Here is a 72,089-nt window from a genome sequence, read left to right on the forward strand (position 1 = left end):
CTCAAAGTGATTTTGTTAGAATCTTTACCCCTTAAGAAATGATTGAGGACTATATAACCCTAATTTATTAATTATTTCTCATAGGAATAGTGCACACATACATACAGACACACAAGCGCGCACATACAGAAAAGAAAGGGGCTAACACATTTTTGTTTAACTATTAAAGGAAATGAGATATAAAATAAAATAAAATAAATACTAAACGAGTGAATTAAAATTTGAATTTACACATCTTTAACACTTGATTTTTCTTAATTTTTAATTATATTAGAACAATTTTTTTTTATCTTTAATAGTATTTGATATAAAGAAAAAATACAATAAAAAATAAATTTTCTTCTTATTTTCTTTTTCTTTACCCAAGTAAAACAATTGATCCAAGCTAACTATCAACATCCTGTTTGGAAATTGAAAATATAGAGAAATAGAAGGAAATATGAAAGAATTCAATTTTTCATATTTAGTTACGAAATGAAGGAAAGTGAGAAAAACTAATATCAAATTAATGAATAAAATTTTGATTTTAAGAATCACGAACTTGATTTTTTTATTAACTTTAAATTGTATTAGAATAATTTTCTACTTTTAAAATAATATTTGGTGTTAGAAAAATATAATGGAGAAAAGATTTCTCAATAAACAAAATTTTGATTTTAAGCATCAATAACATTTATTTTTGCTTAATTTTTAATTATATTAGTACAAATTGTTATTTTTAGTACAAAGATAACATATAATGAAAAAGTTGATATGCTTTTTAAAAGTTGAAACTTCCAATAAATTATAATTTAGTAAGTGCAATATAAATTTATTTCTACCGTCCTTATTATATTTTATTATTTATTAGTGGGAGCATAAATTTTTTAATAAATACCGACTCATGAGAAATGGTATGATAAATTTATAATTTAATTTTTGTAATAACTAATGATAAATTAATTAAAATTTTCTATAATTAAATCATAATTGAATTGAAATCTAAACAAATTTCAATACTTAATTAACCACAACATGATTCTGCAAGTTGGATATGTAAAATAATTGTAAAAAATTTTATTTTTATTATAGTAATTTTTTAATATGTATTATTTTTAATTTTATTACTTTAATTATATTTTTATAATATTATTTGATTTAAAATAAACATGAACATTTTTAATTGAGTTTTTCATTTATTTTAGTTTTATAAATGCTAACCAAACATGTTTAATTTATAATTTTTTGTTTTTACTCCTAATTTTTTATTTTTATTTCTTAAATTTTTGACAATGACACCAAACAAGCCCTTGGCATTCACATGTATGTCTTTCATTGAACATCCTATTTATTTGCCTTTATAATTAAACATCATCCTTAATCTCCCTCCCTCTCTCTCTCTCACTCTCACTCTCTCTCTACCATTTACAAATGAGCTGGGAATAGAGAAAGTGATAAAGAAAGAGATTTTAGAGAGAGAGAGAGATTTATTTATTTTTGTTTATGTTTGATAAGAATAAATTTGTATTATAGCTATAGGGGAAGTTGGATTATAGGTTAAGTAATGATATTAGAAGAAATTGGCAAATGATACTATTGGGCTTTGTGAAGTCTAGTTGTATTTGATTCGAATGATAACCTAATTCGAAATAATGTTGTGTGGTCTTTTAATGAGAGATTTTTATCTAAAGGCTTAGTCCATGGAGCGAAGGATTGGGCCGATGGGAAATTTTTTTTTTGGGTCCGTTTTGTAACCCATTGTTATGCGCAGGATATAAATTCGTTGTTATGATGATTAAGGTTGATTGACAGTCACAGTTTGAGAAAGGGTGAGAGAAAAATATTGTACTCCCGCACTCTCTATATTTTTTTCCTGATAATAGTGAAATCACTGCAATTCCGTAGGCGTATGCAAAATTGGCAAACAACGCAAATACTGTCTTGTGCGTGTGATTGATTTTTTTTTGGCGTGTGTATTTTCTCTATTTTGTTTCTCATAAGATTTGGGAATTTCGTGTTAAAGAGATAAAAAAAATATGGTTTGTGAAAAGTGTTATTTTTTGTTTGACAATTAAAATATTTTTATCCCATATTTGGAGAGATATTGAATTTAAATAAAATATAATATAAAATTATATTAAAATTTATTTAAATCCTCCTAAATCTAAATCTAAGGTCAGGAATTTATGTTTCCAAACACTGTCTTAGAGAACACTAAAACATGTGAAGAGTATGTGTACTCCGGAGGAAAGGTCATTAGAGTTGCCTATGAAAAACTGAGAAAAACTTTCAGGTTTGTCATAAAAAATAATTTTTAATTCTAAAATAATTATAAGTGTTATATTATTTTTTTTACTTTTAAAAAAATTACATAAAAATAAAAAACTAAAAACAAGATAATATTTCTATAATTTAAAATTTTAAAAATAAGTAAATAATTACTTTTTACAAAGTGAACGTATAATTACTTTTTTTTTTCATTTTTTAATTTAAAATTACTAATATAATTTGTAACTTAATGAGCTGATATAATTTAAAACTAACCAATCAATAAATTTATAATATTTTGAAATTTTATGATAAATTTTAATTTTAATTTTGTAGCCAATAATGATAAAGTAATTAAAATTTTCTATATAATCATAATTAAATTAAAATTCATACAAATTTTGAGACTTTAACCATGGCAAGAGCTTGTAAGAAGGATATGGAGAATAAACTTTGAGTTGACGTGTTTGTTGTTATAATAATTTGACGACGAAAGATTAATTAGTTGCATGGTTAATCACATAAATTTTTATTCAAAATGAGATTTTAAAAGTTGAAACTTTCAATAAATTATAATTTTGTAAGTTGATTAATATTTTAAAATTGATTCATAAATAAAAATTAATAATATTTTAAACTGTAACATAAATTCATAAGTGCAATATGAATTGATTTCTACCGTCCTTATTATATTTTATTATTTATTAATTAGTGGGAGCATAAATTTTTTAATAAATACAGACTCATGAATTTATGATATTATTTTTGAATTTTTATGATAAATTTATCATTTAATTTTTGCAATGATTGATGATAAGTTAATTAAAATTTTTAAAAATATTTAAATCATGATTGAGATTAATGATAATAAATATAAATAGAGGAATTTACTTAGCTTATTAGGAAATTCATTTTAGTTTTATTAGATGTTAACAATTTATAGGCTTTAAACAATTTGTACTATCTAAAAATTGTCTTCCCAAAGTGGTAGAAACCCTCAAAACCTCTCCTTCTCCAAGAACAAACCTTAGCCCCTCTTTTAGAAAAGTTGGCATACTTCATCTATAAGGCACTTTAGGAGAAGCAATGAAATGACATAAAATGAATGGAGGCTTAGAAACTAGTGAAAATAGGTAAATTTAAAATTCAAAAGCAAAGAATTTAAAAAGAAGTAAGAGGGAAAAAGGAAAAAAGAAATGTTTCTTGAGGATCGGGAGGTAATTTTACATATCGTTTCCATCTAAGAAAATCCGATAGATGCCCTATCTACACGACAAAAAGGTTGTCAGATTCCATCATCGCTCTTCACACATCGGATATGACAAATTTGCTGACAATCTTCTTCTTCAATGTGAATGCTTTAAAATGAACTTAATATCTCTAATACCGTAAAAAGTAAAAATATGTCAACTGTCAAGAAAAGTAAAAAAAAAAAAAAAGAAACGAGAAAAAGTCCTTTAATGACTCGGAGGTAATTTCATTCTATCACGTACATACTGTTTCCATCTAAGAAATTTCAAAAGATGCATTATCTTTACAACAAAAAACATCATCAGACTTTAACATTGTTTTTGACACATAAAAAATGACAAATTTATCGACAATATGTGAAAATTTTAAAATACAATTGCTATCTTTAGTATACTAAAATGTAAAAATAGTTTCAAAAATATTTTTTTACTGTACAAACAAAGCTGACCTTAGGAATAATAATATCACATAATAAATAAATAAAAAACTATTGACATCCAAGGAATACAACAACGATTCTACATTTAATTTTTAAAACCCTAAAATACAATTTTATGTTTTATTTTAATAATATATATATATATATTTTACATTTGTACTTATAGATTGAAAATAAAAGGTGAAATTATCATTTGTGACATGAAAAAAAAAAAAGTAGATCTTTTGATACTCTAATTTTTTAAAAGTATCAATAATATTTTAAAAAATAAATAAGAGTACCACGAAAGTAGGATGTGCCAATTTATTCACTGCCGGATTCAACTGTTTTATTCACCAAATTGCATTTTTTTTTGGAGTCCGGACTTTGTATTTATCGTACCCAACGCACTTCTTGCCTTCCTTCCTCGCACTCTGAGTGTCAGTCAGTTTTCTCTCTTGCCCTTTTGGCTTCTTACAGCTTCCGATTTTCCCGCAACTCAGGCGCGTCTGTTCCGATCGCCGGCGTTCCTTCGCCGTAGTCGGTCGGTCGAGCTATAGAGCCGAGTTAGCTAAGGTAAACTCTGTTCAACTCCGTCTCTCTTTCTCATGATTTTGTTCCTGCTTCTAAGATTGCTCTCTACTATTCTCAACAATTCACACGCTCGCCTTCTTTCCCTCCGGATGCTTGAGTTGTGTGTATTTATTGTTTAATCTTTACATTTCTCTGCTTGAACTCTTGATCAATCACCTTCTCTCTCTATCTGTAGTGTCTTGTGTGTGGGCGGGTCAGGTTTTCTCATAATCGGTGTTCATTTCTATCGAACATCTTCTTTTTTGTTCATTGTTCTCTCTTTTAGCATTTTCCATGCCCCTCTTTTCGCTTTTCTGAAACAAAATGAGAATAAAAAGAATTTATAATATAAAGTAATCATCCAATATCGGTTTGGATTTCTACTGCAAGTTCGTTGGTTGTTAGATCAGCTTACCTTCGGTGTGGCGTTTTTTTTCTTTATTATTTTCTCGTGTTTGCTTCGCGTCTCGGGCCTGTTAGTACGAACTACAGACAATGAAATTTCTACTTTTAGACTTTAGAGGCAGAAAGAGTCCTTGCAAAATCATGTTGGGGCGATGGTGCCTTACTTGCAGCGCAATGCCCTCGATTATGCCATACAATGTGATTCCAAGCCAAGACTCCACAATCAATTTTAGGCTTTATGGCACTCAAAATGATTATTGTTCCGCGAATAAACTTATGAATGTTGTCTCTGACTCTCTGCTCGTATTTAACTGGATTTTTGTAGTGGTAAACTAAGCAAAGTCAGTTTTTCTTCCTTTTATTTTACACTTCATTATTGATATTGCTCAAGTGGCTGGCACTTGATTTATTGATTGCTTTTAACTTAGGTTTTTACCTAGAGAACGAATAGTGCTTTTGGCTATCTTATAGATAGCTATTTTTCCCATTAATTTAGCAATACGTATAGCACAGGCTACGCATGTGTACGAATAACATGCTAAAAACTCAAGATGGAGTTGAAGGGGAAAACATTTGCAGTGGGATAGTTGTTAGATGGGGCTAAGAGTTTTATTTACTATTTTTCCAAGTTATCTTTATTGCTAGGCCCAATTTAATTAAGAAACAGGATATTTCAAGTTCTCTTTATTTCTAAACCCGATTTGATTTATAAATGGGATAATGAATCTTTACTTTTCTAATATTATTATTATTATTATTTTTGTAAAGAGCTTTGTGGGAGAGAGGAAATGGAGATAGTAAAAGCTTTTCTCTTTCTAAATAGAATAGATGTTATGAGCAGTCTTTGATTTGATCTCCTCTATGGAAAATTGAAATTATTGCATAAAATCTTTGTTTTGGGTCTCTCCTCTTTCTATTGTTGGTTTTTTTTAGCTTTTTCTTTCTTGTTTTTGAAATTTTTGTGTAGTTTTATATTTGGATTAAAAAAAAAGCATGTTTTATTGGTAATTCAGTCTAATAATCTTATATGTCATGCTAGTGCCATATGCATGACTTATGGTTGGCGTAGAATGTTGATACTACAATTGTATATCTGTTTTAAAATCTCCAGTTCATGGTCCAGAAAACTTTTTAATGTTCCCTTCTTTTTATTACTAGTAGAAATGCAAAAAACTATTATTTTCCTTCTATTTAGCAGCGTAGATGCCGAAAGGCTTTAGAGTTTTGACTATTGAGAAATGTGTAATGCTAAGTGCTTCTCAATTTCTTCAATTTATCTCACACGAATAATGTTTTTATCATATGCAGTTAGTCATTATTAACTTTGTTTCAAATTTTTAATTCCTATGATTTTGTCCTCTTTCATGTTTGGATCTTGTAATGATGAGGGCATCCATAAGTTAATTCTTTCTCCTAATTGTTTTCACTTTCGTTGCTTTCTGTGCGATTGTTCCAATTTTGTCCCCTTTGTTCTGTTCATTTATTTGTGGCCTCTGTTTTATCTGTGTTTCATATATATTTTGTTTTCTAATTGGTGTCTTAAATAAAGTCGTCAGTAGAAATTCACCTACGATGCAAATGCGACTGCAGAACTTTGTTTGATTCTTCTTATAATGTTTTCATTAATCAAGAGGCTTAATTACAATGTTTGTTGTTCCCAAGGGACGTTGGAGGTTAGGTTAGCTGAAAGATGGCTATCGGTCACCTAGAATGTGGATTTTTCTGGTTTATAGGACAAGAATGGGATCATGGTATGAAACATGCTGTAAAATATGAAACTTATGGGTATAATAGATGTATTGGTGAAAATTATGTAATGGCACTTGTATAGTTTGGGAAAATTGTTGAAGTGTTTCAAAATATAGTAGAAATTTCTTTTGTGAAATAGATTAATAATGACTGAAAATGGGATTATAATGCGATTATTCTGCCTTTTAATTGATAAAAAAATTGTGTGAAAAATATTGAATTAAAAATTTGGATTGTTAGATGTAGTTTTTCTACCATGTTTTGAATTGGACCAACATGTGGGTTGCTAGGGTATTAGTGTTTTTTGGCAACTTTGGGCTTATACTTGAATTCATATTTTGTAGTGCTTGTGCTAAGTTGCACCAATAATCCTTTGAAGGAGTGAAATTTGTATCGGACACATGAGCGGCACAAGTATGATGTGTAAATCAAGTGATTCTTGCACAATGACGAGTTTAAAACTATGAGTAGTGTGAAAACTTCGGGGTTGTTTGGTATCCTTTTTTTTTTTTTCAATATATATTTTTGTTTTAGTAAAATGAAGAAATATATGGTGACAACACATTTGTGTGTGTTAGTTTTCAGGTTCTATGGTGACTGCTGAAACTCAAATTTTTTGGTTTTCATTTGCCTTGGCGACTTTGAGGGCAAGTTTAGATATGAAAAAGGATTTTCATTTTCTATTTTTAATTTCCAAAATAATTACAAAAGAATTCCTCTTTGTTTTCTAGTTTCTGAAATTTGTATAGAAAAGTTGAAAAACATATTTTTATTGATTTCAAAATTTTCATATAAATGTTGGAAAAGGGGAAAAAAGTGTGATTTTGTAATATTTGAGAAAATTGGACATGGAAAATGCAAATTGTTTTCCATGACCAAATATGCCTTTAATATCTTGAATTCACTTTTGTGTGCAAAATCATTGTTTGCGCAATAATTTTAATGAAAAAAATAAAACTGCCAAGCAAAATTCAAGTAAATGAAATGAAAAAAATTCCTAGAATTTCTATAAAAAAAAAAAAAAGAACAATCATCCAAAATAGATCTTCCCCATTTTCAACCTGCACTGGGATTGTTCTTTTCTGCAGTTTTGATTGCTCTACTAGTCATATTTTTTTTTTATTCATGCTTTAATTTTTTTTTTGAATGTTTGATGTATTAGGATATAGTAGTGATGCCAAACAAAATTATTTTTTGAAAATCTAACTTATCTGATCATTTCTGGTTTAGTTTTTGTTTCTGTTTGCATTTTCATAATTTTCTACTGGATATCAAATGGACCCCCTGCCCCCGAGAAGGGAAAAAAACACACAAACAAAATACATCTTTTAGTGGATCATGGTCCTTAAATGTTTCTGTTTTTCCAAGTTCACCTTCAGGGTGAACCCAGTATTAGGCTTTTGTTTGCTAATAGATGCTCCATGACTGTATTCTTGTTTTTTATTCTGTCAAAAAGGATTTGGTTAATCTTTCCAATAGGCTTTTGGTCTTTTTTGCACTTGCACTCATAATTTATTTCTTTTCTGTTCATTTTTATTTGCTATTATAATTTTTTCTTGTTATGTTGTCGTCGTATGACCTGGAGGTCATGGATTCGAGGCGTGATACAGCCTCTTGAAAAATGCAAGGTAAGGCTGTGTACTATAAACCCATTGTGGTCTGCCCCTTCCATGGACCCCGCATATGCGAGAGTTTTGTTCATTGGGCTGCTTTTTTTTTTTTAATTTCAATATCCCTCTCTCCCCCCTCCCCGTCGCCACATTTTTTTCCTGTTTGAGAAGAGATGTAAATGTAAGAAACACTTTCTTATTCTTACCATCACCATGGAAGTGCTATTGGAAAAACTCTTTGAATGTCTAGAATAGATTTATCATAGACCTAATAGAATGGGGAAAACAGGCGAGTTTCTGACAATTGGTCTTTAATAATGCTGGCTTTCCAACATTGTGGTGTAATATGATCAAATTATAGAACATGTAGACTACTTCACTCGCCATATAGTCTGCACTACCCCGTTAAATTTCAATGCTAAAAAAATATGCAATAAAGAATTGGTTTGATGGTCAATAAATGGTTATATGTTGCCTTAATTTGTCTGAAGTCATTGAGCTTGCTAATGACTTGATTGTTAAAATCACAACGCCTGGTGGCATTTGAAACTGAATATGTGTTATATGCACAGTACTCAAATTCATGCATGTTGATAGCTTATCGATGGGGTGCTGTTGTGTGGTATACTTATTATGATAAAGTTCTGTTTTTGTCTCTTTCACTATTACTAATAATCTTATAGCGATTTTTGCTCAGTGATACAAGAAAGATCTGCAGAAGATGAGTTCAAGAAAGGGTGGTGGAAAGCCTTCCAATGCTGGTGTTAATGCAAAAATGTCACTCAAGGGCAAAAATGTATCAGGTGGGTCTAGACCCACAGTTGATCAGTTGAGTCAGGGTATGGTAGATGCTAGCCTGAATTCTGCAGAAGATGGTGAGTGGGAGGTTTATGCAAGGAAGTCCAAGAATAGAGCTGGAAGCGGTGCTGCAAAAACTTGGGCTCAGAACCCTAATGCCAAAGGATGGGGGCATACTGATGTCATTCAGAAGCTAGGCATGCATCATAACGGTGCTTCTGTGAAGACGCCTGGCAATAGTGGGCCTTGGCCTACACAAACTGCTGACTTTAAAAGACTGTCTGATAATGGGGGTCCAAAGCTCCAACCATTTAATAGAGGGTTGGATAGTATCCATGCAGCTCCACCGGCTGTCATTCCTCCACCCCTGGTAGGTGGATGGAATTGGTCTTCCAGAGCCGGTGCTAGTCAGCCAAAAGGGGCAGAAGGCATGAGCAAAGATGATGTTAGCAGGGAAGATGATATTGAGGTTGGCAGCGATAATGATGACTCAGAAGCTCTTGATGAATCTGATGACGATTTCTTCAGTGATGAATTTGATTCTGACACAAGTCAGAAGAGCCATGAGACACAAAAGAACAACAGGTGGTTTAAAGGATTCTTTGAAATCTTGGATAAACTGAGTATTGATGAGATCAATGAACCAGGAAGGCAGTGGCACTGTCCATCATGCCAAGGGGGTCCTGGTGCCATTGACTGGTATCGAGGCCTGCAGCCCTTAATTGCACATGCTAATACCAGAGGAGCTAAAAGGGTGAAGCTCCACCGGGAGTTTGCAAAACTTTTGAATGAGGAGCTTTACAGGAGGGGAACTTCAGTCAATTCAGCTGGTGAAGCATTTGGTAAATGGAGAGGCCTAAATGATACTACACTCAAAGATCGTGAAATTGTTTGGCCTCCAATGGTTATTGTCATGAACACAAAACTTGAACAGGATGACAATGACAAGGTGGAATCATATGTGCTTGTTTGCTTATAGTGAACGCATCTTGAGAACAACTATTATTCAAATACAGTATATATACAAAAGAAGGATTTGATAGATTTAATTTTACAGTTTCTTCTATTTATTTATATATTTATTATTTTGTGTTAAATTGGTCCCCAGTGGCTTGGCATGGGAAATCAGGAGCTTCTCGAATACTTTAGCTCGTATGCTGCTGTGAAAGCTCGACACTCTTATGGTCCACAGGGGCACCGAGGGATGAGTGTGTTGATTTTTGAAGCATCGGCGATGGGTTATTTAGAAGCTGAGCGTCTGCATAAGCATTTTGAAGAGCAAGGAACAGATAGGGATGCTTGGGATCGTCGCCGGGTCCCATTCTATCCAGGTGGGAAACGCCAACTTTATGGTTACATGGCACTGAAGGAAGACATGGACAGCTTCAACCAGCATTCCCATGGTGCTCTCTCTCTCTCTCTCTCTCTCTCTCTGTGTTTGTGGCTGTGGGTATGGTAGTGGGCAGTGCATGTGGTTGGGAAGATTTTAAGTTGGTTTTGATTATATAACGTTAGGGGACTTTATGATTTCCCTCAGAAGTCTGCTGATGCGCATATGCTGCTGTGGTTCAGGCAAAACAAAGCTAAAATTTGACATGAGGTCCTACCTGGAAATGGTTGTCAGTCAGATGAAACAAATGAGCGAGGATAATCAGCAGCTCATCATGTTCAAAGACAAGGTTGTCAAAGAACAAAGGCGTTCTAAAGCTCTGGAAGAGTCATTTGGTATAGTGACTGAGAAGCTTCGCAAAACCATTGAAGAAAACCGCATTGTTAGACAGAGAACCAAGATGCAACATGAGCAGAACAAGGAAGAGGTAATGTTATGAGCTACATATTAACTTTAGATCCCCAGGTTTTGGTTGTGGATTCACAGCTGTGTTTAAGCAATGGCTTCTAGCTGTTGCTGGCGTGGGTTCACATCCCTAGGGTAGTCTTGTACCTGAGAGGACGAACTAACAAGTAAGAAGCCCTGTTCTCATCTGATCCACATTTTATATTATGCTAATTTTATACCACTATTTGTCTAGAAACAGCCTGACTATCTCGAATTTGTTGAATATTCTGATTCCGTACAAGTGTCTGACACATAACAGCTTATTGCATTCAAATGTTCTATTTAATTTTGCAAAGAAAAAATAGGAAGTTCTGTATTTTGCAAGCATTTAAAGAATCTGATAATGCAGGCACAAATATCTGAAACATAATAACAAGAGACTGTAAGACTAAATTTTTTTGACATTTTGGCGTTCCCTTATGTATTTGGGTGCATTTCAGTTATGCTGTGTAAGCAACTGATATTTTATTTTTATATGGATTGATTGCATAAGCACAGAATTCACCAGCATGCTTTCAATTTCTCAGACTATGTTCTTATTCCTATATTGATACTTAACCTTACATGTGTGTTGCTTCCTGTTTTTATCATTGTGGTTTTTTTTTTCATAACTATTTTTTATATCGGGTTCTTCTATGCATCTCTATGCTGTATTTTCAAAATAAGGAAAAAAAAGTTGGATGTAAATTTTATGAAATAGAAAAAACTTGATTCGTCTGAATTTCAATTAATTAATGTTTTATTATTCTCAGATAAAAATAAGCTGAAACACTAACAACCCATGTGCTTGCGCTGCATTATTTTGCTATTCTTGAGTATTGGTATATTTGTATCGATTCAGGCATGTAGGTTTCTTGCTTTGTTTGTATGGAGAATGTGACATTTTGGAGGTGGCACTTTCTTTATGTACAGAAAAAGAAATGTCTTATGAAAATAAGAGTGACAAACTAAGGGAGGACAAGAAATATTTGGGGAAAAAATAAAAAATAAAATGAAACAATAGAAAAAAGATAATTAAAGGAAAAGGGAAAAAGCTAACGCAATGGAATGAAGAAAACCCTTCTTTTAACCCTCATGCCATCATAATTCACAGAACACTGCAAATTAGGTAATTCCTGCTGGCCTTTCTTTACCTTTCTGGCACCACCACCAGAGAAACTTCATTTCCTCCAGGACCAGACTGCCATAACCCCATCTTATCCAAAAAATTTGGGCTTCTGTACCCTTCCCATCCACTCTCTAGAGGAATAGGCAAAAAGAGGAACTCCCTCCGAACCCTCCTTCGGAGATGAAGGCACATACAATTGATCCCCAGGTAAAAGTTTATCTGATGATGGACCCCCTACATCACCTATTGAGCAATGATGGTAGGCATTACATAATTGGTATTCCCAAGCTTTTTGATGGCTTCTGTTTAGAGCGCTGACCCTAAGCGCAGGTGTTTCTGGTAAGTCTGCAGATGATCTGGGTCTGGGCCTTGAGATTTCTAATTCCTTAAATATTTTTACTGGCATTGGTATCATTGAAACCCATGCTACTGAATTGCTTGCCTAGAGCGAGGGAAGTTGAGATGCCTTTTAATAAAATTGACAGACTGTTCTTCTAAATTCAAGAGATTTGCCTTAGATTTGGGGAACTTTTTGTTAGTAGCCTGAGAAAATCTGCACTTTGGCTTCTTTGTTCTTGTAAAAGTTTACTGGACTTCACTTAATATTCATGGCTGCATTCATTGTATTGACTCTGGCAGTACTTTTTGTTTTGTTTCTTTTCAAAGATGGATTTCCAAGAGGAATTTTTTAAGGAACAAATCAAAGTCATTCACGATGCAAGGGATGCAAAGGAAGATGAATTTGAGAAGCTGCAGCAGCTGGAGCGAGAGAAGGTGAAGCAGGCAACTGTGAATCCTACCATGGAGGATCAAAGACGCAAGTATGTCCTATAAGCCCCACCATATGCCAACAATGTTTGCTTAAACTCTTAATGTATACTAATTTTTTTTTTTTTTATCTGAAAATTATAATTATATAAGATCAAAATGGATATGTACTTATTCCATTTATCATCCTTATTATAATTATTATTATTCCTATTATTGGTTGGTGGTGTAGGTCTGAGGAAGTTGCCAATTTCATCCAGCTTCAGGATAAGGAGATGGAAGAATTTGTGGCGGAGCGGGATAAGCTCGTAAGAATTCATGAAGAGAAGGTCGTCGCAATGAAGCGGAGACACCTAGAGGAGGAGCTTAATGTGGAGAAGGAGTTGGATGCTGAGCTGACCCAGCTTATGGAGAAGTATGCCCCGCAGCACTAGGGAGGGGGAGAGAGAGAGAGAGAGAGAGAGAGAGAGAGAGAAGAGTACTAATACTTTAGCAACAATGGAGGCAGTCCAACAGTCCCGAACTTCACTTGCTGAAAGTTGTGGAGGGGATTCCCTGTGACCATTTAAGCTTGTTATTGATTAGTACTTGGTGCTTTTATGTTATGTGCGCTATTGAAAGGTGATTTTAGGGTTGGCTATGCCCTTTTGACATTTGCATGGGGCTAAGGCCAGACACCACCCCAACCTCAGTTTCGTGATTTGGAACCAATGCGTGGAAACCACTTTTGCCCTTGGCTGGGAGTGTTTGGTATTAGGTGGTGGTCTAATATTTTCACAAAATTGAACTAATTGAACAACCATTCATTCATTTTATGTTTGGAGCAGTTTTGGTTTTGGAGTTGTATTTGATTTGGATAAAATATAATATAAATTTATATTAAAATTTGTTTAAATTTAAATTCAAGGTTCCAAAGTTACGGGAGTCAATTTTGTGTTTTGTTGCCCTCTCTTTTTTCTTTCTTTGTTTTCTTTTCAAGTAGGGTGTGCAAAATTTATTGAAAAATTAAAAATTAATTTGAAACTAGATCAAAATAATTGTTGATCAAGTCTTTCCATTTTTAGTTTCTATTTTGGTTCTTGAAAATAAAAAATTGGGATTTTTTGTTTGGTTTTAGTTTTCAAACCAAAATCGAACAAAAAAAATAGAAAAACCTAAATATCTTAAAAAAAATGTATGTATTAATATCGTGGAACAATATAATATTTAACTAAAATTACTATATTTATAAATAAGTCTTTTAACTAATTATTTTTTTGGTAAATTCAATCTTGAATAAAATAAATATATCTCCATTTTCCTAACTCTTTTTTGAAAAAAAAAAAATTATCAAAATAGAAATCTTAAAAAAAGAGAGGAATAGTTAACTTTTATAAACACCCCTAAGAAATTTTCGGGGTTGTAGGAAAAACTATCATGCCGACAGCTTGCTCATTCCTCAACCCTCCCCATCTAATCTTGTCCCACATCGGATGTCGAGAGATTTAAAGTCAATCCCTCATCCATAAATATAGGTTGGATTAAGTTTGAATTTATCGCACCTGACTCACAATTGACACTCATGATTGCGTCTTCCAATGTTCGAGCTTGTAGGTTTTCATGTAGTGCACCAGGTGGACTCCCCATTTGTGTTTTGAGTCCTTCGCTTTATGTTCGAGCTTGTAGGTTTTCATGTAGTCTAGGCGGACAGAGTGGTGCACTACAAGAAAACCTGGAAGCTGGAATATTGGAAGACTCAACCACAGAAAAAAAAAACCGTTGGTTTCAATTTGGTAATCGAAGAAACCAAGTTGTGCTGGGCTTTGTATTCAAAGCCTTGGCTCAATTAGAAACCTTTTCAAGATTATAAGATGGGCAGTGGTTGCAGCCCAGCCGAAAGTCTTGGGCTTTGAAAGATTTTTTTTAATTGTTTAATAGTTCAAAGTTTGATAAAATCGAAAAAAATCAAACCGAACCGAAAAATCAGCAGTTTGGTTTTTTTATAAACCCATGGTCTATTATTTGGTTTCCGTTCAGTAGTTTTAAAAATTGAGGAGTTCAATTCGGTTTTCAATTTTGGGAATAATGGAAAAAGCGAGTACACCCCTACTTCAATAGTCTCAATTATGCTTCTCATTTGCTCGTATATTATTATTCAATTTTAAATTGTAGAAGATTAGATTGTAGTTTTAGTAATTTGATTTGTGGAATGTTTATTCTATGAATAAATTAATTTAGTAGGTTAATTATAATTAGTTAAAAAAAAAAATTATGTTGTTACTATAAAGTAAATAATAATGTGAGATTTTTTATGAGTCCAAAACAAAAAACAGATAGGAATAACAAATTTTAAATTTTATCATGAAGATGTCTATTCTTTTTTATTACGTCTTGAATGAAATAATTAGAAATATCTAAGGAATAAAATTTAAACTATATTCCAACTTATTTCAATGAATAATTATTCCATTGAATAAAACAAGCAGTAATTATCAAAACTTCTCCTTGAAGATTATTTTTCTCACTTGTTGATGGCAAGTTCATATCTTGTAGAAATTACAAACCCTATGTTTGAAGAGACATTTGATTTATAGTTGTATTGGATTTGAATAAGATGTAATATATAATTGTATTGAAATTTGTTGAAACCCACTCAAAAAATTCAAATCTAAGATCCAAAGTCCATGTTCCTAAACACTGTCAAAGTATGTTTATGTCAAAATTTTCTTAAAAAAAGAAATAATAAATTGAAAAGTAAAATTAGGAAGAAATGGTTTGCATATAATTTTATCTTATAAGAAAGTGAATCAAGCACAGAGAAATCTAATGAAGTCATCAATTTCTTTGTGATGTATAGAAAGGGTTTTGACAACACTTGGAGGCGTTGTCCCGAACTCCCATAATCCACCCTAAATTCATTGGGCCCACAATGCATGTTTATAAGAATGACAAAACGAGTTAGCGGGTCAAATTTGTTTACTAACAGGTGATTAACATATAAATTTAAATCCATCCGTTTAATAAATATGTTATAAATGGATACCCTTAAGAAGTTGTTTAAAAACATAATTTATTATTTTTATTTAAAAAAAAACATTTCATATAAAGTGACATAATTGTGTTTTAAAAAACAGCACTTTTATTTTATTTATTATCTTAACAAAAAAATATAAAATATAGAAAATAGTACATCTCTTTAATTAATATATATTTTTAATATAAAATACATATATATATATATATATATATCAAATTAAATAAGTCACCCGACGGATACCCAACCCAAACCCACCAAACCCGTTTATTAAACGAGTTGGGTTCGAATAACTCATTTATAAAACAAATCACCGTCTATTAAATCTGAATTCTATTTAAACAGTCGAATCACGAGTCATCCACTGAATTCCAACCTGTTTTGTCACCCCTACAAGTTTATTGTAATGTCTTCATTTATTCTCGTACAATAGTTGCTAGATAATACTTGAACCTGCTAGACTTTTAAAGACTCTTCAAATGAGAGAGCTTGAAAGCTCATCTAATTCAAGAAAAAAAAAAAATTTATGCACACCAATTGAACATCTTAAAATTTAAAATTCATTCGACTTCACATTTTCTTACATCGTTTAAATTCTGGACACACTTGTTCATGACTCAACATACATTTCAAAATAAGTAGAATACATGTCAAAATTCTATTAAATAGTGTTATAATGAACCGAGATAACAAAAAATATTTCTTGTATTTCGTACTTCTAAAAACAAGTGTATTTTATAAAATATTTTGTAAATAAAATGACTAATTTAAGATTTACACCCACAATTTAGACAGTAAAAGCATACCTCTCACTAGTGCAGATTCAACAACAAAACTTCTAATGATTAGTTTCATATTAAGATTTAAACCCACAACCTAGACAGTAAAACATACCTCTCACTAGTGCAGATTCAACAACATAACAATGAATAATTAATGAGTTTCAAATCTTATGTGGAGCAAACTGTCTTCACAAGAATCAAGGCTGCATGTACGAGGATTATTGGATTTCAAGCCATACTGGTTAGGACAGCTTATGCGGTCCCAGTGACAATCAAGACACTGCAAAATAAATCTGCAAATGAAGGACACAGTTGAACAACAATTGCCCACCTCACAAGGAAGATGCGTCTTTAGTACTGTGAATCAGTGGCAGATTACCAATATTATGCTGCCCATAAGATTAATAGATAATTAGATCACCATGGTGGATCAACAAGAGCAAGAATGAAAACCAGGTTGACATGAGTAAGAAAAGGAACTAAATTTCTTTCCATACCTGTCGCAGCTGTAATATCCATCGATAAAAAAGCAACTTCCAAAATCGATTTACCCTTGATAGAATTAACATTCTACTGTAAAAAATTTCCAAGCTAAAACACTAAGGAAGAAGCGTGCAAAATAGTTTTTATTAAGTTTACAGTTACATGCTCAAATATGATTTCAACAGTGGGAAGGGTCAGTTGGTTTTCTTCTCCTCTTCCTTTGTGGCTGTCACTTCCCCACCTGCAGGAGCCTCGTCTTCATCCTCGCCCCCAAAACCAAATTCATTTACCCGTCTCCGATCAACTGGATAAACCCACCTCTGGTATAGATAGATAAGAAATATAACATCTGCAAGTCATAAATAAGAAAAAAGACAAGTAAGCCCAAAAGCTGGCACAACCTGAATTTGGTGTAAATCACCATGTTATCTGAGTAAACAAGAGTGAAAAAGGTCCACAAGGTGTAAATAGAATGATCCCATTTGAACATCAATGGAAAAGAACTAATTTGACTGCTTATGGAAAAAGAAATCACATGAAGCATAGCAAACATATGCCTAGAGGCTACAGACATCACTGTAGAACCCTTGAATTGATTTAATACCTAAAATTTATAATCATCAAACTTGAAATGTTACATATGCAGGTTTGAAAAGCATATTCAAAGTGCCCCTGATTATGAGTCGACCTAGCGAGATTGAGCCAACTCAAATTCAAGAATACAGGAAATTTGAATTCACTCACTCAAGCGGATGCACAAACTAGGAAATTCTTTGATTACATGATTTGAGTCAACCCAGCAGCCAAGAGCCAATTCACCAGGAAAATCTTTTGGCATGAATTTTCAGATTATTTCATTGTATTTCTTTGAAGTATCATATCAAGGAATTTTCTATGAGGTACTAACCAATTTTCAAAAATATTAATGAATGGAAACTTCTCAAGGATTTGTTTTTCAAAAATGATGCTAGAGACTAAGATTACAAGAAAGATCCTCACCTAACTATTCCTCACTTTAGTTCAAAGAAGAGTAAAATAAAGATATTGTCTCCTCAGAATGAAATAAAATAAAACAAAAATAGCTATTCTCGAGATCTGAAGTTGAATTTTGAAACAGATTATTTTTCATAGGCTTGTCAGGTCTTTTGCTTTACTGCTTCAATTAGAGGTTATTGGTCAGGGCCATTGGTGGTTTGCATTTTTTTATGGTCATAATTGTGTTCTTGTCTGTTTTTGGTTTTTGTTCTATTTGGGCGGTGAGGGGAGATTTCTATGTTATTAGATTTTCAAATAAGTTGGGAGGGGTCTAGGATAACTGCTAGTATGAGGGCTTTTTATGAGTCTAACAGGGGTTGTGATTTAAGAGAATTGCAGCTGGTTAAATCTCAACCTGGTTTGCACTGTGTGAGAGGTCAGTTCATGCTTATATTGACACTTCAATGGGTTTATTTTTAGAAATGAGTAGGACTCCTTTCCTAACTTGTCTGATGAAGTTTTGCCCATGGTGGTGCCAGATCATTGTCTCATTGTTCTTGATTACAGTTTGGGGCTTATTCTGTATAAGTTTGAGAATATTTGGCCACGGCACCAAGGTTTTGTTGACATCATTAGGGGTTGATGAGGAGAATGTGCTGTGGAAGATTAAGACGGGGGGTTTTGTCTTATGAAAAAACTGAAACATGCTAAAAACAAATTAAAGACGTGGAATAATGAGGGTTTTAAGAATTTAGGTATCAGAAAGATATTTTTAAGTAGATAAAAAAGTCTAGTGATAGAAAAAGGATATATTCTAGACTGTTCCACAGTTGCTAGTGGTAGAAAATGCAAGAGCATCATTAAGCAGTTAGAGAATGAACAGAGGAACTGCTAGGAATTAAGATTTGATTGCTAAAATCACATCCTTCTTTAAGGAGTTGTACTCAGAGGATACAGGTAAAGCTACGGCTGCCTTGATTGGTCTCTTATTTTTTTTATTTTTTTTGGAGAAGGTAAAATGGTTAGAGAGACATTTTTGAGGAAGAGGAGGTCGAGAGAATGATCATTGGGAGGGATAAGGATAAGGAACTGGGCTAGATGGGTTTACTTTGGGTTTCTTTCAGCATTGTTGAGCATATTATTAATGATGATATTCTGAGGTATTTTATAGTCTTTTTTTTGGTAATGGGGTGGTGGGAAGGAGTGCAAATTCATCATTTATTACCATGGTGCCCAAGAAGGATAAATCTATTAAGGTGAGGGATTTTAGACTTAATGCTCTAGAGGCAAGTGTGTGTTAGATTTTAGCTAGGGCAATGATGAATATTTTAAGTGAGTTTTTAGATGGAACTATTACTTGTTATCAGACATCCCTTACGGAGGATCATACAGATCTTGTATATGATTCTGGTAGCTAAAGTAGGGGCAGATGTTAAGCGTCATCATAGCAAAATGGCTTGTTTTCAAGTTGGATTTTAATAAGGCTCATTATAGGATGTGCCAAGGTCCTTAGATTGGGTGTTAGAGATGAAAGGGTTTAGAACTAGATGGAGAACTAGATTAGTGGTTGCCTTTCCCCGGCTATTTTTGCAGTGCTAGTTAATGATAAGCTCAAATTGTGCTTTAATGCTACGAGGGAGGTTCATCAAGGTGATCTGTCATCTTCTCTTCTGTTCACTATTGTGGTAAATGTTCTTGATTGGTATGATTTGTTGTGGTGCGAAGGGGTGTGGTGGAGGATTTTCAGTTGGCGTCTGAGGAAGTGATATTCAAGAGAGAGATGATATTACAGTGACATCACTGAGTACTTTTGCATTAAAAGAATACTTGGCACATGATCATTTTGCATCCACTCAACTACAAATATTCTATCCATATTTATAGAGGGGTTACAACCATGCCTGCTGCATGACTATGATGGCGCATTATCAAACAAATTTAACTGCACAGCACGTGCTACTTTTTAAGTCTTAAACCATTAAAATAAAATTTCAGCACTTCCACCAAACAGGCAGGACCATGAAATTCAAGGTAAATGATATGTCTTTATAGGAAGATGAAGCACAGATTGTATCTCACCATCGCGGAAGACGGAAAGTCTATGTAGTGTTGGCATTTTTATAACAAACGCGAAGAGATCATCAATGATGGTATTAAGGAACTTGTACGTCATTTGCCTCCAGGGTAAGTGAGCAACAGACTTCAGCTTATAGTTTATGAACAATTGAGGGCACATCATGATAAAACCTGCAGCAAAGCACCAAAAAAAGGACAAATTAAATCTTCATATATTAAAATAATTGGAAAATTGACAAGAAATATGCCAACATGTATGAAGGGAAAACTTAACTGGTGAGAATTCATAATTGTTTAAAATAACAAGTTTCCAATAAAATACAGGGGAAAAAAAATTCTAGGGTAAATAATTTTTCAAGTGTCTACAGCAAGAAATATTTCCTCCACACATATGATCACAGAAACAGGGATTAATCTTTACAGATTAGTTTTTCTAAACCAATAGACTAAAAAAGGGGGTCTAAAACAAGATCTAAACAGAATACCAGAAGATGCCAGCTTGAAGAAGAGTTTGCATTATTTGGCAAGAGGAAACTTAATAAATTCCCAACGACCCATAAAATGAGATTATAGTTTTTCTGAGCAATAAGACTAAAAAAGGGTATAATTAAACAAGACCAAAACAGAATACCAGAAGATGCCAGCTAGAAAGAGTTTGCGTTATTTGGAAAGAGCAAATTTAAGAAATTCTCGATGTCCCATAAATTAAGATTCTTCCTGTCTATTCCTCCTGTGTGTTTGACCATGCATTAGAAACTTATCTTGCTTGCAACTCGCCAAATCATGGAGCCTTTGTTCCTTTCTTACACTGCATCAACCTTTCAAGATTATGGAGTTTTTGAGACCAAGTTCCAACAGGTTATGCATCATCAGATTTTTTTCCCTCAATACATAATTAGATATATGACTCTTGGTTACTCTCATTATTCCCTTTGTAGTTTGGACTGATTTGGTCCCCAACACCTGAGTGTGCAAGCGCTGACCATCACTATGCTTGTGAGGAAGGTGACTATGGCAATCTCATTTTCAAGAAAGAAAATGGAATTTGCTTAATCTCCAAATATCTTCCATGAAATTGCGTTCTTCTTATGGTGTCCATTGCTGAGTCTGATATCTACCAAAAGAGGAAGGGGAGGCAATTCAAAGGAATCATGCATTTTTGGCTATTATATTGGAATATAGAATGATGGAAACAATATTTACTAGGGCAGATCATTGATTAAACACTGAGTCTTCAGCGCCCTATTGACTTCCCACTTTTGAGATAGTTTAAATAGAGAAAGAAGGTTTACTTAGAGAAAACACAGGTTAGACAAGGCATCCTAACACAGGTCAGACAAGGCATCCTCCTAAAAAAGGAGGAAAAACACCTTCCAGGAAAATAAAACCAAGATTGAATTGAACCAACCCTCCAACCATGCTACAAATCAACTAGGAAATAACCCTGAAAGATCCACTGAAAAAAAAAAAAAAAGAAGGTTATGCCGAGAACACAACTCTGTCCCGAGGAAAAAGAGGAGTAAATTTATCCCAGAAAATCCTGTAATTTCTGTGTTTACAACACCCAAAGACTAGCAAAACAAACCACATCGCCACATATTTCTTTTCTTTTTACCTCCTGTAAACCTGCAAAAATCAATCCTTAAGCTTCCAGTTCCCACATTAGCTGGATGCATCCACACCTCACCAAAAACATCAAACAGGTTTACCCACAGCAGCCTTGCAAATTGCATCTAACAATGAAGAAAGATATGGGAATTATGCTCTTGTGAAGATCTACACACTACACACACGTCCAGACGGCATGCCTTGTAAGGCCTCCTGACCTGCAATAGATCATTAGTCAATTCTTTTAAGAATCACCATCCATATTAAGACTGTAATTTTTGAAGGAACAGTTGCTTGCCAAATAATTCTGTCCAGAGAGAAAGCACAAGAGGATTTAAACAAACAACAACAAACCAAGCCTTAAGTCTCACTAGGAGGCTTTAAACAAATGCATCAAGAAAGATCTACAAGAAAAATGACCAGAGTTATCTCCTTGTCCAGATCCTTGCATACATTTTGTAATGAAGACTAAAGAGAGTAAAAATCCACTAGATTATATAGCGCATCTACTTCCCTATTACTAAGATTTCTAAAGAAATGAAAATCCCAAGAAACAGAATTGCGTCCAAAGAATAGAAAGAAAAAACAAGGGCTTCAGAAGGTATGGGAGTCTAGAAGACAAGGAAGAGAAACAGATAAAGGAGCATTCCCAACACCAAAGATCATCCTATGAACCAGCACCAATTTTCTGAGTAGCTGGGAAAAAAAAATTAAGTGGTAAACCTAATAAATGAACTCCAAAGGGCTTGTGTTGTAACTAGATGCCCATTCTTGCAAATGAAACGTAGAACATTGTTCCTTAGGCAAAGTAAACCAAGGAAACAAAGCAAGGATGTGTGTGCAAGGATCAGATATAGAGCAGGGGAGCCTACAAGTATCAGTGTGCTCTACTTGTTAGTTCCAAAAGGGCAAGCCGATGCTGTGAAGGCAAAAGTTTTAGCCTTTTTTGAAGGGATAGGAAAGTCAGAATTTAGTATAGACGTGATCTTCAATGCAGAAATTACCCTTTCAATGCAATCAAGTGATCAGTTTACTAAATTTTTTCTTATCAGTTTACTAAAATGTTATCCTACATCTTCAGAGGAACTTGTGACATGGCTTCCTCCGCAAAAGCAAGGCTCCCTACTCCTAGATCTCTAAGAAGAGCATTGGGTTCAGAACATTTTCTGCAACATTATGCATCTTTGAGGCACTGTTTCTGCTTTTGTATAGTATTTTTATTTCATACGTGTTTTCAAGGTTAAAGTCCCCAATCATCAACAGAATGCATACATAAATAAAGAATTAATAAAATCTTCAAAAACGAAAGCAGGCACTCTAGGATATCTTTCAATCCTAGATTCATTCTTGTCCACATCAACATATCCACTTTCTTTTTCCAATCCTGTGGGGACATGTCAACGCCTAGGATCCAATCAAAATGAACAGGGTAATAAGGAAGCAGAAGACTATGAAAAGGAATTCAAGGGCCTACCAAACATGTAAACACAGCTCGTCAGTGAAGACAGTATCCAAGAGTACCAGCTCTTGTGGCGTTCATACGTGAGAGAGTAGATAGAAGAGCATGCAACAAGGAAGAAAAGCACATAGGACAAATACTTCATCGCAAGATCATCATATTCCTTTGTCTTGTTCCCTGCATAAGATTCGCGGTCTCGAAATCTCAACAGAGGTATTTTACCAGATCTATCAATCTGCAGGGAAGATGAACAGAAAAATATTATTATATGGAAATTTGCTATACAGTACATGAAAAAAACAGGATTGAGCTTAACCTAGCATGCCAAATATGTAAATCCAAGCACAGATTTAATGAACTAAAACTGTAAAGCTTTAAGAACAAGGAAATGACACCATGCTAAACTGGGCACACTCGGACAAAATAGCAAAGAAAGTTATGCAGAATTTCAGGATATCCAAAAGAGTAACTATCCTATTGGTTAAAGAAAATCATCTAAACACAAGATTCAACATATGATATTTATAAATGGAAACCAATCAATGTTAAAATCAAACCTCCACAAATGTTCCGTGTGTACAAAACAAGTTCTTAGATAATAGATACTAAAATTTCACAAAAAAAAAAAAAAAAACACTCCTGGACAGTAGACAACACATGCACTTTTAATCAATGCAGGAAGAATTTGCTGTTTTTTCAAAGAAAAGTTATTAAGAGAGAGAAGGAGAATGAGTACAAGCACAAAAAGGAACAGCTCCACAAGACAAAGAAATTAGAAAAAGAAAAAAAAGTAATTTGAGAAAAAAACATTTTTCAAGAAGTCCTTCAAGGATTCATCATCATCATTAATGGAAATGAATTTAATTAAGAATTAAAAACAACACGAGAAAATACAGTACCAAAAGAATGACCATCCTATTGGTTAAGAAATCATCTAAACAATAGTTTCAACATATTATATTATAAATGGAAACCAGTCAATGTTAAAATCAATCCTCCACAAATGTACCTTGTGCACAAAACAAGTTTTTAGATAATAGATGCTAAAATTTCACATAATACTCTCCCGGATAAGAGATGACACATGCACTTTTAATCAATGCTGGAAAAATTAGCCGTTTTTCTAAATAAAATTTAATCAGGGAGAAAAAGACATTGAGTACAAGCTAAAAGCAAACAGTTCCACAAGACTAAAAGAAACTAGGGAAAAAAGAAAAAAAGAAATTGAGATAACAATTTTATTAAGCATTACAACATGAGAAAATATAGTACCCAACTCTGGCATATCTGTGGGAAAGTTGGGCAGGTAAAGCATATATAGCGCCAACTCATCTGTGTTGGGCTTAGCAATATAATCCCTTCCCCCCACACAGATGGTCCCAAGCCCAAGAAAGGATGATTCAGTTAGTTAGCTGATAGCCAATGTGCATCTTCTCAATATATGTTATATGGATCCTTACAAATTATTAGCCAGAGCTCCTCTACAAGTGAAATATTGCATTTAGACCACCCCTTCAGAAGTAGTAAAAATAGTCAAGGGTGGGTTAGTTTGTCATCAAATCCGGTATGCCATGTCACCAACTGCACTATTTTGGACATGGGCAGTCAACAAAGGTAAGACAAGAGACAAGGGTCTGCAAAACACTAAATGGGTACGGGACAAGTGAAGATTTTTTAAATAGTGTTTAAACATCAGTATATCATATGGATGTAATAGAAAGCATTGTAGACAAAGATCTGAAAAAAAGTTTTATAGATGTCAATTGGGGGTATAAATATAAAAATTATGTTTGCTTTAGGTCAAAAGATATTACATGTTAGGAGTACTTGTGCATCTCACGTAGGAAGAGGAACTAAACATGTAACAAAAGAGGGAGGGAGGGGGCATTCATGGAGATACCTTCCCTTCGATCACTTCCATAAGCCACAGAGGTGGCATAAACATTGAACTCAAGCCCAAGATAGTGTTCAAGGCCCCTGTAGGGAGCAACTAAACATTTCATGAAATGGGAAGTTTACCACCAATGTGGCATGAAGGAAGTTTCTTCAGCTTCTTCCACTCCATGTTGGGCTGCTCCTTTTGTATGGGCTTCCTACAGCCTTCAAGTCCCTTTATCAGTCAAAATAGTTTTCATTCATATATATTAACTTATATATCCTCCCTTTTCCCTTAAAAATATTCAGTCCTCAATCTTGAACTGGTCAGCCCAGGAGAGAACTTAGACCCAATGCCAGGCAGGATTTGCCCTGGGCAGAGGTAAGTCTTCTTAATCTTATGCATTGACCAACCCAAACCCAGCTTGGCCCATCCTGGCCAATGCTCAAGCCAATCAAGGTAGTGCTCCTTCAAATTCTTCTTGGGACCTGGGGATTGAGGAGTCCATTTGAGGAGATTGAATGGGCGGAGGACTGGAATCAAGCTTCTCTCTCTTTAATACAGTTGTATTATTTGTCCCTATTTAGGATTCATGTGCAACTCATGGGTTAGAGATGCTGAGAGATTTGTGATAGTAAGAGGGGTCATCTTGTTAGTTGCAGCTGGTATATTTTTATTGAAATCCAAGAGTAAGTAGGCTGGATCCAGGGAATTTGGTGTCTAAGAACATCTCTCATAGTAGGAATATGGTTACAGTGTTCCCCCTTACAATCCTCTTTTGGCCTAAGGTAATTCATAAATAAGGAATTCAACAAAATGATTGAGATGCTAAAGCTGGAACTAATGTTAGCCACATGATGCCTTGGAGGTTAGTTTCATAGATCTCTTCCACAGTGAACTATACAGTTGGCAACAGGGAGAGGTTCATTTTGGAGAATCACTGCATCAGAATCCCCATTTTCCGAGTTGTATCTCTTTAGTTTGTCAAACATTCATGATTTTCCCATTTGATTTCTTAGAACTTCTATTTTACTAGAAATTGGAATGAGGAGATAATGTTCTTATGTCATAGTTCAGTGTTTTTGACTCCTTTGGTCCTTCTGATCTTCCATGGAGAGTCGTAGAAGATGTTGGATTCTGGATTCCTGTAGGAATCTTTCTTGAATTCTTTATTTGCTCACTTGACTTGCATTCCTTAGGCATATTCTTTTTCTTTAAATTCTTTTCATCTAAGAATCCTTCCAAAATCATGGTGTTTATTTGGATTTCATTCCAAACAAGGATTAATATTTTTCATAAGCAAGAGAAAATATCATCAGAAGCAGCAAGGGGGAACAACCACGCAACCCAAAGATGAGGAGTTAGAAAGAGAATAAATCAACAAGATCAATGGCCGCCTGACCATTGACAAAATGCTCCTGACCGAATAAAAGGAAAGCATTCTGAAACCAATTCTTCTTTTAATTTTTAAAATGTTGAGAGAACTATCTGCACCTTCAAAAAATCTTATGATTTATTTCCGTCCATATTATCCTAAAAAAATGTAAGAGGAATCAGGTCTAAATAATTCCTTTTTTTTTTAATAACAATGAAAGTATGTTAGATAGAAATAAGGTATAATTTGGTTTGTATAATTTGTTTGAGACAATAAGGCTACATAAAGTACTTCCTCAAAAGTGTGTACCGAGCCACTGAAGTGGAATGTGGAGGGACCAGCTCACATTTGCTTTTTGCACTGTATCTTCTCATGGGGTGTTTGGAACAATTTGTTATGAATTATTGTGAAGCAGAGGGTTCGTTCATCATCTATAGAGAGATTAAGCCTTCATCATTTCAAAGGGATTTGATAATAGAGTGGAGGAGAAGACTCTTTGGAGACGTACATTTTTTTTCCTAGAATTTTTAGTGTTCCACTACTCCTGGTCACTTATAGAGTAGGGCAGTATTCAAGCTTCGCCTTAGTTTCCAAGCTCCGCCTTTATGTTTTTAATATATTTCTCAATTTATTTATCTTTTTTTAAAGTGCCCTTTTATACATCATCAACATATCAAAAAGCAAATAAATAATTTGGGCCTATTTTAAAACTTGGAGAAAACCTCAACACATAATCAGAAATGATACCTCTATGTGCATTGCTTTCCCTATTTTCCAGAACTCAATACAGCAACCAATTCCAGAACTTGCAAGTATCATCCACGAAGTATCATTATCGAGCAGGTAAAGGAAGACAATCAGCTGACAAATAAAGCTCACAACAACTGACTTTGCAGAGAGTCCTTCCATTGACTTATTTTTGTTCCAAAATTGAATATCTGAGGCAAAAACCAAAGACAGAGAGATTATATCCTCCATTAGAACACCACAGAAGCCTCAAAGGTCAATCCAAGAGTGAAAATAACAAGCATGCTATTAGGCAGCTAATTGTCATTACCATTTTTAAATGCTAAGAAGTCGAACACAGAATGAAGTAACGAAACAACCATTGTAATCGCCAGGAGGTAAGGATTTCCTTCCAAGAATACCCTCTGAAAATATTAGCTTATAAATTAGAACCATATTGGTATGGAACTTGCAGTATAGTTGTAAAAAATGTGGCCTACTAGATACATTACAATATTAGGGTAAAAATAGAGGGTGTAACCACTGCTCAACATAACTCAAATAGGGTGTAAACCACAGCAAAATCCGACAATGTTATCCTTGAAGAAGCTTTGATTGAATTAAGCATTTTGGCTAAATAAGATGCAAACCAGCCATGGTCAAAAGTTTTAGCAATCAGTCAAATCCCAGCCCGATCTCTTATGCAGACTCAGTCTACTCTGAAGTGAATACAAATATTCTAATGCCATGTTTGGGAGCCTGGAGATCAAGCCTTGTGTTTGACTTGTGTGGATTTAGACAAATGCAAGACAAGTTGAGTTTAGTGAAATTCCACACACCTCCAAACCCAAGGCTCTCCCAAACACAATGTCAATTCTGAGTTCTTGTAAAACGAGGCTTCTGACCCTCATTGCCAATGATAATTATCTCAATAACAAGAAAAAGTTAGCATTACCTTAAGTTCATCAGCCTCGCCTTCAAGCATGCTTCCATAACTTCGGTGAATCTGAAATGATTGATCAATCTGCAGAAATAGTTGCCACTTGGTCAAACTAATTGGCCCCACCTCTAAATTTAGAGGGAGTTCAGACACGGTCTCATTGATTGGTATCAATTTATCCCTGAGTAACCAAAATTCATTGAAGAATATGGTTGGATAATAGTTCCCGGTACTGGGTTCAACATTTATGTCTAAAATCATAGTCAAGGAGCTGAATACTGCAGTAGTGACTTCAATTTCCCATATTTTAATTGAAAACATGTTCACAGGCAAGTTCCTGTAAATTGTAAAAACACCTCATCCTTAAAGACAACAACATCCTGTCTGTGTCTGAACAACCAACACAATTAATTCAAAAAAGGGAGGCGGGGGATGTAATTACCAAACAAAAGAAAAATGGAAAAAGTTTTATATAAATAAATATTATAAATTTATCCAGATTTTACTAACTAGAAGTGTTCCCTAAAATATTTGTACACAAAAATAGAGTTGGAATGCTTTGGCAGATCTACAATGGGAATGGAATGCCTTGATCCAGTAAAATTTTTCTGTCTTTAATTGCTTTTCTTGGGTTTTCTGTTTTGCTCTCCTTACGGTATTCTGAGAGGATTTTCTTAATCTCCCTGTTTCTTTTCTTGTTTTGACTGTACTTTTTTCCCCTTCTCTAATAATTTTTTTTTTATAAAAATATATATTTAAGCACAAGCAAAAAAAAGCAAATTTCTTAATTTTACTTGAAGATATGATTTTTTTTATATGTTGATTCTACCACAATGATGTTTCCAATTTTTTCTTTTAACAAAAAAACAAAACTAATTATTTTGTTTTATTTCCTTTTGGGTGGGAAGGGGGAAGGGGTCGAGATAATAAATCAACGGGTCTATTGGGCTCCTCCTTGCCAAAACTTGGCTTTTACACTTACAAAAATAACCACAAAAAGAAAATCCAAATGCCATTATTATATCTATATATCTATAGAACACATTAAATTTACAATCCTAAATGCAATTATTAGCTCACCAAATACAGTAATTGGGAACTTCTCCAAACATTGTAGATTTTATCCATTTCAGAGATAAGTGCACATCTGAAAAAGCACTACAGGTGCACTTTGTGAGACCTCGCTAATTCCAACTTAGGTACTAAACAAACTTCAATAGGCTGGATTGTCAGTAATGGCAACAACTGCACAAGTTCCTGCATTCCCACCCCCCACCCCCCCTCTTTATTTTTCAATAGGCACACAACAACATTTTGAATGTAGAGGGAAAGTCCCTTAATGCTGAATTATAGGGTAAATGACATAAAAGTATCATTAGTTAATTTCAATCTTTCATTCCCTAAGAAACGAAGAAACATTTTTATGACTACACCTACTGCTAAAACTCTAAAAAAAAGGGTATGTATGCCAATGGTGAATGTGCATATGCAACAAGGTTTTTAGTCCAAGCGAGGTGATTATTTTATGAAGAGATGCTGAGGAAAGTTTGTGCATTATGGACTTTAGAGTGGTAAAAAGGGGGATACAAATGAGAGGGCTAGCAAAGGAAAGGAAAAAAAAAAATGGGTTAATGTATCTGATAGTAAGAGTGATGGCACCAGTCATTTTGATCACGATGGTGGTCTGTGGTTGTCTAGTTGTGGAGGCAATGAAGTTTATTTGGACGGGGTAAAATAAAGACGAAGAAAGAACAGCAGGAATTAGCTAACTTGTAGTGTTCAGTGAATTACAACGGGAAGGGCTTAATTGTTTAAAGAGGGCTTTCTTATCTAGTTCTTTTTAGTTTAATTTCTTCTGTTTTTCCTTTTGCTGTTTTTGATTTTTTTTTTTAGGATTCCTTATCTCTCTTTTAGTTGTAATTTATTCTCCTACCTTAATACAATTAATTTTTTTATGGTGCTATATGCATGTCAAGATTAGTCTCATCCCATCTTAACTAGTGCTAACACAGAAATCATGAATAAGGTGAAACATATTCCAACCTTAGATGGCTTACAATGCATGCTTACATGCATAAAGGTATGCAATCTCAAGAAAGTGGGCCAATGAGCTTGGGTATGTATATAGGTGCACCACACACATGGGCACGTAGGTATGTGGGTACATGAACATGTGGCATATGAAAAGGGATGGAAAGAGTCGAAATATTTGTCATATAACAAATGCAATGCAAATATGCAATCACTAAATAGCCAATTTCAAAGAAATTTAAATGTAGTAATACATAAATACTTCTAAACAAACTATGGTAAAATATTCAAGGATACAAGGAGCAATATTTGGTGGAACAGCATTCTGGGAATAGCTGCAATGGATCAACAAAAATTAGCATTTCAACAAGCACAAATACTAATAGAAAGTATATGAATATATAAACAGAGGTACAGAAGTAAGAAACAAGAAGAACATGCAATTAACAGATCTTGCAGCAAATCTCAAAAGGAAATTTTACAGCTGAAAAATGCAATTAAAAATCAACCAAAAAAAAGCTTTGGGTACAACTATGTAGGGTTGATTGTATGAATCCTTTTCGACCATTCTACTCGATACAAACCTCTAAAAATGGAGGTATATCAAATCCTCATTCACTACCTCCATGACTATATCCAAGTTTTTCTATGTAGATGTGTCTGTAAGACTAATAACCAAACTAATTGAACTCTAATCCTTCACCTTATGAGAATGATCCTTCTTCGGAAGGACGGGAAAAGCACAATAAAAGTAAAACTCACACTTCTCCCAATCACACCATTAAGATGAAATTGGTGAAATCACAATGTCTTCTTTAATAATATCTCACCTATTCTTGGAAAAAGCATAGTGAGAGCATGAAACTGTTCAGGCCCATCTCAAACACCACCAATTGTACCTACGTATCAAAATGCCCCTCTAGCATGTGAGCTTTCCACTCCTAAATCAGGGACTCCATTCAAGCCCTCTAATCATTAGCCTACCCTGAACCTCCTCTCTATATAATTATAATCCAGTAATCTCCTTTCCAATGTCTTGGACAGTAGAACCTAACTCTAACTGCTTAGTGCCTCACTTCCCTCTTCCACCATTAGCTACCCTAGGAAACAATCGAGAATTATAATCACCATCCTATACCCAGTTCTTCAGGATTTATCGTCAACTAACATCCTCACTAATGAGAATCTCATCCAAATCATTGTGCAAACAAACTTTGCTAGACCTATCCTCATCATCCAACCACCCACATTCCTCTAACCTGTCAATGCCCTTCTTCCTTGTGAAATACCACTTATCCTCTCATAACTATCAACAATAAAATTTGTTCCAAGCTTTCAATTTTTCCTCCACAGCCTTAATTTATTAATAAACCTAAAACTTCCCCATCCCTATAACTGAACTTCTTTTTCACCAAGTCTCAACAAAACTGCCCAAAGAATCATGCAAAAGCTATATGTTTCAAAACCTAAAAAGCACAAAACCCCACTCCACAAGATTAGAATCTAAAAGCACAGGACACCCCGCTGATGTCCTATGGTCCACATGAACAATGAGAACAAGGAATATCCATGAGGCCACAATCTCAAATAAAAAAAAATATTAAAACTCTCCACACTAGTGGTAACCCCAAGACTCCCCAAAAATTTTACTTTAAGTTCTAATTACATTAAACTCTATGAAGAAACACCTCAGAAAAACCACTTCTAGAAAAGCTGGGAAGGCTATTATTTTCCATTTTCAATAACTGCAGTAAGAAATCAATATCTTATCAGACAAACAGTAAGGACATACTGGCAAATTTATGTGATGGAAATACTCATATTTTACAAGAAGGAGCTAGTTCCTAATTCCTAAATCAAACAGTCCCCCAGTCAAAAAAACTAAAATAGGAAACTGCAAACTGCAAAGTGCAATCATTTGTTCCAAAGAAGCAATATGCAAACTCTTTACAAACATTATGGAGAAGTGATCATGGAAGCAAACATACCGCGTAAAATCATCAACCAAATTAATTGTAATATTTGGTTTCCAATATGAAACCCATTCCACAGGATCCTCATCTTTAGATTCAGCATGAATGTCATCAACCACCTGAAGCAACTAACATAATTTCCATAAGAATCAAAGACGTTCGAAAAAGGCATGTGTAAAAAAACAGAAAAGAAAAGAAACACATATAATAAAAGATATTCCACCAAATATTTAATTTCTATCCCTTGGATGATATGATTTATATTCATGCACTAATATCACTTCGTATCACTTCGTATCACTACTAATATAATTTAATATTCCAATTCACGCAGGATTCCAGCAACCAAGGAGAAGAGAAAGGCATTGTGTCTCATCCCTCTTGCAATTTTCTTGGAACAGGAGAGTGTTTAAAAATTCAACCAGGCCGCTTCATAGTAAAGAGCAGTGGATTACTGTCATTTCCAGCTCACATAGTGGGCTTGTAGTGAATGAACACAATTTAATTCTTCAATTCTGTGACACCCTGCAGGGTGGTTGACTGCATCTACTCTGGGTTAAAAAAAAGTCCAATTCACTGCATGGCGCTACAGCTGATACTAAGTAACCTATTTCAATCTCTCTTCATAAAAATCATATGCAAGGCCAGATGCAATGCCTCCTCCTAAAATGGATTTGTCTTGAGAATGAGACTAACTAGCATACTTTACTTACCCTAAAAGTCTTTTAGAAACAAAGAAGCAAAACAGTTTACTCAATGAAAGCCAGAATGAGACTTAACTATAGCAGACTGATGCTTCTTACGCAAGCCCCTGGAAGTTTATCTCACAGATTGCTCATTTCTTCTCCCTTCTTGCCCAGTTTTGAGTTGGTAATGAGAATCTCATTGGATTTTCACTGCCTCAATAATGCATTTTATTCCTTAGGGAAGGGCTCTCTTTCTTGCAATTTCACTTGTCAGAATCTCAATGAAAGAGATGCGGATGTCGATACCATTTTGTTGAGTGTTGGACTCTTCTGTTCCTAGAGTGAGGGATGATTCGAGGATTTGGATCGGGGATGCTACTGGTTCTTTCACCATGAAATCTTTCTTCTCTCATCTTTTGAAAACCTTGAACTCTCTCTTTCCCCTTGAATAATTTCTCTTGGAGGGCTAAGGTTCCTTTTAAGATCATGGCTCTCTTGTGGATTCTGGTTCTCAATAGGCTTGATCCTAATGATTTTTTGCAGGTTAGGATGCCATATAAGGCTATCTATATGGTATATGCATTCTGTTTAGAGTTGAGTGAAACTAGTGAACATCTGCTTCTCCATGGTTGGGTGGCTAAGTAGCTTTGGGCCAATATTTCTCAGTTTTAATGAGTGCAATGGCGCTGCCATGGACTGTTACCACTTTTTTGTTGGTACAATATAGGGGTTTTGGAGGAGTAAGAAAGGGATGGTCTTGTGGGGATGCACTACTTTTGCATGTTTTTTGGAAGTTGTAGATAATGTGAGGATTTTTAATGGCAAAACAACTCCTTCACATTTATTATGGGATAGAGCTTCTTGCTTCCTTTTGGGCACACTATTCGGGGTTCTTTCGGGGAGTTATGTTGTCTGATCTACAGAGGGATTGGGGATTACCATAACTGTATTCTGATTGTTTTTAGGAGAGGATAACTTATCCTCCATTCTTGGTAATTATTTATCTTTTCTGGTGATGAATAACTTTCTGCCAAAACAAAGTGCAAAATAGATTGGAAAAATGAAAGGCATATAACATTCTTTTGTAAAACCAAGGAGGGGGAAAGGCTTTTTTTTTTTTTCTCACTAGCTTGGATTTTTATTATAAAAAAGGCATGAATTGACTGGAGGAAAATGTTACACTCTCTCATTCTCACTTCCTCTCCTCTCTTCCCTCTCATAGCCCTCATTCCTGTCTGGCTTTTTGATTGATAATGGCTACTGATTGCCATGAAGAGAAGGTGGGCCTTGGAGAACAGTCCAGGTCGAAGGAAAAATCCTTTGATCTGAGTTTAGAGAGAACAGGGGAGGGTGGCTTTGTTTCCATTGTTTAAGAGAAACCTGGTTCATAATTGATGGGTTGGGAATTATTTGGCGGCAGCCCAACAGTTCACAGATGGCTTGTCATCAGTTGTGGGGTGGTTGGGAAGATTCCCCTGCAAAATAAGATTTGGGAGGGTGGAGTATCAGATGGTGAATAGATTGAAGAGGAAAGGAAAATTCCTGGAATTAGGTTCTGGGTGGAATTGGAAAAAGTTTCCAGTTTTCATCCCAGAAGGTGCTCATGACGATGGTTGGAGTAGTTTTTTGAGGGAGTTTCAAACATTGGTGGAGGGTTAAGGCAAGGATCTTCCTTGTAGGTGAATGACACTGATTGAGGCAATTGAAAAAGGCCATGGAAAAGGGGTATTTACAAGGCTTTGAGAACTCAATCATGGAAGGAAGATGGTTTATGCAGAAAAACGATCATCTCTGTGCATAGTATGGCAATGTTATGCACAGGAAGATAAGCAAGGGATGGATTGAGGCAGTAAGAGGAAAGAGTTGCAGAAGAGGGCAAGTGGATGATGGCAGCAGCGGCTAGGGTTTTGCAACACAGCTCACAGGGGTTGACAACGTTTTACATGAGTACTTATTTTAAGTACTTTATGCAATAACTATTTATTTCTTAAGTAGTTCTAAGGGTGCCGAGTATTGTCCTTCATCTGTGCATATTATTGAGTAAATGGACTAACCCTGAGTAAAGGACAAAGCAGGCCCAAGTATGAGCACGGTTGCGAAATCAAGAGGCCCTATACTCAGTGGGTGGCAGCAGAGTTAAGTGTGAGGTGGATGAGAGGGATCAGGCTTGGGCTCGTAGAAAGAACTAAATGAGCTTCCTTGTCAGGCCATAATTTCTAATCCTCAAAAAAGGAGGTAATCAGCCCATTTCAAGTTTTAGAAAGGAATTGAATAAGCCCAGTACAGCTAACTCTCGCATAAGAAGGAGCCAGCCCTACCCCTTTTGCAGAACAGGGTTAACCCCACATCCATATTGCAGGAAAGGGGATCAAAGTGTTCCACAGCACGGCACAGAAGGATTGACAGGGTGAATCCGGCAGGGAAAATTCCAATAAGGGGCAGTAGCCATTCAGTGAATCTTGGGATTTCAGTTGATGCTCCTGCATTTTCGGTTAGAGAGGGTTGCTGCCAGGGCGAGGCTTGATTAAGAAACCACCACTGGCACTAGCTAAGGGAGAGACTTACACTAGGGTAGACGAAGGAGGTGCATATGATATCCAAAGGATTGCTGATGATGAGGGGGATAAATCTACCGGTAAGGGAAGGAATTTTGAGAGGGTTTATGCATGCCAGGTGGACAAGCAAGATAATTCTTCCAGACAACAGAAAAATGCGAGAAACAATGTTGAAAGTGCTCTCTGTGTTGTGAAAGCCCAGAGTATTCAGAAGGGAGGCACAGATGTGAGGAGTAGCAAAGGTAAAGGGAAGGGGAAATGGGGTAATATGTTGGATAACGATAGTGTTGATATAGTGAATGCAGATGAAGGCAGTCTGCTTTGGATGAGATTCATCATTCAAGAACAGTGTCGCTATAATTCTCAATCATGTAGTTTACTTGAGATATATCATAAGTCCACCATCCCGATGGAAGGTTTAGAGGGCACTTTTAATATTGAGAAGGATGAAATGGCTATGGAGCAGCAGTGCAAAGATGGATTTTGCCCAAACAGTTGAGTAGTTTGGAAGGACTTGCAAGCTCAATAATTGATGAATGAGGTTTTCTAGTCTTGAGCTAATGAAATGTGCTTGGATGGGGGTAAAAGGAAATTGAAGAAGGGACAGCATAAATTAGCAAGTTTGAGTGTTTGGTGAATTATGAATGCAGAGGTTTACAAAGGTGGTTTCTTGTTCGAGTTGTTAATTAGGTTCTTTTTTTTTTTGTTTTCTATCTCTTGAGGATTGCTAATCCTCTTCCAGGTTGTAATCTCCTTTTCCTTTCTTAATAATTTTATTTCATTATTGCCCCGGACCCTGCATATGCAGGAGCTTTGTGCACCGGGCTGCCCCTTTTATATAAGAAAAGTGCGCATCGTATAAGAACTTCAAGGGGGATTAGTGCAGGAATAAGAGCAAAGGAAACAATTCATCTACATCTACAAAATAAATTCTCTACAAAATCTGAGTTCAAAATTGTTACTGTTAGGAGGTTAAATAGAAGTGTTTAATTAGTAAAGGGGTCAACTGTCAATTAATTATAGCAGGGGTTATTTGTCCAGTCATCAAGCATATGAGAGTTTTTATATATATAATATGTATCTTTTTTTTATCATTAAAAGCATATACAATAAGTATCTTAATATTGAGATAGATAATAAGTATCTTAATATTATAAGAGGTAGATCGATATATAATAAGTATCTTAATTTTATAAGAGGGTAAGTTCTCCAAAAGAGAAACAATCACTCATTTTCCTTCTCCACTCTTTCTTCCCCCAACCCCCCTTCTTCTTCTTATTCTTCTTCCTCCTCCTCCTCCTCCTCCTCCTAACCTAAATGAGAATCAGAACATTAATTGAAGGATCTTCGTATAATTCTCCTTGCTTCTTCGTGACTTCTTTGTGGGCATCTGCCATCTGCTGCCAGAGCATTTCATTTGAAGAAACGTACTCAACTAATATTTGGCAGGATTGGAAACCCTTATTGCATTGATTTTTTTTTTCCCTTGTTTTCTTTGTTCCTTTTCACTGTTTAAGAGGATGTCATATCCTCCTTTTCTTGTAATGTTTTCTATCTCTCCCCTCCCCCAAATAAATTTAGTCTTTCATTTAATCCAGTGAATAAATGATCTCGAGTCAAGAACACTTCCATTAACAGAAATGTCGGATCAAGAATCCACAGCCGATCATGTCCTTCAAGTTGGACGTTGTGGTAGAAACATCTGATCATACTTATGTTTCAGTTGTTTTTCTTCTCACGTTTTCTTCTAAATCCCCTTTCCTTCACCACCAATTGGAGAGTAGAAGCAGCAGACAAAAGGCAGAACCTCTCTCTTCTGTTGTTCATTCCTTTGCAGCAACAAAATGGCTGGCTTCTGGTCCTGAGCTGTTTGTCTGATATAGATCTCTTTTTTATAACCTTGAAAGGAATCTCACGTGTTTGAACTGCTTCCTGTGTTAGAGTACCTCTGCAGATCATTGCTCCAGTTTAGCAGCTCGTAAACTGCTGCCTCTGATGCATTGAAGGACTTGTTTCTCATCTATTGTGATATGTAGAGCATCTGAAACTTTTGTTTTTTTGGTTGGTGCAGATTGTTACATCAACTAAAAGGTTCAACCATTCCTTGGCTCTTTGATTCAGTTTTCCTGTAGTTCATATTCTAAGAAATTGATTACAGTAGATTGTGAGGTTAAGAATATCTGTTTCTTGTGCAGTTATGGAAGCTCAGAAATCTCCTGCCCAGGCTAAAGTCCAGCCTACTGCTGAAACTGATTTAGTATATCTGCAAATGACTTCTGTAAGGTTGAACGGAAAGAACTATATTATTTGGGCCCAGACTGTGAAGGTTTATATTAGAGCTAGAGGGAAGTCTGAATACTTGACATTGGACCCACCTTCTTCAACATCAGAAGGTTACAAAGCCAGGTCTGGGGTAACTGCTTGATCATGACTTAGTTATGAAATAGCAAAAAGCAGAAGTGGCGTCCAATTATATTATTTTCTTTAACACTGCAAAGCAGATATGCCATACCATCCAGGAATCAAATTCTCAGAAAAATGTTTCAAGAAAATATCATCTGTATGAAAGTATAATCAACCTGAAAATAGATGAAGATGGCTTGCTGGATTGAAGATCTTAAAAAGCAACAAGAGGAGTTTCTAGTTGCCCATTTCACATAATTTACAGTGCTCTCGAGCTCTCTCGTGCAGAACAATTTTTCCTCCCTCTGTCACAAATCTCCTTAGGGTTTCAAAGGTAGCTGGTGCTGCTTCAACAACCCGAGGAGTTGCCAAAGCAGAGACAGACCAGAAGCAGCAACTCATCAGAGGAATATTTTTCTTCTTCTTCAATTCTTTGGCCCTGGTACTTCCCAGTTAGTATAACGATAAGCTCATTAGAAGGTAGTGGAAACCTACTGTGTGCAAGACTGCAAGTTTGTGGCTACATATTCGAAAAAGCTCTCGCAAGGTCAAAGCTTCTTCTTCAATGGTAATCTTCAAGGCTCAGAGTGGGAAGGTCACGGATGTCTTGACTTCTCTCTTTCATTCTCTCTCTTCGTCTCTTGCGAAAAAATCTGCATACGCTGCAATGAAGTTTACTGCTAGGCTGTAGGGTATGTTGAATTGAATGATAAAGATCGGAGGATGACAAGGACAGGGGGTTTTCATCTTTGCTTGTGTTTGAGACTAATGTTGTCTGAAACAGGTGGGCTAGGTTTTCACAAGAGGCTGCATCCTGGTTTGCTGATGGATTGTCGATATTCAGTCAGATGGACGGGATTTTGATGTATGCGCAAGGGTATCACACAGTATTGACTGTCTATTAGGTGGATGAAGGTGGGGAAGTTGCTGGAGTTAGGGTTGGGGTGGAATGTAAAAAATTTTCAGTGTTTATTCCTGATGGCCAAAGGGTGAGAAGTGGCAACACTTCACAAGCAATTTCAGCAAGTTGGCTAAGGAATTTCAGAAGGATTTTGGGGGTGTAGCTGCAGATGGTTTTTCTCATCCCAGATCATGGAGTCAGGTGCCGCGAGAAGGTGAAAAAGGGGGAAGGTGAAGGTTGCAGGAGTCAAGATCTATTTGAAAATCAAGGTAGAAAGGTCGGAAGAGGAGCAGTGCTGTAGGTGTGGAGGTACATACAGAAGAAGGATTATGGTTTCTCAAAGACAGGTTCCAGACTAACCAACTGGAATCAACTACCAGAATGCGAAGGAAGCTAGGATTCCGGTGGGGAGCTGCGCATAACTCCAAAATCAGCTAGGGCTGTTTTTGGGGAGGAGATCGCGAAGAGGAGGGGGCAGGGAGTTTTTTTGTTTTCTTGTGTTGGATCTGGCCCAAATAATTGAAAAAGGAGGTATTTCTCTCTTGTATAAACTGGGTCAATTATTTGAGCAAGCCCAATATTTAGCTAAGTTGGATGTGGGCAGTCATATGGAAATTAAGGGAGGACCACATCTTTTCTGTTCCATGCTGAAGGAACAAGGTGATTCAGGTACTTCCCTGCTGGATGCCAGTAATGTGCAGGCCCAAAATACCGTTCCTAGTATTCAGGAGTTGATAAGTGGGAAGGGGGACTTTTTACCTTTTGATAGTGGACTTCTTTCACAGGGTCCAGCTCTCCAAGATACAAATTGAAATGATCAAGCTTTGGAACAAAATCAGAACAGTAGCAAGTTAGTTTCAAAACAAGATTGTGATGTTAAAGATAAGACTAGTGTCCAAGAGGGGATTAAAAGGTGGGTTGGAAAGGAGTAAAAAATTAGAAGCTGTCTTGGGGGTGGGGGTGGGGAATTCTGATTTTTTTGTCCAAATTCTAACAGATTTGAGGACAACAAGGTTTATGCTTGTCAGAAGGTAGCTCATATGGGTGCAGAGATGAGGAAGGTGTTTGATGATAAGAGAGAAAAACCTGGTGAGTCGGTGCCAAAGATATTAAGGAGAGATTCTAAAGGAGAATTTAGCATAGTGGAAGAATCTTAGGCAAATAAGGAAACTGGGGGTAGCAATGGAGCAAGTAAAGGAAATAAAATAAAGAAATGGGGAGATTTTTCAGATTCAGAGAGCGTCGATATTAGTGAGTTTGACTCTGGTGGGGGATTGTTATTGGATGAGATTTGAGAACAATATGATTATGTTTCTGATTTTTGTGATGAACTAGGGGATTTATCTTATGTTCATCAAGCCAAGCTAGAAGGTTTAGAGGGAGTATCTATTTTTGAAAATGATGGACTGGGTAATAATTTACAGCGTAGGGATGGAATTTTGCCTCACTGGTGGAGGATATACCTAGAAGCCCAAGATCATTTGGATCAAATAGATTTAAAATTGACTGATTTTAGAAAAAATGAAGTGCGATTGGATGGTGGCAAAAGTCAAAAGATTAAGGGTCAAAGAGAGTCTAGTGAATTTGAAGAGTTCAATAAATTATTATGGAAAGGATTTGAAATGGGTTTCCTTGGTTAATTTAGTCTAGTTTTATTTTGTGATTTTTTTAATTTTTTCTCTTTTTCTTTTTTCTTTGATGGTATTCTGTTGTTATTTCGCGGACTCCTTGTTCCAGCATGTTGTACCTTCTCTTCTTTCTATCTAATATAGCTTCTTTATTATCACCCAAAACAAAAAAAAAAATCATACGTATAGCCAAAGATTTAGCAATAATCTATGTCAATATACTCACATAGCCATCCTAGTTTTTTTTTTTTTTTTATTTAAGATAAAAGAAAGAATATATTAAGGGAGAAAAAAAAAAAGAGATGAAAAAGGGAGGATAATGCATCCTTCACTAACAAACCAACAATCCTAGTTTTCACCATGTATATCCCCAACAATGAGACCCACTGACTACTAGAGCCCAATCCCCTGGTCATTCCATCACTCAAATGATTTCTACTTATTCAAGTTATAGAAAATAAGTAAATAAATAGTTTGCAAAGTATCCTTGATCCTAGTTATTATAAAGTTATGTTTGTTTCTTGGAATGGAATAAGATAGGAGTGGAATAGAAATAATATAGAAGTATAATAATGTACAAGAAAGTCACGAATAGGAATAGTATAGAAGTATAACAATGTACAAGAAAGTCACCCATGCAAAAGTTTGTATTATTCCATCCAGTTGAATTGGAATAGACATTCCCACACTGAACTTTGGGAATAGTCATTCCTTGAATATTCAATGTTATAGATTACTAAAAATTTTCAGTTGTCATTTGCTTTATGATGACAATATTTTTTCTTTTATAACTACCAAATCCCTATATTGCAACTATTTTATTCCTAGAAATAGACATTCCACAAACCAAACATAACTAGAGCTACAAACAAGCTGAGCCAAGCTTCAACAAGTTCGCCTCAGCTTGATAAAGGAAAAACCTCGACTCAGACTCTGCTCAATTTGAGCTCAAAAGGTCGGGCTGAACTCAAAATTTAAATTATTGGCTCATCCTTTGCTCATTTGCGGACTCAGGCTCAGGCTCAGTCTCAGCTTGTTCTTTTAAATTGTTTGATTCTTTAAGCTCTACATGTAGGTGCAGCAAGCATCTTGCCGAGCTTGGTCCGTGGGCCTTAGCCTTAAGATTGAGTTTGGCCAATTTATATTGATGAGCACTTAGCCCACTCCAAACTTTATTTGACCCTATTAACAGGCCCATTATGAAGCCTCTTAACAAGCCTAAATCAATCCTAATAAACAAGCCCAATAGAGCCAGTAACGAGCTGTTTACAAGCTGAGCCCGTCTGTGTTCAAGCTCAAATTGTTTATTAAACAAGCCTGTAAACTAGGCTGGGGAATTGCTCATTTTGTTAATAAACAATCCCAAACGAACTCTTGCAAAGCCGAGCTCCCGAGCCGCTTATGAGTGGTTTGATTTGTTCGCAGCCCTAAACATAACCCACATGCTCATGGAGATTGATTGACAAAAAATTGAAAAACAGCATGAAGATTTTGCATTTTTTGCATGTGATAAATTCAAGCCAACTCTGGACCTCCCAAACCTGATTTCATTCGAGAACAGACAAGCACAGAATAGGGCACCAAAATTTTTTACAAATGTCAGCACTCTGTCAAACATGCATTAAGCCATAAAATAATTCATCAGAGGAAATTGTTTTCCGATATATTACAGAAAAATATCAATTTATTCCAATACAATGAATTTTATATCCAAGAAAAAATAATAGTATGTTAAAAAAATGCTACCCCACAACATGAAATGGGAAAATATTTTTTCCCCATAATTTAGAGAAAAGCAATACAGATATAAGAAATCAGCATCTATAAGCTAAAATGCATCCCTAGTAATTTTAATTCGGGATAGTTTACACACACACTTCAATGTCAGGGACAAACCTCAGACTCCACTTCACCCTCATCAGCACTCTTGGAACTCCCCAATAGACTCCTCTTCTTATCTGCTTTTGACTTGGGAAAATATGTTGCAACAGCTAAAATCAAGTAAAGAGAATATTTGTTTCAATCTTAGTCTAAACCCATTACAGTGGTATCTCAAGGCATTCAGAGATGAGTCTTACGATGCATCCTTCCAAAGGCAGCCAGTGGTTCGTACTCAGGATCACTGGGGTCAGCAGGGTAACCAGAGCGTGCAAAGAAAACATGAGCATAAAGACTTCCATTGTGCTTCAAAGCCTGGAACAAAAAACATCATATCAATGATTTCAAATGTAAAACTCATAAGATGAATAAAAAACACAAGAATGGAATTAAGATAACTAAAGAATCTTACATGGAGCCTTAAAATGGAAGTAAACACGAATCGCCTGCCCCCAAAGGGCACAAAAAAAAATAAAAGGACCATTTAAACATAGAACACAAAAAAGAAAAAAGATATCCAATACATCGTAAAGATGATACCTCAGATGGATAATACTTCAAAGAAAGAGACCTAGTACTGTCTGGTCCCCAAACAGCATAAGGGATATTTGTTTCATGCCAAATGAGTGCACCTTCACTACCAAAATCATTGAACTTTTCCTGTTTAGAAAGATAAAACCACATATCCTGGATACCAAAAGCAGTAGTCATTAGGTTCAATTATGGGGCATACAATGAGAAGGAAACAAGAGAGGGAAAAAAATCATATGCAGTATGAGATAATGGCAGCCAAAATACTAAACAGGCACACTCCAATTGTTATCCAGCTGGCACACAACATACTTCTCTAATATATATTTTTTTTTTATCACAAAAGAAGAAGAATATTAATAGAAAAAGAATATACAATACAGGAGAATAGGGAATCCTCCCGGATAAGAGAAAAAGCAGAAAAACTAAAGTAGAAAAGCATAACAATTAATACAAAACAGCCAAGCAAATTATGCTGACCATTTTCAAGACTGAATCCCTTGAAACAACCAACAGCAACAGCCCATAAAGAAGCCAAATACTGAATCTTATCTCTAACAAAAGCCCAAGAAGCCTTCTTCCCCTTAAAAATGCAACTGTTCCTTTCCATCCAATACCCCCACTACACAGCATTTTTGTAGGCTTAATATATGCATTTTTGTGCTTTTGTGATTTTCATTCACAAGTTTTGGAATATACAAATTTTTTCAAAAAGTATTATTGCATGATTTTTTTTAATTGTAGTCTAGCTTGATTCACACTCAAAATTGTATGCTTGAAATTTTTTTTAATGCATTTTTATTAAAAATGGTGTGTGGTTTCTACTATTTGTAGGGTGTGATTTAAAAATTTGTCTACACGAAAAAAAAAAATAGCAAACATGTACTTTGCCTATGTAACACAAATTCTTTGCACACATAGTTAGTCCCAAGCCAAGATAAAGAACCAGGGTCGTGTTAGGTAGCTAATAGTCAACATAAAACTTTGTCAAATTATATTATCATGAATTCTTACCAAATTCACCTAGGTCAAAGGAATGGATTGGGTCAGTATACATGGGAGAAGATAAAAAAGTTAGCACAAGAAACTAAGATTAGATTAGCAACTTGGAATATAGGGACTCTTACGGGAAAAAGTATGGAAATAGTGGACGCAATGCTTAGGAGGAAAATTAACTTAATCTGCCTTCAAGCGACAAAATGGGTAGGAGAGAAAGCTAGAGAAATTGAAAAATCAGGATTTAAACTTTGGTATATTGGTAAAGAGAAACATAAAAACAGAGTGGGTATTATTGTAGACAAAGGCCTAAAAGATATTTTAGTAGATGTTAAAAGAAAAGGGGATAGGATCATTAAAATCAAGATAGCTTTAGGCTTTGAGATAGTGAACGTCATTAGTGTGTATGCTCCCCAAATAGGACAAGAAAATCTTAAAAGACAATTTTGAGAAGATATGGATAGTATTTTACAAGGGATACCAATGTCTAAAAAGACATTCATAGGAGCTGATTTGAATGGTCACATTAGAAAGGATAATATAGGATATGAGAGGATACATAAAGGCCACGGATATGGAGATAAAAATGAGGGAGGTAATAAATCTTAGATTTTTCCATGTCTTACAATTTGGCCATATTGAATACTTGCTTTATAAAAAGGGAAGAACACTTAATAACCTTCAAGAATGGGTGTAATAAAAGCCAAATAGATTTCTTTTTAACTAAGAACGAGGATCATCTATCTTGTAAGGATTGTAAAGTTATTCCAAGTGAAAGTTTGGCTACACAACATGGAGTCTTAGTATTAAATATATATTTATAAAAAAAATGGAAGAGAAGGAGTAGCATAAATCAGCGCAAGTGAACTACATGGTGGAACTTGAAGGGAGATAATATAGTAAAATTTAAAGATAAAATGATCAAAGAGTGTGATTGGACAATGGGGGATAAGGTTGATACAAATACTATTTGGGATAGAATGGCAAATTCTATCGTAAGGATAGCAAAAGAAGTTTTAGGTGAGTCCAAAGGAAGATGTAGTGAAGAAAGTTGGTGGTGGGATCAAGAAATCTAAAAAACCATTAAAACAAAAAGAAATTGGTATAAAATATGGCAAAATTGTAGAAATATTAAAATATGGCAAAATTGTAGAAATATAGGAACTTTTGAAAAATATAAAGAAGCAAGAAAATATGCCAAAAAATACTATTATTAAAGCTAAAAATAGAGCTTATGACACTAAATATGCTAAAGTAGATACAAAGGGAGAAAAAGACATTTATAAACTTGCTAGAGCTAGAGAAAGAAAATGCAAAGATTTAGGTATGTAAAATGTATAAAGGACGAGAATGATAATGTCTAAATTAGAGAAGAAGACATAAAAGAGAGGTGGCTGAGATACTTTGATAAGTTGTTTAATGAAAACCAAAATGAAATATTGAACTTGGAAGTGACAAATGAGGAGATGACTACAAATAAAAGATTTATTCACAAAATTAAAGTCCTTGAAGTTAAAATGACATTAAAAAAATGAAAAATGGGAAATCTATAAAACTAGATAAAATACCAATTGAAGTTTGGAAATGTTTAGCGGATAAAGGAATTAAATGGTTACCTAATCTATTCAACACTATTATAAAAACCTAGAAAATGCCAAAAGAATGGAGGAAAAGTACATTAGTACCTTTGTACAAAAACACAGGTCATATTCAAAACTGTAATAACTAATAACTATTGAGGAATTAAGATTATGAGTCATACAATGAAATTATAGGAAAGGGTAATTGAACATAGAATAAGATTAGAAATAAAGATTTCAAAAAATAAATTTGGTTTTATGCTTGGGAGATCAGCAACAAAAGCTAATTATCTTTTAACAATTTTAATGGAAGAGTTTAGGAAAAATAACGGGAACTTGCATATGATTTTCATTGACCTAAAGAAAGCTTACGATAGAGTACCTAGGGAAGTTCTTTGGTGGGTCTTAGAAAATGAGGGAGTTGTAGTAGATATACGGAGTCATTAAGGATATGTATGATAGAGTAGTGACTAGCGTTAAGACTGTAGAAGGTGAATCTAGAGATTTTCCAATTGCAGTGGGTGTAAATCAAGGTTCTACTTTGAGTTTGTATCTTTTTACTTTAGTAACTGATGAACTAACTAAAAATATCCAAAATGAGATCCCTTGGTGTACGTTGTTTGAAGATGATAGCATGTTGGTTGATGATAGTAGAACCAGAGAGGAATCTAAGCTAGAACTTTGGAAAGCCACATTAGAGTCTAAAGCGTTCAAGATAAGTAGGAATAAGACAAAATATATGAAATGTAATTTCAGTAATGTAAATAGTAGTAATAGAGAGGAGATTAAACTTGATAATTAAGAGATTAATAGCATTGATAGATTTAGATATATTGGATCTATTATGCAAGCTAAAGGGGAAATTGAAAAAGATGTAGTACATAAAATTAAAACAGGCTGGGTAAAATGGAGGAGTGCATCAGGTGTGTTGTGTAATCGTAGAATACCCTTAAAATTAAAAGAAAAGTTTTATAAGATGGCTATAAGGCAAGCTTATGGTTCAGAGTGTTGGGCAACTAAGAAACAACATGTACAAAAAAAAAAAATTTGTTGAAATGCGAATGTTAAGGTCGATGAATGGTTTAACATTAAAAGATAAAGTAAGAAATGAACACATACGTGATAATTTAGGCATAGCACCAATTGAAAACAAGATAAGGGAAGGGCGGTTTCGATGGTTTGGGCACTTAAAACACAGGCCTAGTAAAGCACCTGTAAGGAGAAGTGAGTTAATTATTGTGTCTGACATGAAAAGGGGTAGGGGTAGGTCTAAAATATCTTGAAATGAGACAGTGAGGAAGGAATTAATAACCCTTCATCTAATAGAGGAACACGCTCCTGATTTGTGAATTGGAGAAAAAAGATTCATGTAGCCGATCACACCTGGTGGGACTTAAGGCTTGTTGTTGTTGTTGTTGTTGTTGTTGTACCCCCAATAGCAAACAAACCACATCTTCATAAAGCAGCCTCGCCTTTGCTCCTTCCGAACCCCAAAAAGAAAATAAATAGCCAGCATATCCTCGACAGAATCATTAGACCATGATCAAAAGGCTTTTTAAAGCATTTCCTAAAGACAACATCTTTCCTGCCCTTCCCCTTTGACATAGGACAAGATGCAAGACCTTAGGAAGAGCCATGTTGGAGAATAATTAAGATAAATCAGGTTAAAGGGATTGTTGGGTTTAATTAGTAGTTTATTACATATTTAGTTTAATTAGTATAGTATTATGTGTATGTTGGGGGCTTGTTTATAATATTTGTGTATTCTAGGGGTATGCTTGTAGTATTTGTGTATTCTAGGATATGTTGTTTATGTAATTTAGTTTTAGGGGTTTATGCGTAATTTTCATATGAAGAGGTTTTCTCATAAATAGTGTGTGAAAGCCATATTTGTAGCAGTTGTTGATGAATTTGAATGGCATTGAACATGAGTAACCCGCTGGTATCTCCTCTCTCTTCCCTTCCCTTCCTTCCTTTCTTCTAAATTCTCCCATGCCTGCAGAACCTTGATGCTTCCCCTGCATTACCCTTACTCTCAATCCCCTCATTGCTAATATAACATGAATCAACCTCTCCTGAAGATAAGACTTTACAACACAGTCATTTCTCCCAAAACCTCTCTAAGTCTTCTACACAGCTCCTTAGTCGAGATTCTATGAAGACCAATAACCAAACTAATAAGCCTGTGGTCCTTCATGCTGCTGGAAAAACCCATCTCAAAAAAATAAATAAAAGTAAAATTCACACTCCTCTCAACAACACCATGATCATGAAACTGATGAAAAAAACTTATAATTTCTTCTTTAACAACTTCCCAACTTCTCTGGAAAAGGAAAAGGAAAAGGAAAAGGAAAAGGCTACAGTAAATTACCTAAAACCTCTGGACTGTAGCCTTATAACTTCCCCACCTCAAACACTTCCCATTTTACCTTTACATCAAATGATTACTCTTACCAACGAGAAGTCCCCCGCCCCCCCACCAAACAGTACTTTAATGAATCCAATTAAGCCCATCAATTACAAAATCCTTACAAAACCTAGTTATACTCCTTATAACATAGAGTAATTGCCTTACCTACTTGCCTATAATCTCTAATTATAAACACCTGAATATAACTCTGAACTACTTAGAGAAACTCTTCGCTCTCCCATTAGCAAACTACAATCACCCTCTAATGGAGAACCACCAATAGAGAACTTTAAATGTTTATATTATAGCTAGGCTTTTTTTTTTTTAGTTTGGAAAAACTCTAGTTATTTTAGAAGTTCAGTTAATTTAGGTTTATTTTGTGTGTTTAAGTACTTTGGGGTAATTTTGTAATTCTTATTGCATTGGGGTTTTATGTAAATACGCTTAAGTTATTGTGACAGTTATTGGTTGGGACCCCTCCATACTCCAAGACAGCTCTCCTGGATTGTCTACCTCACCCAACACCCCCCCCCCCCCTCCTCTCGCTAGGAGGAGAAGCACCTCAGCTCTATGTGGGTTTGGGACCTCCAACTTTCATGACGCATTATAAAAAACATGTGGGGTTCACCCCAAAGCGTGGGTTCAGGCGTTACATTCTAGTTCTATTCTGTATTTCTGCCTCTGTTTCTATCTTTATGTACTTCTGTAGTTCTCCTCCTGCCCTTCTCTCCTTCCTCTCTTCTTCCAATTCTCTCTCATAATTCTCAGTTCTTTCTCTGATTTCTGATATTATATTGCTGTCCTACATCACCCTCCTTGATCCATTTTATTCCATATTCCAGTCTCCCTCTAATATCTTCTCTCTAGAGAATAACTTCCAGGTCATTCCTCCAATAAAAAGATCCAATCAGAACTTACTCCTCTTGCTGGAAACGCACAGATCAAAAACTACAATTAACGAAAAGATGGCCCTTAAGAAGCACATTATTGATAGAAAAAATAAACCCTCCATTAAGTAGCCCATGCTAGTGGCTTGTCATGATATGAAGAAGATCTTGATTTTATCAATAATATGCTAAAATAAAGTGATCATAATTGAGTTTTGGTGCAAACAACAGAGAGAATAATTTTAATCATTTTGAAAATTTTATAGGAATTAACTGTACTGGACTATTCATGATACAACACAAAATGAAAAATATAGAAACCAACACACAAGTTGACACCTAATAAAACAAATCCTATTTTATGAAGTTCGTGCACGAATGGATGTATGTCTGTTTATGTATACTCAAAATATTCCTTGTATGAATGCACATGTCTACATAACACAACATACAACTGCAATCAGCACAGTGGCGAGAGGTTTTTCAAATTTCCTAAACCATAATCAGTGAAAATCCGATATTCTTGAAAATTTCAATTTCTTTTACTTTTCATGAAGGTCGCAGATTTAGGTCAGGAAAACAGCCTTTCCAAAGGTAATGCTCCATCTATATCATTTCCTCCTACGGCATGGGAGCCTCATGCATTAAGTGTTGCATTTCTGCCCCAAGGAGAACTGGGGATTAGAAAGAACAGGATTTTAATTGTGATGCACTCAATATCCTAATCTTTACACATACAGCCGGTCCCAGGTAAAGGAAGAGGGTTGCGTTAGGTAGTTGGCAACCAACGTAAAAACTTTTCAAATAACTATGGTATGAATCTTGACCGACTATTGGCGGAAAAGATTCATGTTGCCTACCACAGTAGAGGGACTTAAGGCTTGGTTTGTTGTTGTAGTTTTTGTATAATAAGAGAGCTTAAGATATGCTTTATTGTATTATATCTACTATAAATTAAGTGTAGAGGAGACAGTTTTCAAACATATTTTTTCTTCCTTATTATTCCTAAAATATCTCCTTCATCTACTAATTCAAAGTCTTTTTCTCTACAAATTTAAATTTAAAAAAAAAATCTCAACTAATGGGTAAATTCGTGAATTTATATTACTAAACAACAGCCAATAACTTCAAAAATAATGCCCGTAATTAACTGCCATAATCCCATCAATTTTACTCAATTGTCAACAACCATCAAAATAATATCAACACAGACTGCAGCCAGTTGATAATTAAACAAGCACCTCAATCACCAAATTAACCGATACAAGAACGAAAACAATAAATAAATAAACGCACACAGGGATGAAGAGAGAGAGAGAGAGAGAGAGACCATGGGTTCGCCTTTGTGAAAGATATTAGAGATCTGGGGAGAAGGATCGGCAGGCTTTTTAGGGGTGAAGAATTTGGAGGCAAAGTACCAAAAGACGGCAATTCGTATTAAGCCAGTGATGCTCTGTCCAAAACCTCCTTGTTGTGGTTGATTGCCCCTTCGCTGCCCTCCTCCGTCCCCACCTCCATCCCCTCCCGCTTCCGGCGGCGCCATCTCTATCCTCAGGTGACCCTCGCCCTAAATACCAGCAGCAGCTTCAGCAGCAGCGAGAGACAGTGATGGGAACTGCAACGGAAAGATCTTCCTTCTTTAACGTTGCGTAGGGGAAGGTCTTTTGAAGAAGCCTACACTGTTCTTCCCTTAGGTTAACCACCAATGCTCCAATTTTATTTTTTATTTTTTTTATTATTTAATAAAATCAACTAAAGTTTTTTTGAGATTTTAACTATTAAAAATAGTTAATAACATTGAAATTTGAAAATTGATTGGATTACAAGTGTCACATATTTCACATAATCCATTCTATCTCTAGAAGTTGAATGTTTTTAAATTAAAAATTATTTATTTAAGTTAATTTTTTCTATAAAACTTAAAATATAAAATGCGATGTGGTTAAGCAGCTTAATTTAATAATTTTTTTAAGAATAAGATTTTACCTATTCGTATGGTGAAAAAAAAATTGACCAATCAAAATGAAACAATTCATATTACATAAACTAGTCATGGACGTGCACTATGTGCGTGCTCTACAACTTTCTATTTTTAAAAAAAATTTAAATTATAAATAAAATAATAAAAAATTAAATAGTATAAGGGCATTTTGGAATAGTTGTAGGAGTCTTTTGAAATAATTATGAGCAGTTATAGGGATAATTTGATATAATTTTAAGGGTATTTTAAGATAGCTGTGGGTAGTTAAAAGAAGTATTTTGGAATCATCATTGGTAGTTATAGGGATAAATTTAACATTTGTGAAAATGACGTCAAATAGGAGAATTCCCTTTATATTAGTATAGATAACACATAAAAGGATCAATGAAAACCATATTACGTATTGCTAGGAGATCTCATTGATCTAAATTAATATTTAAGGAATAATGAAGATTTTTCTTCTTTATTATTCCTAAAATGATCTCCCATTTGAACCGGACATTCAGGCCCAATGGTTCATCTGCCTATCCTCCTTTTGTGGAAATGGGGGATTGGTTGGGCTCACATTCATCTTATATGACTCATAGTTTGAATTGTTTTCACTAGCTAGAAAGGCTCGATAGAAGGACCTAATTTTTTCTTGTGTCTCAATGTCCACAACTAGTTATATTTAATGACACCTCTAACTTTTTATTCTCGTGTCCACAACTAGTCAAATTAATAATGAATTATTGTATCATTAAATAAATCTAAATAAATTTTAGTAACAATAAATAAAAAAATTTCCCATGTCTTTTATATCATTAAAAATGAACCATTCAAATCAATAAATTAGATACCATAGGTGTATATTGCAATGTGTCACGGTCCAACTATTCTCACACCTTTGAGAAGGGTCGTGCGACGCTAGCTAAAGTACTCTTATTTAACTAGCCAGCCTATCGTTTACAAACATTCATCCACGAAACACTTTCATTAGCATTCAATCAAATGGTAGCGGAAACAGTAAGCATTCATGAAAGCAGTAGCAAGTAAGCAGTAAACATTGAATCTACGCAATTAATTAACAACACTTCCATTGATAATGTGTGTTTAGCGAGGGAGGCAAATAGGTTAAACACGTTGACAATAACTAATGAGTTTTACAATGACTGATGAACACTCACCCTCCCCTAAAGAGCTTTCTAGGTCATTCCCACTCTAACACTAGGAAACATCAAAGTGACCGAGGAGTCATACTACCTTATTTGGCATACAAAGACACTACTAGTAGAAAATAATCCTACACTAATATTTACATGATGGAAACCCATCCCAAGAACACGAGACAAACGGTTACAGGCAAGCATAATGCTCTGAACTAGCTTAGCTCATGACATTCTCCCCCACTTATGCGGTCGACGTCCTCGAGACTTTGGCGGTAGGTACATTTCAAGTTTGTCCACGAACGGTTGAATATCTTCCGCAGAAATCCAGCTGATTTCTTTGTCATCAAGGCATTTCCACTTCACTAGGAACTTTTGCCTCTTCTTCCTTGAGGATATGAACTTTCTGTTTACAAGGATCTTTTCAACTTCACGTCTGTCAGGTTACACTGTCTTCAACTCTGCCCTGTTGGACTAACTTCTGCTCAGGTCATTGGTGTCGGCGTTGAATAGCTTGAGGCAGCTAACATGAAACTACGGTCTTCTCCCCTGATCTACCCACTTCTTTATCTGCTTAGGAGCTTCCTCTAGATAGGCTCGAGCAAACTTTGCATTCTGTCTCCAATCTTTGGTGAAGATGTACGCCCTGGGACTCTTTCGTCTATGTGGCTCGCCCACTATGTGAGGTAACAGGGGCAACTGACCTGTAACAAGCTCAAAAGGGCTTTTGTTGGTTGTTGAGTTCCTTTGGGCATTGCCACAGAATAGAGCCACATCAAGTAGTTGCACGTCATTCTTTTGGTTTTTGTTGACAAAATGACACAAGTACTCACCTAGCAGCTCTCTGAATCTATTCATTTGTCTGTTTGTTTGTCGGTGAGAAATCGAAGAGATGTCAATATATGACTTGAATATCCTAAAAAGTTATATCAAGAAGTTGTCAGTGAACATTAAATCTCGGTCACGAATAATAACTTAGGGAACACCCCAATGTTTCACAACAGTCATAAGGAACAATTGTGTCATCTCCTTTTCCAAACAATACTTTGGTACGGCTATGAAAGTACCATACATCTTCCGCTCCCCCTTGTCTTGTTGGCAAGTAAGACAAGTTTTGGTATAATCAACCATATCATCCTGCGTGTGCGGCCAACAATACCTCCCCAGTAGTCCTGTCATTCTCCATGAATACCCCTCAATGAACTTCCTGTAATATCTAGTAAGGTCAAGAAAGGAACGCAACTCCTTCATTGTCATGGGGATCTCCCATTCTTGAATCATCCTTACCTTCTCTATACCCCTCCGGATACGACCTTGTTCAACCACATGACCAAGGAATTTGCTGCTCCACTGAGCAAAAAAGCATTTCTCTTTTTTCACATCCAAACTATTTCCCCTCAGCCTGTCGAACACCTTCCGTAGATGCTTTTCATGTTTCCTCTGAAACAACACCGATGCTCCCAACGGTGCTTTGGAAAGGCGAACACATCCCGCTTCCAATTCATCAAGCTGTTTTCCCAACTCTACTATATCTGGAGGCGCCATACGACATGGTCCTTTAGTAGGTGGTTTCACTCCTAATAACAACTCGATCTCATGCTCCACAATTCGTCGTGAAGGCAAATTGTGAGGCAGCTTATCCACCACCCCTCCTTATCCTCATCCAACACCGCTTGGACGGTCATAGGCTCCAGCCCTTGGCCTACTTCTTTGTCTACCACCACCGTGGCTAAACGTGTTTGCTCACCCTGATCCAATCCCTCATTAAGTTATATGGTTGAAAGGGACTTCCCATCGTCTCCTTTCGTTGCAACGACATGTATCATGCATGAGTGATCTCCCATCAGACACAGGGAACCAGCCAAAGGCATTAGCACTACCCTGGTCCCCCTTAGGAACTCCATTCCTAGAATGACTAGAAAGTCATCCAATGACACCGCTATGAAATTCGCATGACCTTTCCACTGTTCAAGCTTTACAATCACTTGCTTGGCTACTCCTAGAGTAGGCTGGGTTACAGAGTTAACTACTTTCATGCGTCCTGTATCATTCTCTAAGGATAAGTTGAGTCTCCATGCTTCCAATTGCGAAACAAAATTATGAGTAGCCCCGTATCCATTATAGAGCGGTATTCTTCCCATTGATCCTCAAGTCCACAAACATTAACCCTTTTGCTCGTGTAACTTTCGGTGCTTTTACCTGCTTTTCCAATGCGCTCACCAGCCACACTGAACCTACCCTTGGGGCATCATCTTCTTCCTCCTCGCTTTACACCACTTTTCCCGAAGTGGAAGCTTGTAAGGCATTGAGTAATCCCTTGTGCTGACACTCACTCACTTTGTGAGATCCACCACACAAGTAACACAAAAATTTTTCTCTTCCCTTTTCCATTGGGTGTGTTGAACCCTTGAGACGACGAAGCTTCCTTTGAGATCGATGATTTAGAGTCGGTTCCCCCACTCTTGGGTTTGCCCTTCTTGAAAGACTTTCCACTGTTTCCCTCTCTGCCAAACCGTTTGGACGAAGCGGTATTATCACCAGCGTAGTCATTTAAGCGTTCTGCAATAGCTTGTGCAGTTGACAAGTCTTGAACCCTTCGCCTATGAAGTTCTGTTCTTGCCCACGGTTCCATCCCCTCTAGAAAATAGAACAACTTTTCCTTCTCCGACATATCCCGAATATCCAACATCAAAGTAGAAAACTGTTTCACATATTCCCTGATTGATCCCGTATGCTTGAGATCTCTCAATTTTCTCCTTGCATTATACTCAACATTCTCAGGAAAGAATTGAGCCTAGAGCTCTCTCTTCAAGTCTGCCCAACTATTGATCACACAACTTCCATTTTCAATTTCTCTGTACTTGGTACGCCATTACAGTTTGGTATCACCAACCAAGTACATGGTCGCAATATCAATCTTTTCCTGTTTTGAGGCCATCCTGACAGCGTGAAAGTATTGCTCCACATCAAACAAGAAGTTCTCTAACTCCTTGGCATCACGGGCACCCCCATACGTCCTGGGTTCTGGTACCTTGGTCTTGCAAACTCCCGGAGTGTTGGAGTTCCCCATAGCAAGAACCATCCGATTCACCTTTGCATTCAGATCAGCCATCCGCGACTACAAAGTTTCAATTGTGTGGCGAAAGTCCTTTGACATGTCGCCTATCAAACTTGCTTGATGTTTTTGTGATCCTATCACTTCATCAATAAGTTCTCTCATATGGGCCACCTCCGCTGTAACAACCTACCTATTTTACCATAATTTTTTTATTACATTTAACATAATAATCCTGATATCTTGTTCAGTTGATAAAACATAATCAACCTGGACCCATGGGTACTAGAGATATACCTGAAACACAACTCTGATACCTAAGCAGCGGAAAATGTAAAATCATATACATATTAAATCATCCCACCAACACAATACTAGGGTTATACTAAATCTATTATATATATACAATCATCCTCCAAAAGACGAAAAAGTAACCTAGGGTCACTCCCCAAAAATAAATCTAACCCTAGCTCAACAACTCACCCTTCTGATAAGGTAGCTTAGTCGACCTCTAACACTGCGGAGCTCTATCCGCTCTTCTGTCTGAGTCTCCTAAAATGTTTATATAGCTGAGGTGAGACATCTCTCAGTAAGGAAAATAAACTAACATCAATGTGTGGCAACATGAGTATTTTCATGTGATACATGTAATAGTACATAAAACATATTTGGTAAAGCTGTCTGTATCATATCTAGATAAAACATAAGTTTGTAAGTACAATGGGTCTACCCCTCCTAGTTTGGATGCTAGAGGGACACTCGCACTGCCATGAACCACATCTACTTCTGATCTCCCACAGTCCCTCATGACATGTGGCACTAACATATACATGATCGTAATCATATGGCTACGGTACCGTGCTTTATGAAAGCCTAAACCAAGCCATCCGAGTTCTGATAACATATAGTAAATCTCAAATAATGGTACATAGTTATTTCATAATAATATCTGTCATGATAATATTTTCATGAATTTTTTGCAAACCATATCATGTAAACCACGGCCCTTACGCCGACATATTATTTTTTGTAAATCACGACCCTTACGTTGGTATAATATAACATGTAAAACCACGGCCCTTACACCGGTATAGCATATCATATAAAACCACGACACTTACGTCGGCATATTATATCATGTAAAATCACGACTCTTACACCGACATATTATATCATGTAAAATCATGGCCCTTACGCCAGCATATATTTTAACATACATAGTTTGAAATCTCTATACTGTTTCAATACCATACTTTAAAAATATTTCCTATACTGTTTTCATGATTTTCCTAAAAACTAAGAAAAACATGCTTATTGTGAGAAAATCACAATATTATGATATAATACAATTTCATGAAAATTATACTCATGCCACACAAATATGAATAATGTTTTAAGCATAAAACCTGATCTGAAACCATATTTCTTGATAAATATCATTAAATCCATTTTCTTGTTCAATTGTAGTATTCTCAAACACTGTGCTAATACATACATAATTTCTGAAAATAAATGTTGTAATATGGTAAATAATTTCATGAAAAATTTTGATTTAGTTTATCCCCTTACCTGGCTTATTGAAAAGCTCACAAATTACTCCAAAATTACACCCATGGTGTTCTCAGCTCAACACCCTGAAATTTACATTTTTCCTAACAAAACTTCATTATAAACCTATCTAATACCTTTCCTCAGCCCAGAAATCCCAAATACCTTAATAAATATTAAAATGATCAACTTACCTAAATTTTAGGATGGTTCTCAAGTTGGCCTAACCAACGATCTACTCCTACAGATATGAAGAGAAACTTCCCAAGAGTAGCGTAGCGGCTTCGGATTGTCGAACCGGTGAAGAATCGGCCCGAAAACCTAGAAAGAAGGCATAGGGGGTCAAAGTGTGAGAGAGAGAGAGAGAGAGAGAGAGAGAGAGAGAGAGAGAGAGATTTCTTGCATGTTTCTTGCAGGAAAAAATGGTTTCTTGACCTTTTATAAGATGTTGGTCCACATGGCCTCGTCGACGAATCACATCTCCTCGTCGACGAGTCTAAGCGATAGTCTCATCGACAAACACCTTCTTCTTGTCGACGAGTTTCGGGCTCTAGAAGAAGTTCTCTCGATAATTTCTCGTTGACGAGGCACGAGTTCCCATCAACGTGCTGAAGCACCCTACTCGGTGGCGAGCACTTCTTCACTCGTCAACGACTACTGAAATCCTTTTTGAAAAATACTTTTTTCTTCTTTCTTTTATTATTTAATTACTATAATTCTTCGGGTCTCTACATTCTCCCCTCCTTATAAAAATTTCGTTCTTGAAATTTACTATATGTATTGACATCATCCATTAAAGAAAATGGGCTACTTATTTTATTACTTACCCTCACATGTGGCGGAGGAATACTGTGGTTACATTCAAGGTCCTGGGAGATTACAGTACACAAACTAAAATTCTCCCAAAAACAAAATACTACCTATTCTATAACTTACAATACTACTCACACATATATCATCTTGCTTTTCATAACATTAAACCATACTACATTTACTTTACTCATATACCTAGTGCTGATCTCCACTGAATAAGTGTGGGTATTTCTGTGGTATCTGCTCCTAGAGTTTCCAAGAGGCTTCTTGTACTACATGATTTCTCCACAAAACTTTTACTAGAGGAATCTTCTTACTGCGCAATTCTTGTTCTTTTCTGTCCAAAATCTACACTGGTATCTCCTCATAAGCCAGTGAATCTCTGAGTTCTAACTCCGCATAACTAACCACGTGGGAGGGATTTGGGATGTATTTCCTCAACATGGAAATATGAAATATGTCATGCATTCTGAACAAAGCTGATGGTAAAACTAGCTGGTAGGCAACTGACCCCACTCTTTCGAGTATCTCAAAAGGGCCAATGAATCTAGGGCTCAACTTACCCTTCCTCCTAAACCTCATAACTCCCTTCAATGGCGTTATCTTCAAAAACACATGGTCCCCAACTTCAAATTCTAGCTTCCGACGACGAGTATCGGCGTAGCTTTTCTGCCGACTATGAGCTACACAAATTCTTTCTTTAATAAGCCGGACTTTGTCGTAGGCTTGTTGTACTATTTATGGTCCCAACACTCGCCTCTTATCCATCTCATCCCAGTGTAGAGGAGAACGACACCTCCTACCATAGAGCGCAGCATAAGGCGCCATGCTGATGCTGGTCTGATAGCTGTTATTGTATGCAAACTCTACCAGCGGCATATACTGCGTCCAACTACTCCCAAAATCCAGCATTAGGTAGTGCCGCCTAATGAGGCTTAAATACATGTTGAATGCGCTTTAAGATAACTCATGCATTGTCCTTGCATGAAGCAACTTTATCAAAAACTCTAATTTTGAGAACTTTTTATAATTTGGATATAGGGGTACCTGCGCATCCCTCACGAGATTAGAAAATGGTTTACTGAGTTGATTCAACGTACTAAGATTGCAAGGTATGGTACCTACTAAAGTAGATTCATCACCAGTATGTGACACACTGACATCGTTCATGTCCACAGCAATCACCCTTTGCAATTTACCTAACATTTTAATTTAACCCTTCCGAACGTGCATCACCACCTACTATATTTGCCTCCTCATCTTCATCGTCATCATCATCACTCTGAACTGCATAATCTTCACTATGGAACACCCATGTTGTATACATTTTCTCCATTCCAAAGTCTAATAAATGTGTATGAACCAAATCAATGTGTTTGAATGTTATGTTTTGGCATTTCTTGCAAGGAAAACTTATTCTACTAGCTTTGTCTGCACGAGGATGTGCGAACTTTATGAAATCATGTACCCCTTTCACGTATTCTGGCAAAAACCTATCCCGAGCGTTCATCCAACTCTTATCCATGTTCATTAATTACTCTATAACATGTTCAAGTAAATGGTGTTGATTACATTTTCATAATGTTTATGACGCATGCATCGTGAATCCTACAATCAACCACCTTCCGTCTAAAGGATACGAGTCCTATCCCATTCAGGAATGTTGCATTTACATTGCGATCAATTGCTCAAATTCTTTCGTCATAGTCATTATAAATTTCGACAACCTATCCCCATGGCTCTCCAAGTACACGAGATAGAAGAAGTGAACATGTTGTTAATTTTCCATCACTAACAAATTGTCACGGCACCCTACTATACACCCAGAGAACACAATAGTAGAGACGCGCTCGAAATATATAATGACAATTGACAAAATGTGAATGATGACAACAATGTAAATACAACTTCTTAAATTGTCCACATTAGACAATCCAATAATGGTTGAAATATAAACATTACTAATCGTAAGTGAAATAAATAATTAACATGTTCAATTGATTATTAGTAAACGTAGTATGACTAATAATCAATTAAATTTCAATAATTGCTTTGTCTCACATGTATGATGAGACATGAATGTATAGTAACCATTCTTAAACGGGTCTAAGCTTCAATGAATACAAGAAATGTCAGTATTTAATTTGGCAGCTATGACACTATCTCAAATAAATGCACAAGAAGGATAAAAAAAGTGAACACGTATCTGCCTACCTTATCTGTGTAAGTAACATCCACATAAAATCCAGAAATAGCCAGAAAAACATAATGATATAGTGAAGCACAAAATACATGTAGAAACCAAAAACACCATGTATTTTCATCAATTTCAGAGGCAATACAATGTAGATAGAAACATCAAAGCACACGTACAACCATTTAAAAGCATGGTAAAACAGAATATAGGAAAAAACAAATAAAAGAAAAAAAAATAAAATAAAAGCAAAGAGTTAATGAGCACAGTACATAAGCAAGAAAGCGCATCAAAAGATCTCAAGCATCTAGTCTATCCTAATCAGAGTAAGAATTAAAATCAGAACTGGCCGAGTAAGGCGAGGCGACTACTGCTCTATCGGCGTCTTGGTCTCGTGCCATTTCCTCTAGAATACTACGCAAGTTAGGGGTAAGAGGGGAGGGTGGTGGTTTGCATGGCCTGGGGATACGAAGCGGCACCATCTATTTAGGCGTGTCCGCTGGAGGTCCCGTGACAACATCATGTGGCATGGTCGGCCTAATCATACGGAATAGCACCGGATGAGCGGGCATGTCCTCTGTAAGCCCTGAGGTAACATTTGGGGACTGCTCTTTAATGGGTGGCGCAGCAGAATGTGTCGGGGGCAACTACACATCCTCAAAAGTGACCCTTGGTGCTCTCGTCTAATCTGAAATCCGTTCGTGCTCACTCAGGGCCGCTTGACTCCTAGAAGAAGACTCTTCCCTTGGCGGCTCCTTGACCCTCTACCGCTTGACAGCGCATCGTGGCGAGTGGTCGTGCTTTGAGGCAGCCTGAGGCTTCATTTGCGGAGGTATTGACCAGGAAAGACGAAACCCTAAGATTTATGTTGAAAACAAAATTTTTTTCAAAGGAGCATACTTAACAAAATTTCGGCAGCATGCTGACAGTAAAGTGAACATTTCCAAAAAATAATTTTACCTGAAAAAAAGTTTATATATAAGAGCATGCGAGAACTTAGATTCACTACCAGCATGCAATACACAAATCTGCATCAGTCATACAGAAGACATATTCACAACCAGCATGACAACTCAATCTAGTATTTCACAAGAGATGCAATATAATTTTAGTAAGAGTAAAAAGTCTTAACACAACACTTATATGGTAAACAATACACTAATAAGAAATAAATATACATTCGAATGGTGAAATTTATATGAGCTTGAACCATCTCCTCTTTTACTACCTTAATTCAATAAAGAATTAACCTAGCTATTAATTTCAACCAAGGTTTCTCTCATCCTTCAAGAGCCAAGCTAGCAGAGAGGATCCTTGCCAACATTTGCATTGTTTAGATGGGCATAGTGCTTGTTTTATTAGTTTAGCACATCTTACTTCTTAAAGTGCTTTTGTTGTGGCTCTGGCTGGGTGTTTGACTAAACTTAAAGGAGTGGGTTAGATGGGCATAGATATTTGTTTTTAATAGAATGTCACCATTTGTACACTCCCTGGAGTGTTTGTTAGAGTCTGCTGACCATCTGAATTATGTTGGTTTTATGATTTTCTCTTTTAAAAACCAAAATAAAATTATTATTTTTTTCAAGAATTTCTTTAAAAAAGAAAGAGTTTTTCTTTTGAAATCCATGATGTAGTTTTTGGAGATAATGATATTATTTTGGTTCAAGTGTTTTCAGCTTATAAGTATACAACCAAGTGAGCCAAAGAAACTGCTTCGATTCACAAATGTACCATATCAACCTTATTCTAAAGGCAAACTTTCTCAACAGGTTTATAAACTTCTTTCCACTTCACTTTACAAGAAGATGTTCTAGTCATTTCGCTTCCATAGAAAAAAATTTAAACATTCTTTCTTTCTAGCTGGTTAATTACATTAACTGGCAAACAGGCTAATGTACTCCAATAAGGGTAGAAACCATGCAAATACCATTCTTATTAATTGTAATCTACCTGCATAAGAAAGTAGTTTATAGATCCATATATGAATTCTCCCTACAATTTTTTCAATTGGCACTTCATAGTCCAACCTACTTATATCTCAATTCTATTCAAGACAGCCTGAAAAGACTTGTATTTTCAAGGGTTGCACTTCAGGCAAGAATAGAGTAAAATATGTTTAAAATACTCTTTAAACTCTTTACTGATTTTTTATTTCTCATTTAGTAAAAATTTACAAGTCTTCTGCAAAACTTAAATTTAGGAGGTTAATCTTCTAGCATTTTGGGCAGAATGACAATTTTCCATTTGTAACACCAAATCTTACCAATCTAGTTAAGATCTCCGTGATCATCTCAAAATGCTAGAAGATTATTCTCTTAATTCCCATTTGTACAACAATTATTAACAATCTAGTTAAGATCTCCGTGATCATCTCAAACAAGTATGAGGAAAGGAGATTTCCCTTTCTTAACCCTTTAGCTCCTTTAAAATAACCCTATGGAGAACCATTTATTAGAATAAAAAAATTAAGAGCGACAACACACTCCTTGATCAAATCAGTAAATAACTTTGGAGTATCAATACTTTGCAACAAACTACCTCCCAATGCACCGAGTGATAAACTCCCTCAAATCCACCTTCAAACCAATTCTGGTAGGGTTTTTCATTTAGATAATATTAATTTAACAACCTTTGAACAAGTAAAAAAAATTATCATGGATACAACTTCCATTGATAAAAGTTAACTAATTAACATTCAAAAAATCTCCAACACACTCCTTTAAGTCAGTTCACAGGTAGTTTAGATATAGGTTTGTAGATCAAATTACAAGAAACTATTGGTCTAAAAATCTTTAGCTTGAGTTGGGTACTCTATAACCACACGCATGTACGCGCGCGTGCGCGCGTGCGCACACACAGTCACACACGCGTCCACACGCACACATGCACAAATGCACACAACACACACACTGGTTTGCAGAAGAAGAAGAAGAAGAAGAAGAAGAAGAAGAAGAAGAAAACCTGGGAGGAGCCGGCAATGGTGGTGGGAGGAGCCGGCAACGGTGGTGGTGGGAGGAGCGAACGGCGACAGGCAAGAGGAGGGGAGGAGGGAAAAAGATTAGGGAAATGAGGGAAATGAGAGAGAGAGAGAGATTGGGGGAAACCCAGGAAATAAGGGGTTAATAGTGACAAATATTCAAATTTGTCACTAATATTGTGAAATAAATTTTTTTTTTCCATAAAAGAAGTATTAGTAACGATTCCCAAATCTGTCTCTAATAAGAGGATAATAGTGACGAATCTTCAAATTCGTCCCTAATATTGTGAAATAAATTTTTTTTTATTTTTTTTTCAATAAAAGAAGTATTAGTAACGGTTTCTAAATCTGTAGCTACTAATATTGTGAAATAAAAAAAAAATTTCAATAAAATAAGTATTAGTGACGGCTCCCAAATTCGTCACTAATTGGAGGATAATAGTAACGAATCTTCAAATTCGTCACGAATATTGTGAAATAAATTTTTTTTTAAATAAAAGAATTTTTAGTGATGAAACCAACCGTCACTAATACGACACTATTAGTAACGAAATTGAATCCGTCACTAATACTTTCATCACTAAAAACCAGTTTTTTTTTTTGTAGTGGTCCATTCGAGTATGTGACCTTTTGATCTTTCCTACTTCAATCATCAACTCGGTCCAATTTTTGCCTTTTGACCAATACTTCAAGTATTCGTTCCTTGAACATGTACTAAACATAATCTGCAAAGATTGAATAGACTATGAGCAACGACTAGGCTAATATCATCAAAACACATAAACCATGATAGTGTAGCCAACAAAGCTAGCAAAAATAATTTGGTTCTTTAAGGTTTTGATAGTCATTTTATGCGACATAGATCATTCCTGATTCCTTATTGAGAATGAGAGATCAATTGACCCTTGAGGAGATAGATATGACTACAAGAAAGAGGCCTCCGCACATAACTTGATGCTACTAAAAGCTAAGAGTCCTAAGATGTCTTCTTTAAGCCTAACTTGTTGGTCACTAACTTCCTTTTCTCTAAATATATAGGAGGTGACAACTTGAAGATTTCCTTCTTTCTAAAAGACAACGTGGCCTCCTCCCCTTCCATTTTAGGTATGAGCTTCTTTTTATGACCTTCTCTACTTTTTGTATTCTTTTAGAATGCTAAAACAAAGTCCATTTAAACTCCTTTTGCAATTTCTATATCATGGTATTGCTGCTAACTAAGAAACCGAAATCAATCCATTTAGTTCCTAATGGAATTTGAAGTTTCTAAGAACACAATTTTGCAATATTTGTTATTATCAATGAGATCCAATCATATACGCTTCAATTTTTATAATATTAACATCTTTTAAAGCATTTGCTATTACCACGTACTATCATAAAATCAATTTAGTCGTAATACTAAAACAAATAAATTATTATATAATAATATTTTCACTGTAATGATTGATATTGAATATTTTTACTATAAATTTTTTCAAAAATAAAAATATTTCACAAATAATTTTGATTGATTTCCATGCTCTGGATTTATTTTATTACTCAAATTTCAAAATTATTGACTACGTCTTTTTCAATGCAAGCATTTAGTCCATCATTTATCCAATCACATCTCATTTGACTATATAATTGATTTTTCTTTTCTACAACTTCCATCATAGAATTGTGTCCCTTTCTATGATTATTAAGTCAAATCAATGCTAATTTCACAAGAAAGTATATCAATGTGTAAGCTAGATTTCTCTCGGTCATAATAAACCTCTCTCTAGCTATAAGGTTGCCAATTAGTCTCTCTAAACTAATAAGTACCAATATTTGATTTTCACGAATATACATACATAATACGCACATATACATGTATATATGCATGTATGTGCGTATGTATGTGCATATATGTTTTCTTTTTGGAATGCCCTAGACTTAGGCATAAGAGGGTCTTTGCTAGAACATCCTTCCACTAGTTTTGTTTTGCAAGTCATCACTTACTTTAGATTGATAAGAAGTTACCACTTGAAATTAATGTTCTATATGATTTTAGCTTCATCACTTCTTAATATGATTATGATCATAGTCATGTTTTGATTGACATTGATGACTCTTACTTCTTAATAAAGTTTGAAATTTTCCTCAATAGTATTTGAGCTCGGGCATGTTATAATTTCTATATCTTTTTAGTTTATGGTCTAACTAAATTTTTTAGGAGCAACATACTACCTCCTCCTCTACGTAGATCGACGTACGAGTCAAAATTGAAGACTTTCATTGTAAGATTTCAATTTAATTTTTTTAAAAAAATATTTGAAGACCATATAAAACCAAACCTTGAATATTAGAAAGTTATACTCACCCGTTGAATTGGAATGAGTCATATATAAACATTAAAAAGACTTGAAAAATGGGTTATATAATTAGCATAGTTATAATATTGTTTTGTTATCAAAGTGCAAATCCTCTTTAATTTGCACCCATCAACTGACGAGAAAAAAATTCTAATAAATAGTTCAAAGACAATGGCAAAAAAAATTAGAGTAGCAAAATTATCTAACCTTTTCAGCGAATATAAGGTGCATCTTTTAAGTTTAGGTTTGGAACTCGAAAAATGTCAGAGAAAAGAAAGGAAAATATAAAAATTTCACATTTTCATGTTTGGTTGGTAAGAAAAATGAGAAAGAAAATAAAAAATACATCCAAAATGTGAAATTTTTTTTGATTCTACTCATCATTAATATTTAGTTTTTTTTTCACATTTTTAATAATATTAAAACAAACTTTCATTTTCAATAGCATTTAACATAAAAGGAAAATATAATAAATCAAAAACGAGTTTTCTCCTCCTCGTTTCTTTTTCTTTCCTCAAGTAAAATTTTTGACCAAACATACCCTAAATATCATCATAAACATCGTGTATGCATTTACTAATTGTTACTCATGTAACATGAGTTGGAACTCCAATCTTGGTAAACCCTTCGAATCCATTCAGGCGGCACCAAATTGAGGATCAAAATATTGTTGTTTGCCCGTTGAAGCATTTCTAGGTAGTAATTTGTTGGGTTTCCCTCCTTGTGGGGCCCATATCTTGGAAAAGGCTCATTTCTTTAATATTTTGTTGGAGCATGCTACATTGAAACCTCCAAAAATCAAAAGCCATGTGTAGAGCCGTGTTCTAGAACTTCACCAAGGCCTCACGCGCAGCTGGGGAGTCTTTTCATTTTTTTTTCTTTCTCCATTTTTTTGCAATTGCTCCCCACGTCTTCAGCTTCCTCACGTCTACAGCCAGCACCACCGCTGGTCGTTCTTCATTGCAGCAAGCTGATGCTGCTTTTTTTGAGCGACTCTGGCTGTTTATTATTAATAGCATATTGGTATTTCTCTGATTGTGTTTTACTTTGGCTGATTTGGTTGGTTTGTGGGAGATTTGTTCATAACATTGGTGAGGTCTTTCTATCTTGCTACATTTGTTTATACACCATTGTATATTTGTAAGGCTTGTGCCTTTTGTACCCACTTCGTACAATTTTGGTGATAGTGGATTTGGACTACTGTGCCCCGTGGAAGTATCTCAACATTTAAGGGAATCACGTTAAATTTCTTATGTCTTATTTTATTTATTATTTGCATTACGTCATTGATTTACTTGTGGGAATTGTTCATGCATATATAATTTTTCCCAACAAGTGGTATTAGAGCCATGTTATTTGTACGCATTAAATTTGTGTAAATCAGGGATGGTAATGTTGGTCGTATGATTAGCTTCAATGGAAGCAATTGGGTAACTTGGAAAACAAAAATGCAAGATCTTTTATTTTGTAAAGATTTGGATGGACCTATGGAGGGTGATAGCCGAAAGCCTAAAGACATGAGTAATGATGAGTAGAATAAACTTAATAGAAAAACCGTTGGTATCATCTGGCAATAGATTGATGATAGTGTTTTTCATCATGTTTCTACCAAAACTTCGGCACATGAATTGTGGAAAAAATTAGAGGGTCTTTATGATAGAAAGTTGACTACAAATAAAGCTTTTCTTTTCCGAAAATTGGTAAAGTTGAAATATAAAGATGACAGTCTTATTATCGAGTATATGAATGAGATGAAAAATATTATCAATCAACTTGCTATTATGAAAATAGTTTTTCATTATGAGTTGCAGGCCCTAACGCTACTTAGTTCTTTGCCGGAAAGTTGGGAGACTTTGGTTGTGACAGTTAGTAATTCGGCTCCCAATGGAATTGTTAGTATGAACCAAGTAACTAGCAATTTGTTAAATGAAGAAATTAGAAGGAAAAAAGTTGACTCTTCTCATTTAGAGGCACTTGTGACAAAAAATTGGGGGAGAGGTAGAAGCAAAAGTAGATATTCTCACCATAATGATAAATCAAGAGGCAGGTCTAACTTAGTTTCGAAAAAAGATATTGAGTGCCACTATTGTCATAAGAAAGGGCATTTGAAGTGGGAGTGGAAAAAGTTGAAATTCAAGGAGTAAAACAAAGAGAAAATTTTTGAGAAAAAACATGAAGATACAACTTTAGTTGCATCTGATGGTGATCTTATGGTTGTTTGTGATGAAAGTTGCATTAATTTGACAAGTCAAGAGACTAATTGGTTTATTGATTCCAGTCCGTCATTCCATGTGATTTCTCGAGAAGATTTCTTCACTTCTTATTCCAAAGATAATTATGGAGTTGTTCAGATGGGAAATGAAGGTTTGTAAAAAATTGTTGACATGAGAAATGTTGGTTTGGAAACAAATCTTGGATGTAAGTTGGTGCTAAAAAATGTGAGACATGTACCCGACAATTGGCTAAATTTGATATCTACCAGAAAGCTTGATGATGACGAGTTTGACAACCATTTTGGTGATGGAAAATAGAAGATCACAAAGGGTAATTTGGTGGTGGCTAAAGGTAAGAAGACTGGTACACTCTATATGATGCAAGGTAAAATTAGTAATGGTATTGTGAGTGCAATTAAGAGTCACTCTTCCACTGATTTGTGGCATAAGTAGCTTGGGCACATTAGTGAAAAAGGAATGCAGTTTTTGTTCAAAAAGAAACTCCTACTCGGGATGAAAGGTACTTCTTTTAAAGCTTGTATTCATTATTTGGCCAATAAGCAACATAGAGCTCTTTTTCATACGAAATTTCTTACTAAAAAATCTAATGTTCTAGATTTGATACATCCCGATGTATGTGGTCCATTGAAAATTAAATTTCATGGTGGTGCACTTTATTTTGTTACTTTTATTGATGATTGTTCAAGAAAAGTTTGGGCATACACTTTGAAGACTAAAGATCAAGTTTTAGATGTGTTTAAGCATTTTCAGGTCAAAGTTGAAAGGGAGACCAGAAAAAATATGAAATGTGTGCACTCAAATAATGGTGGAGAGTACATTGACCCATTTGATGCATATTGTTATAGCTAAGGCATCAGGCATCAAAAGACCATCAAGAAACCCCCCCCCCCAAACAAAATGGAGTTGCCAAAAGGATGAACCGTACCATATTGGAGAGAATGAGATGTATGCTTTCTTATACGAAGTTATCAAAATCATTTTGGGGTGAAGCAATGAGGATGGCAGTGGACTTGATTAATTTGTCTCCTTCAACTCCTTTACTTGGTGAAGTTCCTAAAAAAATTTGGAAAGGTAAGGATGTCACCTATGATCATTTGAAAGTGTTTAGTTGTCATGCTTTTGTTCACATTCCAAAAGATGAAAGATCCAAACTTGATGACAAGACAATGCAATGTATTTTTCTTGGCTATGGGCATGATGAATTTGGATACAGAATGTGGGATCCGGTTGACAAGAAAATTGTCCAGGATGTTGTATTTTTTGAAGATCAAACAATTGAAGATTTAGATATGGTTGAGCAACCGCAATCTAATGGGAATGATTTTGTTGACTTAGAGTCACCTTTTCCACCTTTGGCACATCATGAAAATATGGAGGATGTTCTTCCACCTCTCGAAGATGTTGGAAATGATGAAATTCCTAGTGATGTTGAAGAAGAAAATGAGGGGAAGCAACAAGATCAAGAGCAAGCTCCACTGAGATGATCTTTAAGAGAGCCAAGGCCTTCAACTAAATATCCATTAAGTGATTATATTACTCTAACAGATCAAGGGGAGCCCAAAAGCTATCAAGAAGTCATAAATCATGAAAATAAAATTGAATGGATGGAGGCTATGCAAGAGGAAATGAATTCCATAGTTGACAATCACACTTATGATATGGTTAAACTTCCTCCTACAAAGAAAGCTTTGAAAAACAAATGGGTGTTTAGGTTAAAAAATGATGGAAAGAATCTTCGGTACAAGGTTAGGCTTGTGGTAAAAGGCTTTGGTCAGAAAAAGAGAATTGACTTTGATGAAATATTCTCACCGGTTGTGAACATGTCATCTATTTGGGTTGTTCTTGGTATGACAGCATACTTGAATTTAAAAGTTGAGCAACTAGCTGTGAAAACTGCTTTCTTACATAGTGACTTGGAAAATGAAATTTACATGGAACAACCGGAAGGCTTCAAACAAAAGGGAAAGAGAATTTAGTATGCAAATTAAAGAAAAGTTTGTATGAGTTGAAGCAAGCACCACGGAGATGGTACAAGAAATTTGATTCTTTTATGATTGATCATGGTTACTCAAAAACCTCCTCGGATGATTGTGTGTTTGTGAAAAAAATTTTAGATGGTACTTATATTATTCTCTTACTCTATGTTGACAATATACTCATTGTAGGACAAGACTTCTCTAAGATTGACAAGTTGAAGTTGGAGTTGAGCAAGTCTTTTGCTATGAAAGACTTGGGACTGGCAAAACAAATTCTTGGCATGAGAATTGTCCATGATCGTGAAAAAAGGCAAATTTGGTTGTCTCAAGAAAGTTGCATTGAAAAAGTGCTTGAGAGGTTCAATATGGATAAAGTAAAACCTGTTGGTTTCCCACTTGCTTGTCATTTTAAATTTAGTACAAAATAAAGTCATACAAGTGAGAAAAACAAGGAAGAGATGAATAAAATTCCTTATGCTTCAGCCGTTGGTTCCTTAACGTATGCAATGGTTTGCACAAGACCAGATTTAGCTCACACTATTGAAGTTGTTAGTCGATTTCTCTCTAATTCGAGAAAGAAGAATTGGTTAGCGGTAAAATAGATTCTCCAATACCTTAAAGGCACTTCAAAGGTGTGTTTGTGTTTTGGAAATGGTAAATCTACGCTCCATGGATTCACGGATGCCGACATGGCCGATGATGTTGATTATAGAAAATCCACTTCAAGTTATTTGATGACTTTTGCAGGGGGAGTTGTGGCATGACAATCTAAATTATAGAAATGTGTTGCTCTATCTACTACGGAAGGCGAGTTTATTGTCATTACAGAAGCTTGCAAAGAATTGTTTTGGTTGAAGAGATTCTTAAAAGAGTTAAGCATAGAACAAGAAAGGTATGTTCTTTATTGTGATAGCCAAAGTGCAATTCATTTGAGTAAGAATTTTATCTTTCATTCAAAGTCAAAGTATATTGATGTTAGATATCATTGGATTCGGGATGTGTTGAATAATAAATTGTTGGAACTTGACAAAATTTACACCGATGGTAATGGTTCGAATATGATGACAAAAGCATTGTCTAGAGACAAGCATGTGAAGTGTTGAATTTTGACTGGATTGGTGGAGTCGTCCCCATAAGTCGGAGGGGGAGATTTGTTGGGTTTCCCTCCTAGTGGGGCTCATATCTTGGAAAAGGCTCCTTTCTTTAATATTTTGTTGGAGCATGCTATATTGAAACCTCCAAAAATCAAAAGCCATGTGCAGAGCCGTGTTTTGGAACTTCACCAAGGCCTCATGTGCAGTTGGGGGCAGCCTTTTCATTTTTTTCTTTCTCCATTTTTCTGCACTAGCTCCCCACGTCTTCAACTTCCTCATGTCTGCATCCAACACTAGTGTCAGTCATTCTTCACTGCAGCAAGCTGTTGTTGTTGATCTTTTTTGAGTGACTCCGGCTGTTTATTATTAACAGCATATTGATATTTTTCTGATTGTGATTTACTTTGGCTGATTTGGTTGGTTTGTAGGAGCTTTGTTCATAACATTGCTGAGGTCTTCCCATCTTACTACATTTATTTATACACCATTGTATATTTATAAGGCTTGTGCCTTTTGTACCCATTTCGTAAAATTTTGGTAATAGTGGATTTGGATTGCCGTGCCCGTGGACATACCTCAACATTTGAGAAAATCATGATAAATTTTTTGTGTTTCATTTTATTTATTATTTGCATTTCGTCATTAATTTACTTATGGGAATTGTTCGAATATATATATAATGATTTTTCTCAACATAATTTACTAGACAAATCATAATAAAAAAATAAGAAGCAAAGCCCAACTTTGCTCTTACCACTTGAACAAACCCAGCCGAAAAAGGGAGCTCCCTATCTCCATTGCCAATTAAATTATGATTCACTGCATAATTTTGGAGACTCCAAAGGAAACAAAGTAAGCAGCTCAGGCTCTGCATATCCTTCTCCGTACCGAGGCGATGGGTGCAAGTAGAACCGTCTCTCCTTGATGGCTCTCTCCTCTTCCTCACTGCTCATCACCAAATCATGATCACGAGAAGCTGAAGACACCATTGTTATCGTCGACGATGAATCTTGAATATCATAATTCTCATGGTGATCTGCTGCCTCTGCAAGTGACAAGTTTGAGAAACATTTGGAAGGGGTACTCAATGGGCTTCCCTGCAGAAAAAAAGATAAGGCTTGGCCACTGTAGTAGCAGGGATCCATGGAGAGGAAGTCCAGCGCTAGAGGCGGCAGCTGCATGGGCGTCGCCGCCGGTGCTCCTCCTGGAGGTTTGTGGTGGAGAGTAGTCGACGGCGGTGGTGGCTTGGTAATGATCTCCATATTGGACCTTGAGTATTGCCTTCTCTCGTGGAGTGCTGCCTTGAACGTTGGCCTCTTCACTCCCACAGCCCTGGTGGCTGTCGAGCCTGCAGCTTCATGGGTGGCAGCCGCGGCGGCGGCGGCGGCGACAGTGGCGTTGTTGCTCTCAGCAGGACCCGTTAGTCGTTGTACAACATCTCGAAAGCTGCCGGAGTCTGCTTGAACGAAGGTTGTTAAGGGGGGCTTGGAACTGGAAGTCTCAGATTTGGGCTTCTCCATTGAGAGATGAGGTTCAAACCTTCATGCACTGCTGCAAATGAGATCATGACCATAAAAGGATAGCTTTAAATTTTCTGAAAATAAAAAATAAAAAACAAAATTTACATGTTTTTTTTATTTATTTTAAGTATATTTAAATTCATATCATCATTTTATTTTTATTTTAGTTTAAAAGGGTATAAAATGAATGATTTAATCGTTATTTCTGAATATTAAAATTTCTAGTAATGGACTGTCAAAACAATTGAAAATCATAAATCTAGTTTTCAATTTTTTTTGCAAATAGCTAAAAATCAAAATAAAAAACTGACAATATAAACATACGTGTTTTTAATAATTTGTTTGTTAACTGTGCAAAAATAAAAACAGAAAATAAAAAACAGTAACAATATCAAACAGACCCTTAAGTTTCAACCTTATGAGACACCTCTTCTAGAGAAAAAAGATGATATCATGGGATGAGGTCGACAATGTTTCTTCAAATTTCAAACAAAACCATCGCACTAAGCACCTTCCCAATGACTTGAGCTTATTGTCGAACTTAATACAATTAATACAGTTATAAAATTCTTCAAAAATATTATATTGTCATAGTCCATTGTTACCCATCTATTACTATATTGTTGATACATGATTCATACTTTTCAAGAAAAATGCATTTGGTAGATTATGCGTTGAGA

At 35.5% G+C, this 72,089-nt stretch overlaps 3 protein-coding genes across 5 annotated transcripts; 1 reads left to right on the top strand and 2 right to left on the bottom strand.

Annotated features, from left to right (window-relative positions):
* The first annotated feature begins 4,305 nt into the window (after nt 1-4,305).
* On the top strand, nt 4,306-13,665 carry LOC131159321 (protein SUPPRESSOR OF GENE SILENCING 3). Of its 2 annotated transcripts, none has more exons than XM_058114120.1 (6): nt 4,306-4,492; nt 8,951-10,000; nt 10,160-10,454; nt 10,624-10,868; nt 12,663-12,817; nt 12,997-13,665. In XM_058114120.1, the coding sequence occupies exons 2-6, from the start codon at nt 8,975-8,977 to the stop codon at nt 13,196-13,198; spliced, it is 1,923 nt and encodes a 640-aa protein (XP_057970103.1). In that variant the 5' UTR covers nt 4,306-4,492; nt 8,951-8,974; the 3' UTR covers nt 13,199-13,665. The 2 variants fall into 2 exon arrangements, with proteins under 2 accessions (XP_057970103.1, XP_057970104.1); XM_058114121.1 differs by having other exon boundaries at nt 4,335-4,492; nt 8,937-10,000.
* A 3,351-nt stretch (nt 13,666-17,016) lies between these two features.
* On the bottom strand, nt 17,017-50,251 carry LOC131159322 (uncharacterized). 2 transcript variants are annotated; one of them, XM_058114123.1, is made up of 12 exons: nt 49,867-50,251; nt 42,673-42,819; nt 42,333-42,447; nt 42,151-42,245; nt 32,097-32,200; nt 30,406-30,443; nt 28,093-28,328; nt 27,469-27,562; nt 27,159-27,349; nt 23,176-23,395; nt 20,097-20,264; nt 17,017-17,391 (listed from the first exon to the last, which is right to left on the bottom strand). In XM_058114123.1, exons 1-12 carry the CDS (start codon nt 50,077-50,079, stop codon nt 17,237-17,239), a joined length of 1,776 nt encoding a protein of 591 aa, XP_057970106.1. In that variant the 5' UTR covers nt 50,080-50,251; the 3' UTR covers nt 17,017-17,236. The 2 variants fall into 2 exon arrangements, with proteins under 2 accessions (XP_057970106.1, XP_057970105.1); XM_058114122.1 differs by having other exon boundaries at nt 32,097-32,209; nt 49,867-50,226.
* A 20,447-nt stretch (nt 50,252-70,698) lies between these two features.
* On the bottom strand, nt 70,699-71,409 carry LOC131160030 (VQ motif-containing protein 31). The gene has a single exon (XM_058115317.1). The coding sequence runs from the start codon at nt 71,407-71,409 to the stop codon at nt 70,699-70,701; it is 711 nt and encodes a 236-aa protein (XP_057971300.1).
* Between the last annotated feature and the right edge of the window lie 680 nt (nt 71,410-72,089).

Source organism: Malania oleifera, chromosome 7 (assembly GCF_029873635.1).
Source record: "Malania oleifera isolate guangnan ecotype guangnan chromosome 7, ASM2987363v1, whole genome shotgun sequence".
NCBI classification, from domain to species: Eukaryota; Viridiplantae; Streptophyta; class Magnoliopsida; order Santalales; family Ximeniaceae; genus Malania; species Malania oleifera.

What these genes read in the sequence shown, in the direction of transcription:
- LOC131159321 (XM_058114120.1), top strand. Translation starts at nt 8,975, where the DNA reads ATGAGTTCAAGAAAGGGTGGTGGAAAGCCTTCCAATGCTGGTGTTAAT. An exon ending in CTTCAACCAGCATTCCCATG is followed by an intron (nt 10,455 to 10,623) that starts GTGCTCTCTCTC and finishes GCTGTGGTTCAG; the next exon opens with GCAAAACAAAGCTAAAATTT. An exon ending in ATGAGCAGAACAAGGAAGAG is followed by an intron (nt 10,869 to 12,662) that starts GTAATGTTATGA and finishes TTCTTTTCAAAG; the next exon opens with ATGGATTTCCAAGAGGAATT.
- LOC131159322 (XM_058114122.1), bottom strand. Translation starts at nt 50,079, where the DNA reads ATGGCGCCGCCGGAAGCGGGAGGGGATGGAGGTGGGGACGGAGGAGGG. An exon ending in GCGAGGCTGATGAACTTAAG is followed by an intron (nt 27,563 to 28,092) that starts GTAATGCTAACT and finishes TAATATTTTCAG; the next exon opens with AGGGTATTCTTGGAAGGAAA. An exon ending in GAGCTGTGTTTACATGTTTG is followed by an intron (nt 20,265 to 23,175) that starts GTAGGCCCTTGA and finishes GCTTTGCTGCAG; the next exon opens with GTTTTATCATGATGTGCCCT.
- LOC131160030 (XM_058115317.1), bottom strand. Translation starts at nt 71,409, where the DNA reads ATGGAGAAGCCCAAATCTGAGACTTCCAGTTCCAAGCCCCCCTTAACA.